A 72,089-nucleotide genomic window follows, 5' to 3' on the forward strand; every position below is an offset into this window, starting at 1 on the left:
TTCAGTTGGAGCGTATACAATACAGAAAGAGCAGTAAGGTTCTTCCTTTTTAATTGAAAGAGATTATTGCAAAGTTTCAGGCCAAAAAAATCATTTTTACACCAAATTTTGGGGGAGGGGGTTTCCTTCATTTTGTTTCTTAGTCTGACCATCTACCAGAGGAAGATATTTCTCAATTGCACATGAGGCCAAGGGTTAAAAATAAATAAAATCAGAACATAGGGTAATTTTACAGAGGTAAATTCAGGTGGAAACCGTCGTTTCCTAAAAACTCTAAATTTCACGTTAAATTGGATATCCAATATAATACGCTAATGCTTGCTAAGTCAATGAAGGGATCTCTCTGAAGTAAGTATTTATCATAGGTTTACTTGTTCTAAAAAACCCAGTTTGAAATTTTTTTCCCCTGCACCACTGTGAAAGAAAAGGTGTTGAACGAGGGAGGGGGAGGGCAATTCACACACACAAAGGAACTAGTCACCAGACCCACATTTCAAGTTAATGACTGGGGGGGGGTGATGAAGTTTTTTTTCCTTTCTCCTCGGGAAACGACATCAGCACTTTACTTTTGTCCTGACTCAGGGAGAGTGTGTGGGAAGAGAAGAGCTCCGAGGTTCATTTTGTTGTCGGCTAGGTCATCTGGCTGCCTTTGGCCCCAGCCTGCCTTCGTTCTCCCACACCCTGTTCTACCCGCAGCCCAGACCTGCTCAGATTTCATCAGAGAAAGCCAGGGCCATTTGCAGAGGAACCTTTGAGGGAAGAGGTCGCCCCTTCCCTTCTCTGTTCCCGTGTTGGCAGCGAGTTGTACCCATTGACGAAGGAAGGTAATCTCAGCCAGAGACAGCCGCTGACAGCACGAGCCCACAGGAAAAACCCTTTTTTCCCCTTTTCCCCTTCCCCTTCTCGGTGGGGGAGGAATCTCCATTTCAGCTTCTCCCGCGCACCGGGGCCCCCATGCGGTGACCACCAGAGCCCAACATCGCCCCCTGCTGACCCGAGAGAGTAACTGCAGGCTCTGCTCCTCCAGTGATCCAACAGCGCCCCGTGCTGGCTGTGGTTAGAATTGCACCAAACGGCAAAAAAGTACTGAACTGTTTTTGGAGGGAACCTTGGGTACAGGATTGTTGTTTAGCTTTTTTTGTATTCTTTTGTTGTTCTGCCTATACACCTATATCCTTTAATAAAGGGCTGTTATCTTTTCTTTCTCCCTGTTTCCTCAGCTGGACCCTCTTAATTTCGGATGTACAATTGCTTAGAGGAAGGAGCTTGGTCTTCCTCATAACTCATCCTCCTTAGCAAACACTTCAGTCTCATTAAATTGAGACAGTATTACATACTAAGACTGACAGAATTCTATCACTTGTTGATAAGATATAGAGACATTTCTCAAGATATGAAGCACAACTATAAAATATGATCTACGAAGTTAATAATTTGCAGATAAAAACTACATTGAAAGTCTTCATTTACATTGCAAAGTCTAGCTGTTGGCATCTAGGGAAGGACTGAATCACAGTTTAATACACAATTGATTAATTGATGGCCACATTTTCCATAAACCCAAATTAGGCCCTTCAGAAATGTATATCTGGAAAAGTACTCTGATTAGATACTGGTATTATTTACTGGTTACACAGTAAATATTTGACATTAATTACTTTCCTTGTGTCTTTTGAAATCATTATTGATTTTAATAGTGTGCATTTTGTTTGGTTTATGATAACACCAAAGTAATATTAGTCTGTACATCCTATTTCATAAGCCTTGTATTTACAGTCTATCCCTCTTTGAATTTTAGCGATGTTGAGTCATGGTAATAGAACTGCCTGTTCTCAGGTCTAGACTTCGGGTTGTTCTGTTTCTTCAACTGTTTAATATGCCTAAAATTATTAAAGAGTTATGGGCTTCATCTTTTCATTAATTATTACTATTCTGTAAACATCATATATCAAAGTATTATTACATATTTATCAATAATTAATAGAACCCTCTAAACTTTTCTTCAGTGGAAGGTGCAAGTAATCAAACTCCTGCCAACAACAGAGGCAAGTATGCATTTCTTGTGATATCTGGATTATTAGATCTAGTGATTTTTAAACACCTAGTTACATGCCAAAGTGGAATATTCCAATATATCAATACTAATTTTGGTGTTATCTTCAATATTTTTAAAAAATCTTACCAGTCTCAGGAACGTTTTTCTTATTAGCACTCCTTATGTGTACTCCTGGTCTGTCTGAGAAAACATTGATTAAAGTCCCCAGAAACGCATCATTATGTCATTACAAATTAACTTTTAATTCATCTGCTGTATCATCTTGAAAATTCTCCCAGTTTCTAAGAAACAAAATAATTCATATAGAAAAGCCAGCTTAACAAAACTGAATTGCTCCATTATAACAGATACCTTCATCTTCTGGCTCCTCATCTGCTCTATCTCAACATTTTGTTTATAAATTCACTGGAGTGGAAACTATCATTTACTATAACTATATAACATAAGTCTTGATTACTTGAGGACCTCTAGGTGTCTCACCAACATAACTAGTAAATACAGAAGAAATGAGACCTAAGTAGGAACACAGTAACAGGTCACGTAGAAACTTCCCTACTGATGTCAGAATAGTGTATGATGTCTTTAACACAGACATCTGAAATATAATGATTTGGAGTGAAATTATGGCTCCAATGAAGTCCATGCTTTTTTTTTCACTATCTTATTTTGGTAATAGTGTAACTTAAGGAATATTTGTGTATAAAATTAACTTTAGAAAATGGCACATATTTTTGTTTTCCTCTGTTCTGCAATGTATTTACAAGTCCAATATGACAGAACGTTCTAGTTTTCATCCTTGGTTTCATACAAGAGCTATTTCTTTTTCCTTTCAAGGTTATAACTCTGATAGCTGTGTGTCAGTTTTGTAGACTTGATAGATATGTTCAGTTAAAGGGAGGAGATCAAAGGGAAAGCTGGTGGGCCTGAAAGTTTTGGCTGTGACAGGATGAACTCATCACCGAGCATTGTGCTGACAAGTGTTGCTGCCAGGGCACAGCAAGAACCAGCTGCTTTCTTAGGGCTGGGGAGCCAGGAGCTGAGGGAGACCCCCATGCTGGCTGTGCCCTCACAAATGGGGCACCATCCACAGGGTCTGAACACAGTATGTAGAGCAAAGCGCTGGTAAGAGGGTCCATCATCAGCAGTGAACCAAGTCCAGAGAAAGTCCTGTCAGGAGTTGTTGGTGATGGGGCCAGAGACAGGGCTGAAGACAGCTCTACCCTTCAGACAAGGATTGAGCTGGACTTGTGGGCGTTCTCAGGTGAGGCTGGTCAATAAGCCCATTCAGGTTCGTTGGTGAAATCAGGCCTCACAAAGGGCTGCTTCCTTTTAATTCTTTTCTTTAATTTCTTTTTCTCCTTCCTTTTTCTATCAACAGCAGACCTAACAAGCTGAATGCAGCTTGCCTTATTTCGTTTGTGAATGGCATCCTGTGTACACATCTATGAATAACACTTAAGAGTGTTGCTGTCCAAAATTTGGATATCAGCAGAAAAGGAACCGCTGAGTTTAAACAGGAAGCCTTGGGCCGCAGGGGCTGGGGAAAAACCCACCATCTAAAAGACCAGACAAGATCCATTGACATTCATTCATGTCGACTGTCCTGTCTCCCCTAGCAGGATATGGAGAGACTCTGCTGTGATGCTATCAGTTGATGCAAAAGCCCCGTTGTTTTCTTCCTACCTTGTGTAATCCTTATTTAGGGAAAAGCTGACCATCCTTCTGTGGTGTAATCCTGCTTGCTGGAACTACCAATCCTTTTTCCCCCAAATGTAAATACTGGATCCGAGAAATGTAAGTCCCTTTTTCCCCTTATGTCACCTCTCCTACTGGAAATGGTAATGGGTTGTGGAATCCCCTAGTTGGCATAAACTGACCTCCTTATTAGCATGTTAAGCCCCCGAGACCCTTAAATAAGCGCTTTGCATGTTCAATAAACTATTCCATTTTCTACCTCCATATCTGGGATCGTCTAGCTTTTTTGGACTCGTTACAAAGAGGATAAAATACTGAAAGTCTTCTTCATACTTAAGGGAAATACAATTAAATTGTATTTAATTTGTATCTATTGGATATGCTGAGTTCTTGAGCAGCCTCTTATAGAATGTTTTCATACACAGAGCTCCATCTGCCTGAATCTACAAATCAGCAGACAAATTAAACAAATAAGAGACTCTTTTTGCTTTCATATCTTTGGACTTTTACACTTACAAATGCTAATTTACTTGCACAGCCACACATCACAAAGAAAAATTCTTGATACTACTGAAGAGAGAGAAAGTTTTGTTCAGTGGAGCTGTGATTTCATACTTACTTTTTCGCTATTCTAACAGGTTTATGTGTGAATGTCGAGGATGCGTTTGGAAAGAGTGATCAACACTTCCCCTGGGAGTTGAAATAAAAGTAAACCAGTAACAGAGACCTTTGCATTTCAAAGAAGGTTCTTGAGACCGAGTTGGTTGCAGAGAAAAATAAAACTGACCCTTTCCTTATTCTTTTACCTATCTTAATACAATGCTTTTAAGACTCATGTTTTTCTTATTTATGCTCCATGTATTTGTCAGTCAGATTTCCTCAGTCATTAACCCCTCTTTTGCTATTCTGTAATTTATTTTGTTAATTCATTTTACAGGGGAGCATGCAAGGATTCTTACTTCTCTGTTCAAGTGAAGCACAGTGCTTTATGCCAACCTTCACAAGTCATTCTGAACTTGTAAGTATCTATACATTTTCCAGTTGAGCATGTCTTTCATTAGTTTGCTATTTTTTTTTACTGATTTCTCAGCATGTAGTGACATGGGATTTGTGATCCATATGGTTTACATTTCAGAGCTGATCAGGTCAAAAAAAGATCAGTAGAAGCTGTTCAGTCGCTGATTGATTTATCAGTTCTAATGACATCATACTGAGTGAAACGTTTTCAAGAATGCCACATAATCATAAGCAAACAATCTTGCCTTAACATATGATAGTTCATTGAACTGAAAAGTGACACATAGAAAAGGAATGGAACCATTTAATTTTATCATCATGTTATTGAAAATATGAATTGAAAACTAGGTACCTAGTTATTCAATTTATCGATTGGAAAAAATATAAATATAATGTTCTTAGCCTGTGAATTTGAAAACAACATATTGGTTTTGTCTTAATAAAACAAATACATACCAGTGAAGCTGGATTAAAGCCAAAATGTGACATAGTGCTTTTCAGTGACATTTAAGAACTTATTGACTAAAAGAAAGCTTCTTCTAAAAGAAACTGGGTACTTCGCCACATATATCTCATTAACTTTCAATGGGCTTTTTTGAAAATGAGGTCACTAATTTATCACTTTTATAAGCAGTAGTAATGGAATACTTTCCAGCATTTTCATATATCTCAACCCCAATACATGAATGTCTTAAAGGCACATTCATAAATCATCAATTTCTAGGTTGCTTTTCTGTTCTTCTATTTAATTGCAGCTGAGATTGACCTCAGCACTTCTAAAATTGCAGCCTATTTTTACCTAGATCTCTGGATCTCAAAAGAAAACTTAAAAATAGGCATTCCAAGTAGACAACACTGGTTCCATTTATGTAATTTAATAGTTTGTCATCACCAAATATTGTAATAATTTTCCTTTCATTTTCCCCTTGATCAAGCAGATAATTCATACCAACTGTTGAAGAAAATACTGGGAAGCAGAATGTGCATGCTATTAATATTTTGGATTCAAGTAGATTTTAGGGCAAAGGGAGGACAAAAATACAATTGAAACCAAAATTGTTAATTTCTTTCCCTTCCTTAAGGACTCTTCCTTTGCTTATTTAGGTGAGTCAGTGCTATCTGTAAGAATCTTTCTGGTATACAGAAATGTCACAAATTTATGTGGGAAACTACTCACTGAAATCATTCTATGGACAATAATAGAAAAGTCCAAAATATCACTATCCACAAAAGAAAGTCAAACAATTACAAATACCACAAATACAAATCAAATTATTGTGAATATCCATAGAAAATAAAATTTCTGTTTATATAGTGAAGACTGACAAAAATACTGAGCAATTTATATTTGGGAAGAAAAGATCAAAGATCCTTGTGAGACACAACTTTTACCATAGAAGTCATTCATTCCAAGAGAATTTTGAATGCGTTAGGTTGTATGACTGAAATGGTATTTATATATCTTCTCTTTAAGGTGTTTAAAATATAATTTAGCTAATTACACTTTTGCTTGCTGGACAGTTCCTTATCATTTATGGATGCTGACTCCCACAGTTTTGAAATCTAGAAATACCACCAAAACTATAACTGATCCTATTCTTCATTTCAATATTTTTTTTTACAGATAATGTGCAGAACATCAAAAAAGCTCCACTGCAGATATAGGAAAACCTCAGCCCATTATTCATGGAATTCTGTCTGGGAATGTTCAAACATTATATAATTTAAAAAGCAACAGATGTGAAACTGAATTCTTTTTTTTTGTAATTAAGAAAAGTGTCATGGATATATGAGGATCACCAGTTATAGCAATCACAAGCTGGAAAACTCCTACTATTTTCCCTGTGTTGTGGGTATAAATTCTCTTCTTGAATTTCCCCATGCCACCACGCATAGTGGTGTGTGGTCCAGCTGCTGCCAAGGGACCAGCCACAGAGAGAGAACAGGGGGAATGATGGGAGATGGCCTTATTGCGGGAGGTCCCATGGGAGTTTGGAGGGGATAAGAACAGTTGGCAGGACAGGGACAGGCTCTCTTTGTTCCAGCAAGGCAGTCAAGAATGAGCAGCCACCTCTTGGGACCGTGGCCACTGCTGTCTTGCCCTCCCTGCCATGGGACCCAGCCAGCCTGCCATGCCTTGCTGCATGGACTTTGTGTCGCCCCACACACCCATCACTGGTGTTGCACTGCGTATCAGTTCCACCCTCACTGCTGCCACAGAACCTAGGGGAATTCCCTTTGTGTGTGGTGAGCGTTGCTGCCCACGCACAGGTCTCCAAAGCTGTTGGTACGGCTGCAGCCAAGAAGAAACTGCCGTGTCTCTTTATTCTGGGATGGCAGCTGAGTTGATGAGCCCCTGTGCTTCTGCATGTGACTTTGTTCCACATACCAGCTCTTTCACTACCAGCCGCCACCCTCCCGTGTCCTCTGCTGCCAACTGCTGGGCCAGGGTGTCCCATCCTGCTCACCAGACACCAGTACTGTTCTGCTTTTAGACCACCAATGCTTTCTGCCACTTTTTGTCTGTGCTGCCTAGGCACCCCCACATCATCTCTACAGCCAATTGGGAAGATCCGGGAGCCTCCTCTGTGCACCTCTCCATGTGTCATCTGCCTGGCATGGCGGCGATTCCACCCCAACTCCATTGTAACTCTGTGACTGTGCTAGGACTGCATTGTTGCCTCAGTGACACAGAAGTGAAAAGAGTGATTTCTGGGTGACATTTTTCCCTGTTATTTTGTGGGTGTTGTTTTTGTTCTGTTTTGTTCCTTGTTTTCAGTAAACTGTTATTTTGTTTCTATACATTGCTCAAAAGTCTCATATTTTCAAATCAACAATAAGTCTGAGAGCTAAGGGTCTCTATTTCATTGGAGGTACTACCTCCTAGCGTACATTGTCTTTAACCCAAGACACTCTGCGAAGGATGAAAATTTCACTTGTGACTTAAGGTCTTTAGTACATAATAAAGACATGGTTATAGAATAGAAACAGTTGGAAGGGACATACAAGGATCACCTAGTCCAACTGGTTATAATGGTCAGAAATCTCTCTTTTCAAAGAGCAAAGTTATAAATACTTTGTAAACTAATAAAAACCATGGAGAATCAGAAAATGTACAGGACAACCAGTAGAAATTTATCTTTCTCTCAAAATTCTTGGTTGTAAGAAATTCTAATTACCATAAAAAGTATCTTCAAAGACTCTGTGTATTGTCACAGGACTTTGGGAAACTGATAGAACCTTGGTCCAGAGAGTAAGTCTAATATATGGAGAGAAGTTGCAGGCTTGAAGGTCTACTAAAAAAAAATAAAATATTGTTAGACTTTGCACTAATTTGTTATACACAGGGTATAGCAAGAAAATTTGTGCACCATATTTAAATGTATATACTTTTTCAAAATTACTGCTTCCTGAGCCTCACTGTTACAGGTTCATTTACTAGAGTTCTAGCTCAGTTGACTGAGTCTCTGAATTTAGAGCCAAGTGCATTACCTGAGTGACAGCAGATCGAGCCTGCATAAATAAGTGAGGAGTTATCAGTGTAAAGAGTGCAATACCTAATAGTTCCAATCCTTATTTTTAAATTAAGTGTAATACACACTCTCCTCCAGAATCACCAACCAGATTAAAAAACGCAGTCTAAATGCACTGGCGTGAATTGACCCTGGCTAGACACCAAATGCCGACCAAAGCCATTCTCTCACTCCCCTCCTCAGCTGGACAAGGGAGCAAAAATAAAACAAAAGGCCTGTGGCTCAAGATAAGGGCAGAGAGAGATCAGTCACCAGTTACCATCAGAGGAAAACCAGTCCACACTAGGCGAAATTGGTTTGATTTATTACCGATTTATTACCAATTTATTACCAATCACTCTGCAGCATTTACAGTTGTCAGGAAAAGGATTGCTTCCATTGGCTCCATCTGGCCAGCTGTCTGTCATCTTAATGGACATACATTCCAGGTCTTCTTCGCCCATGGTCATGTTTGCCCGCCTCAGTGGAATACTTAACAAGAGCAATTTTTAAAAAAAAACATAGTTGAATGAACCATCAGACTTGGACTTCAGGGTTAATAGCTATTTACCTAATTAAAATGCTTAGAAAACATTTCTTCAGGCTTTCTATGGCTATTAGCTTTTTGTTTTGTTTTGTTTTTCCCTTTTTTGCCCTCCATTAGTTATTTTTTGATCATCAAGAATGATTTTTGTTTTACAATAGTGAAGGGAGTAAATTAAGGTGTGGACCTAACTATTATCCTCTCAAAATTTATAAAAGGACCTAGCTCTGGAATGGAGATCTCTCATGTAGAGTTACAGCACAGGTATGGCTCAGTGAAGCTCAGTGGTATTGCCTTCCCTTTTGGGAAACTGCATCATCCCTCAAAACTTGGTCAAAAATATAACAGAATACAGACATATCCATCTGGCTTTAAGGTTTTTTTCTAGATTTAGAAGACTGAGGGGAGGGACATTTGTGATTAAAATTTTTTTGGCACCCCAAACAGGAAGTTTGGCACTTGTTGTACTAAAGTTGCATTATCCCGGTAAAGTCTAGTAATTTATGCATATTTCATATATGTGCATGCCTAATAATTTAGGGAAAATCATAGATTAAGAGAACACAGAAAAGTCTAGCCTAAATAAGCATTGATTTAGAGGACAAAAATCAGACAAAAAAGAAAGAAAGAAGAAAAAAAAAAGTACAAGAAAAGGGAAAAAAAAAGAGTAAAAGACAGCTGTAATGACCTACCTTCATAATTTGCAAGTGAAGTGATAACTGAAAAAATAGTTGTTTTAAATTATCTATACCTCAATGGTAGGTAGCTGATCCCTGCAACTGTGAATGAGACTGCAATAGTAAATCACATTTCAGTATCCAGCTACCAGTAAATCAGATATCTTACAAACATTTGTCACATGTTTCTGTTTTACACATGTAAATACCCACATAGCAGTTTTAGCTTCAGTAGATACCTTGCAAATGAATTTTAATGGAGCTTCATAAAACAAACATTTGCACTAATTTAAATGACATTAATGTATTTTTATTGATCCCATTTGCCATTGCTTTGGTTCTACAAATTTTCTCTCTGCACTCACATTCCTAAGATTAATAAAATTAATATTTTTTGAAAATTGCAGTGTCCCTGTAATTACTTTAGATACAAATTGCACACATTTTATTGCCTTCATTAAGCCTGTAGTCATATGTGACTCAGAGGATTAGTAATTGGGTGATTAATGGACAGTTTACTCTACTTTTCCAGTCTGCCTTGCAATTTTTCTTTGCCATCCACTCATAGCTTCTTGAAGCAGTTGTAGCCTTTTCATGCTGACATATCTCTTCTTCTGTGGCTGAAGGAATCACCTACATGGAATTTCAGAAAACAGTCTTATAAATCAGCACAGAATTGCACAGAAATTAGTTTACTTCATTGAAAAGCTTTCTTTCTAACTAAATGTTGCCGCGTGTGGTAATGAAAACTGTGACCCTGTAAATCATAATATTGACAATTAATTAAGGACAAGAACTCTTTTATTCCCTACAGTATTAACATAAAAGGGTATGTAGATTAAGTAAAGATTCAGTCTAGATTTCTAGCAGATAGCCCACAAGCTCTTAAGTTTACCAGTAGTTTTGAGAAAGGAATGTAATGAAATTTAGGAAGCCAGAAATAGGCAAAACAGCAAATTGCAGATTCTGCTTGTGCTCTTCCAACAACCCAGGGAGCCAAAACCTGCCTGAGCTTTTGCTTTGCATTGCTCAGCGCCACATGTGCTAGTTATGCTGGGCATCCAATGCTGCAGACATGGCAGTAACATCCCTGCTTATGTTGCCTTGGAAGTGACAGCAGCTCCACAGAGGCTTTTTGTTGTTATTAAACAGCACCATATCTCTTGCTGTGGTCTGCAGCATCCCCTACAGAGCTCATAATAAGTGATACTGTATGCTTTACTCTCCTAACCAGGAAAGACTTGCTTTTCTTTTCTTTGTAATGCAACTCCAAAAATTATAATTCAACCCTGTTTCAAATTGCTTATGTACCATTCAAGACTTTTAGCAAGGAAAACACTAAAATTGCATATTACTCCACTAGACTATATGACATAATAAGATTCAGAGAGATGGCGGGGTTCTACTTCACAGACTGATGACCAAATCAAGATTTCCCCTACTCAGTTCAAAGCTTCTTTTGAAGACAACTAAATAAAAATCTTTCCAAAGCATAGAAAGACATAAGAAAAATAGTGGTCATGGGAAATCTACCTATGCATCCAGCACCTTCAATATGTTCTCTGGCCCAACAAATGAACAGAAAGAAGCATGTCAGGATAAAACTAAAAAAAACCAAAAACCCAAACTTGTCAGAACAGAGTAAAAATAGTCTGTGTATTGTACACTAATACACAAAGCAAAGTAAAGCTTGGAGTTTTTAAAGTTTCTGGTTAAATTTATATGCAAGCCTGTAAAAATTGATATGAAATAGTCATTGTACGTAGCCATAAAAAGTCCATTAGATATATCAGATTAATTGTTTGCAGGTGTGGATTATCTGGTGTATAGGTAACACGGAAGTCATTTACCCCAGGTCATCTGTTAAAATGCTGAAACATTTGTTCTTCTCAGCATGAGCTTCCAGTCGCTCAGAGGGTCTGCTCCTTAAATGCCATGCTGATGCACTCTTGAGCCAAGGATCTAGCTGCAGAACTGAATACTGATGGAATTAGAGGCTTTTTACTTCTTAAAAACATTAGGCTTTCAAGCACTGAGCTAGAGCTGAAGCAATCAACAGCTACCAGAACACGATGACTGTTCCAGGGTGGTCTTAGTCCTTCAAACATATCCTGTTCAGTCATCAGAACAAGGATACCTACAGAAAAAACTCAGCACCAACAGAATAGACATATTTCTGTCTTCAGTTACATCTTCATCAAATAAGCTTCACATCAACTTATTTTGTCAGTCCTATAGTTTATCCAACTAACCTGAAACCAAAGGACATGGAACAATGTGAGAAGAGTGACCTCATTGCTTGTGTGTTGGATTTGTACAATCAAGAAGAGTAGGCAACTGGGTCTACAGGCCTCCAGACTCTGCTCTGGTGTGTGTATGCCAGAGAAGGGGAGAAGAATATGGCAGGCTTTTTTGTTCAAAAGCGATTATTAGATATCCCACTGCATCAGATATTTTCTCTCTACATCTCCTCTGACAATGATTAGATGCATAAAATACTCTAAGTGATTGCAAATATCCTGCAAAATCATATTCTTTTGATCTCTAGTTAGCTATCAGTTAAGTATGCTCTGCCTACAGCACTGACAGATCAATAAAGGATGCAAAGAGCAAAGCATTTTGAAAGGTGTAAGTCTGTGCTTTGGTTTTGGTGTCAGGATCCAAAACAGCTAAAGCTATTGGAGCTTTAGAATTTAATCAAATGCAAATTGTCAGCTTTGGTACACAGAAGGTTAACACTAATTCTTAGCCCTGGAGCGATGTATGAAAATATACAGTCAGAGACTTCAGGAAACCCATCTACATTTTGTACATTTTTCACTTCATCAGCTACTCTGGTGGTAGCCAGTAGACCGAATTTCAGCAAATTTGTGCTCCTGACAGCAGTCACATCAAATTACAGAATCTTCCAGACTTAGCTGGCACCCTCATCTTAGCCTTTCTATCAAATAATATGCCTGTTGCCTTCATCATGCAATCCTTAATTATGTGAAAATCAGCAGACTGCTGCTTGTGCCAGCAAAGAAAATGGGGAAAGAATTGTGTTCTTTCCAATGGATATGGCTGGACACCCTTCAGAGACATCTGATTTGATTACCAGTAACAATATTCCATTGATGTTCTTTTTTATATCTATAGCTTAAGGCCCTTTTCCTAAAGAATTAGGTTATGCATGCACATAATAACCTGCATAATTTTTTTTCTTGGTGACAGAGATACTGAGAATTTTAGTTCTGATTTTCCAACAGATGCTACTTGGTAGATTAGTATGATGCATCCCTAGGGCCATTATATTATGCTAAAGAAAAGATTAGGAGGGTGGGTGAAGGTTGTTTACTGCAGAGGAATAAATCTCATGGGAGACACATGAAATACCTTATCCTAGTCCCAAACCAAAGTGTTCTAATTTCTTGGAATCAAACACAAAGCCCAAAGGGAATCAAGGTCAACACAACAAACTAGGCGATTCAACATCAACATAATTAATTCTATTGACCCAGAAGAAATTCTAGAAGAAACACAGATACTGCTGGATGCTGGAATGGTATCTATCAATTTCTGGCCTCTGGGTCTTGTCATTACATGACATCTCCATTGCTAAAACCTTTCCCTCAGAATCTTCTCCTTATTTCTATAACCTGATTATTTAGACTGGATGCCAGTACCTAACAAACTGTTCCAGGCTAAATTCTACCAGTCTGCATCATAAAAGGGATTTTGTTCCTTGGAACATCCTGCCTTTCATTGTCAATGAAAAATATTTTAAAATAGGCTTCTTTGGAAATCAAACTCTGATATTTGCCGTGCATTGATCCTAAGGCATCACAGGAAATCTGACCAGAGGGACCGTCTGAGGACTCTTGTCTGCCTTAGTTACAAAAGAACCAAACCTCACCAACTTCACAAAGAAGAAAGGATAATAATTAAATATCAAAAGAAAAATGGAAAAAAAGAAAACTATACATGGACAAATTGACTGGTCTATATCAGATATATAATAGATCTCCCTCTTTTCTCTTTTACCTAGTATCTCACTGGGACAGAAGTCTGATCTGTGTACCCACAATACACTATCAATTACAGAAAAGTAATCAAACTCATGCATGACAAATATGTTTTACAAATGTTTCTTGCTAATGGCTCAGCACAACTGCTCTTTTCAAGGATGTCCACTGGAACACTGAGAACAGCTGAAAATGCAAACAAGAAAACTGCACTGGAAAGATAAAAAGAAACAGAGTATAAGGCATGTCTATTTCTCACAGTCTGATGACTTTCCAGGGTGAGAGAAGCAGACTGTTATTGGCAAGAAATTAATATTAAAATATAAAATAAAAGGCACATTCGGTCAAGTCCCAAGTCTGTGAAGCACCATGAGTGTGAACTGTAAAAAGCATTCAATTGTTACAACTGTATTGAACTGTACACTATGCATTTCTTTTTGTTTATTGCCTCATGCCACAAATATTCCCTAATTCCAAATCTCAGCCACATGCAGGAAAATATATTTATGCTGCAATCTAAATGGTCTAATAAAAACAACATTCAACCATTTGGAACTGAAATATTCATGAGATATTCAGGGAACAATGAAACTGAATTGCTTCAGCTATCCTAAAGGAACAAAAGTCAAGAAAACACAGGAATAACTAGAAAGTGTTCTACTGTGCCTTCAAACTTTGCTCTTTATTTTTATTTTGCCTTTTACTCCTCTTACTTCAAATCCAGCAACTTCATTGCAATTTAGTAGATATCACTCCTGGCTACCCAGGTGGCTCACATCCATCTATTTAAATTTTAGCCTGTGTTAAGTTACTATGAAACCATAATAGGAAACTATTCTGCCCACCTCAGTGAACTTCCTCTGCCACAGTATAGTCATTCATACGGCCAGATGATGTATTTATGTGAGTGTGTGCATCTTCATGTGAGTCCAAATAAATACCAAAATTAATTTTAAAAGTTTCCTAAAATTGAATGCTTAATCTTAGCGAAAACTGCATATCCCTTGCTTGTTATAATTTAAAGATATTACTTTGCTGAGAACTAGCTCTAGGCTCAAGCTTCTTGAGACACTTGTATTAACTGACCACTTCCTGCTTCAATAGAACATATGACCCAAATAAGAAAAACAGTTTCCTAATTAAAATTGCAAACAGTATAACTCAATTATCTTACATCATTATTTAGAAATCTGGATCAGTGCTATTCTTGCCAGGAATTAACTGAATCTAGAAATAAGGCACACTGGGAGCAGCTATCTTAAACTACTGCAGATCTATCCCTCAGACCCTTATGACTGACATCTGCAGCTAAAGAGGATGTGCCTCTTCAGTATCTGTTGGTCTGGGTGAGCAAAAATTAATTTCACACGATTCTGCATATGTTTATTATTCTTTATTCTTAGCATCTCTCTAGCTATATCTGTAATGGCAAATAGAACTGTCACCTTTCTCTCCTTTTTAATGGATGCTCCTTTTCACAAGGGAAGATGGAGCATACCAGCAACAGCATGCAAAAGTTCTCTGTGTCTCCCATTTCCCAGATGTCTTCAATTAACCTATGCTTTTTTCTCTCAACGTTATACATAGGAAGGCAACTAAAACCTAAATACAAAATAAAGCAGATAATCAGCCAGCTAAGTCTGTGATACATGGAAATAAGAGAAATTTTACAGAACTCAAAACTTTTCAAGGAGCCTTTGATCTACTCTGAACATTTTAGATTATGTCCCAGCTGCCAAGATTACCTTTAACTCCTACACTGCAATTTTCCCCTCCCAAACCCTGATGCAACAGCCAGCATTGCCTACCCACAACTTCTTTACACATCATATAAGGGCAAAGGCTGCTCTGGCTGCAGCTAGACTACTCTCTTCCAGCTCCCCAAAGCTGCTTGTCAGCAGCTTTCTGCGTCGACTCTATACATCACCAGCTGTTTGAAGTGCTAGTTAGGGTTTCTGCATCAACACCTAAACAATGTTTAAAGTCAGGAAATATTAACACCATTCAAAAACATATCTCTAAATCCAAGACTGGCTTCAAAACATTTAAATTCTTGCCCACTAAAAGATATTTCAATAAGAATAATATAAAGATTTGGTATGAATTATTGTCAACTCAGCTTTTCTGAGTATAAGAAAATGAATAGCCTAGGGGAGGGGAAAAAACTAAGTTTTTCTTCTAGAAAACTGATTTTTCCTATTGACTTGTTAATTGACAATTTTTGACACATTCTTTAATGCTAACAACCATTTTTTCTAAGGTAAAATGTGTTTTGCCAATTTCTTACAGTTTTCAAATCTTCACATTATATGTACTGTTGAGAGAAGTCCCATGGATGCAGAATACAAATATTAATAGAGGATTTGGAAACTGAACAACTAAACACTACCTTACTTAGATTTATGGTTTTGTATTTGTATCAAGCTGTCATGTGCTTACAGCAGTACAGATAAAACAGGATCTTAATGTTTTTGCACCAAAGAAGCCTGTAAGCTAATTTGATTTGATCCAACTGCTTTACCCCACAAGCCCTCTATTTGTAGAGCCTTAATCATGATGTCTTAAACAACTTTAGGTGCTGAGAGAGACTGGATTCCTATCTCACTAGATTATGTAATTACTCCTGTTTCTTCTCTTAATCTCTCTGTTTCCTTAGTCTCTTGTGGGTAACTTAAACCAGTGGGTTGTATTTTACTAAGTTGTGGATTGCTGTTTGCTGAGTGCTTTGTGGAATCTTCTTGATTGTGTGTTACCCCTGTGAACCTTTTGCCAAAATGCATATTTTCTCACTAAATTAAAAGAAATCTTTTGAGAAAAAGTGTGTACCGTTTTCTCTCTATGTGACCTCAAGGTATTAAAGAACCAAAGGCCCTGAAAGATTTTGGTGGGAAATCTTGAAGTGTTAAATAAAAGTAATACTCCTGGTAAAGCTTGGGGTTTCTGGACTGGGGTGTTACAGGTGCCATTCAAATTTCCAGATTATAAACTTAGTCTTTGGATGATACCATGTTCCACAGTGGTTCTTTTGCTCGATTTATACTGTGTATTTTCTGAAGTGTTTAGGAATCACTCTAGGATACCAAGTGTTTCAAAGACATGAGAATGTGCATCCTCTCCATTGAATGTAGTCTTCAATGTTAAGTCATACAAAATTCTTCTTTCCACTTTTACAAATATCTGCAGAATATTATGAGAAAAAAATAATCTCTTTACTTTTTAGTAAAAAAAAAAAAATTATACGTTTAGTGCTTTCATTAACATAAGTTTTCTTTTGCTATTCAGAAAAACATTTGCTGGAAAATTAAGCATTTAAGAATGAAGAGGACTTCAAGACATCATATAGTGAATAAAGACCAACTCAAACAAGTTTTTGTTTCTCTTTTCTGAAGGCATTCTATGCAGCATAAAAGTAATATATATTGTTTCATATTTGTAAATCAACCATTAGTTTTGTTTGTTGAAATTATTAACCTGCAGTCCTATTTGATTCCTAGTTTGAAAAATACATATTCTGTTTCTGTGCCTATTAACAGAATTCTGAATCCAGTTCAGTTAAGTCTGCTCAACTTTGTGGTTACTGTTAACAAACATAAGTATTTATATTAGCATTTTTATTTAAGGAAATTTATTTATAAGGGAAACAAGACGTATAATTCAAATGTCAACTTTAAAAAAATTATTTATTTGAACTATGTAAAAACTAAGTCAGAATTTATTCATAAAAGTAGTGTAAGAAGATAAAAATAAATGAAAGTTAAAGTATAGTACTTTAGACAACTTTAATAATATTTATCATCCTCTAAAACATCATCTAAGCTTCTATTCTGCAATATCATTTTGTTAGTTCATCATTTTGGCTGGAGAGCTACTCAAACCATTGGATTTCAAAAAGATCTCAAGTGATTCTATGTCTTGTAAACCAGACATGTTCAATAAATAAATTTCCTAATATGAAGAAATTCATGAAAAATTATTTTCTGAATCTCCCCTTTGCACTGCTGCTCAGGAATTACCAGCAAACAGTGGTTATATTAAGCCTTTATCTATTGAGTTATTTGAGCTTTAGATTTCAATCTGTACTATAGATGATACATTTTTCTTCTAAGGTATCTTATTTTCCTAAAAAGAAAGTCCATTCTTCACAGCACATGTGGAATAGTAAGATACCTGTACTGCATGGAAGAACATGTGCTTTTTTTGCCTCGTATTGATAAATCAATTAAACTTTGATTAATGTTTGGCTCAGTGTCACATAAATTTGCCTAAGGGCTGATACTACATAAACCAAGATGGCTGGATGCCAGCTCTCTTAAAACACTGCATTCAGTGCATCCCATGTATTCCTTTTCAAGTACAGATTTACTTCCTCTCACTGCAGAAAATTTCTGACATGTAGAATGAAGACCTAGAAACACCCATCCTGTGTCTTTTGTTTGCAATCAAACATGGCAAAGACTGCAACCAGAAATATTTTTACAGTGCAAATTACAAGTTTCAATAATCTACTTTAGAGTTTACACTCTATTTGCTACTCCTTTTATTTGCATGATAAAATAAAGAAAACTGACAAACTGGAAGATTGACAAAGCTGTCTCATTCTTTCAAAATAAGAATTCTAGATACATCTCAAATAGTTTGATCAAAATTTCCTTGACTCATTCAAATCTATTGTCTGATTTAAGTCATCTTTACAAGTAATCAAGCCATCTGTCTCTATACTCAGGCAAGGAATGGCTAATGCTGTGATGAGCTCCACAGCAGTTTCCTTTTAATAAAGCAATAAACTGATTTCCAAGTATTTGGAAGGGTGTAATCATACAAATAGGTGGTTCTAAATAATTTGCATATGAGTCCCAGACGTGCAGGGGGAGACAGCGTGCTAGGAATGCAGAAAATAAACTTCAGTACACAATAACTTATGTGTTAAGAATTCAATTGTCCCCTTGATTATACCATGATAAATTATCCTGTTTAACATGGACAAAGTATATAAAACATTTTTAAATATACAGCTTCCATCTTTTGGTTGCAACAAATTTGGAGCACCATCTCATAGATTTAATGGCTGCAGTAATGTGGCCAAAGGTTCACTGATCTAGTAAAAGTATTTCTAGAATTATGAAGTCAATAAAAGTCATTAAAAACAAGTAGAAGTAACAGGCGAGAAATACATAGACAGTGATGTTAAAAAAAAAAAAAGAAAAGCTGATTGACAAGGAGTCACTAGTATCACTTCTGATGTATTTAATCAATATTGATTGTACAGTTTAATGATACTCATTGTGGTCAATAATTCTATACTGTTATCTATGGAAATAATTTCATAATTTCATTGTCCATAATTATGGAAATAATGTATGAAGCACAGTACTTGATGTACTATTCAGTATTTATGGTGAAGTCATCTGTGTCACATCTATCATTTAGCACTCGGAAAGATCCAGTTACAGACAAATTCAAACTGTAATTAGAATGACGAGTCAAACTTACACTTGCTCAATGGTAGGTATCTATAAAGTGATCAGATTTCTCAATTATTTCAGACAACTTTTCTCAAAATGTCTAAGAATGTTTATCAATGTCTCCATTTATATTTGAATAAGATATGCATTAAGTAATTAGACACTTGAAATAACTGTTAGAATTGTTAGCTGGCTCTCTCTTCTCAAAAGGCCAAAGTAGCTCACAATGGCTAATAACTAAATATTTCATGTGTAAAAGGATATGCAGATGCAATTACTGCTGCAACCTCATCCGAGTAGCCAAGTCTAATTAAGTGCCAAGCTAGAGTTACAAAAGGTTTATGAAACTTCCCCTCAAAAATGATGACTCAGCTATGGTGACACATAGACAATAAAACTACCTCCAGGAGCAGGAAGAACAAGACTTTTATATAGCTTTGTGAGTAATGTTATGGAAAGACACTGTTCTCTCACACTATTCAAAATATATTATTGAAATTAAAACACAATTGAAATATTCAACCTGTAGTCAAGAAAGAAAACTTGTTGTAATATTCCCTCCTTCATTAACACATCCCTAAATCTGGTAATAACCCTTTAAATTGTTCTTCCCTCCAAATCAAACATAGGAAGCTCTCATAAGCCTTACCTCTTTCCACTTGTTATTATCTACATTTCTAATTACTAGTATATCCTACTAATGATTATCTTAATTATTACTAAATTGATTACTAAAATATGAATGTTCTGCATTCTGTTTATCAGCACATACAAACTATAGAGGTCTATGAATGACAGTACTGTGTTAGATATTCAGAAATAAAGATGGGAAGGAAATATTATTGGCACATCAACCTTCCAGTTTTCAAACAGCTTTCCTCATTCCACATTGCACTCAGACAGAGCTTTCAACTTCTCATAAAAGTCTTGACAGAGTAATAAGTCCATATTTTATCTAGCCTTAGTGTGTACTATGTAAAGAGACTGTACATATCTCAGAAATGACGTCAAACCTTCATGTATCACCAAATGTCTGATTCTTAAGAATAAAAGATGTAAAGATGACACCAACACATTTTCTATTGTTTGTCATCCTGCACGTATACACCGACATTCTTCATAATTTCTTCTTAAGGTTGCAATGACTTCCTCATTTGAGAATCAACTCTCAGAAATAAAAGGTAATCAGTGTGGCTTTATCATATCCCATTATTTCTAGAAGTGGCTGCCCATCTTAAGTTAGAACAAGGCTTCTTCTTTTACTTCTTCCACAGAGCTCTGTCATTTTCATTATATCTGTGCTGAATAATATTGAACCTTTTTTAATTTAAAAATGTAATAGTGTTTCAAGTCAATTCCTGCCAGATTACTCTTCATGTAGAGCAACAGAGCTATGCTAATACTTGCTCTGGTAACAATGCAGAATTTGCTCAGATTTTACTATTAGGAGACATTAAACTCTTCAAGTGTGGTATGCTAATCTTGTTCTAATTCTTCATCCATCTCTTATGAACTTTTCTCCATTCCTCCCCCTAAATCTGCTGACAATCCCATGCCACTGAATATTATTACAGTTGCTAGAACTGTTCAAGATATATTTTATCTTGCTCAAGGAGTCCTCCTGATGATATGAATACATACACGGAATATCTTAAACTGATTGGCAGACAGTCACCTTTTCCTCAGTCAAGACAGCTATTTAGTATTTTAATATCTTCTCTTAAAAATGCAAAAAAAGAATGCAGAAGTTTAACACCGCCTTTAAAAGTTCTGATTTTCCTTCCTACTCAAGCAGTAGTGTCTACGCTATGTGCTAATCAAATACCATTCAGTTAAGGGGATGAAATACCAGGCTTACTTAAAGAAATTATAAATAAAGTTTATTTGTTTCAGTAGGGACCTTAGCAAAGGACAGGTTACTGTCTTTGGCCGTACTGGGCAGCTTTCTTACTGCTCTCAGTACCAGTTTCGTGATAACCTCATAAATTTCTCATGGGTAATCAACCTGTGAGCCAGGTGCTGTGAAAGCTCCTTCTCCCACTGAGTGAACATAAATCACGTCAGCCTGTAAACTGGTCTGATCATTAACATAAGCCGCACAACTCTCCTTAAAATCTGTGAGCCAAACGCTGTATTGAGTTATTGTTAGGACCATCTTTAACAGTGTCTTCCAATCGTGGGGCATGAACAACACGTGTTACTTAAGGTTTCCAAACAGGAAAACATATGGGGCAAGGAGACACCGCTTTCTTTAACAATCTGCCTCAGTTCCTTCATTGCCTCATACAGCAGCCTTTGGAACTGAGGGTTTTGTCGCGGTCTGTATATTATGGGACATGCGTTTAATCACTCCCCAGTCCTCTGCTCGTAATGCCTCCTCCCGACACCTTTCCCAGCTGCTCACGGAAACACTTGTGCCTGCGCCTCCATTCTCAGTCTGAGGGACGATGGCTGACCCCTCTCCAGCACCCTCCATTATCTCACCCCTTACCGGACCAAGGCACCCAGTCTCCAACAAGGGTATGTGAGAAAGTGGCTGCTGGACCAGAAAAGAAGGACCCTCTTCCGCCGCACGGCTTGGACAAAATGACCGTGAGGTCAGAAGAGACAGACCCTGTTCCGCCTCACGGCTAGGGGAAAATGGCAGCCCCCAGTCAGCCATGCGGACGCCACGTGGCCACAGCTCTGCAGCCACCCTGTGGCCAGGTTCACCCTGCATGCATCCCTCTATTTCGCGGCGGGAATCTGGGAACCGTCCCCCGGTAACAGTCCTGTGGTTTGAATTACGCATTTGCGCCTGCAAAAACTTGGCACATAGCTACCACCCACGACATCCCCCTATCATCCTCGGCTGTGGGAATACAAGACTGACTCCAAGAATATACCTTCTCCTTCCCAAATTCTCTCCTCCCGTGTTCCTGGCAGTTCCTCTCCACCTCCATCTCTGTACCCTGTCTCTAGGGGAATTCTACGTCTGTTGGGGTTTGTGAGCGGAACAGGAGGATTAGAGTCTATTTCCATGGAGGGATTGGCTCTCCTCTGTGCACCCTTTAAGGCTTCCATGACCTCCATCCAGGTGGTAAGGTTTCTAAATGTCTCCTCATCTCCCAGCGTTGCTCTGTCTCTTAAAGTCTTTCCCATTTTTCACCAAGTAGTCACGCTTAGAGTCCCGGTCAGGGGGAACCCTGGTACAGCTTTGCTGATCCATTTTAATAGCTCGACCAATTTGACTTCTTTAATTTCTTGCGAGTACTTTTTAAGTATTCAGCTTAAGGTTTCAGCATTTTTCTCTAGTTCTCGGGAAGCACTCTTCCCCATCCTCTCTGCTTACCTGGAATCCTGAAGCTGTATTATCTTCTTTTCTCTTTTGTAACTTGATTCTTTTAATGTAGGGTTCCTTCCTACTATAGGATTCCTTCTGACCGATTCCAGGTACTGAGCATGCAATTCTTTTTAGGAGCTCCTTTCTTTATGTGGTCCAACTAGGGGATGTGGCCAGAAGACAACTATCCCTGATGTCTCTTACTTAATGTCCCTGTTTGGGCGTCATTTGATGGCACTGTTTGCACGGACCCCGATGCCTGGGGTGGCAGGCACCTGAGTCAACTTTATTGAGAACAGCAACACCTTATATATGAGGTGCAAAAAGTAACAAATGATGTTTAACCAATCATGTACAATTCCACGGAGCGTGTGCAACAGAGTACCAGGAACTACATTTCCTAGGATGCCTTTTGGCACCCTTCCTGTGACCTACCTGTCACATCAATCCACTTCTCAGAGGAGTAAGAAGCATGAAAGATAACTCTGTGAATGACTGATTGACATGGAAAAGATCATTTCACCAAGATTATATTGTATTCCTAACCAGACCAAAACTATGCACTAAATTATTGTTATGATAATTGCCTTTGGCAGGTTTTGTCTTATTGTTGAAAAGCAATAGTAAGGTACCTTAAGAGGTACTTTACAAAGCATCATCTCCTTATAAGGGCTGCCCATGTAACTTTGACAAACATGAGCAGTACTGTACTAGATGATATTTAATGTCCCTTCTGAGCCAAACCACTACTGAAAAGCAGGAAAAGAGAATGCACCCTTGAGATTCACATGAACAGAGCCAATAGCAAATGAGGCAGAGGTATAACTAGTCAACAGCAACCAAAGAAACATTAGAGTTGTGACAAATAACCCTCAACCAGCAGGACAGTGATGGATTTCCAAATGCTGCCAAAGGCCCTAGAAGAAATACAGACTAAGAGACCTGGGCTTTGGATATGTGCTGATAATACGCTCTTTTTCCTTTTTGCAACACTTTTTCCAAGTTTGTAATAACCTGACTGATATTATACTTCCATAAAGTGAACTAGAATGATTTTTTTACCACAGAAATTTTTCTAGTCAGCAATATTTTTCTTAATTAGATTTGACAGGATGTGAGCTTGAGAGCAGTAGGTCTATTTCCAGGACATACATACTTACCTTGAGTTACACATCCTAGAGATGTTTCAGATTCTCAGGAGAGGGCATAATGTTTTAGCACCCAGCTGATAGAGTCAAATTTACGGATTTACGATGTCAGGCATTAAATCAGAGGAAAAAAATAATATCCTCTATGCAATGAAAAAACCTGTGATTCTTTGTGGAAAAAGAAGACAGCTTAGAATTTCTGATATATTTTGAAATTCTGTTGTGTAGTGTCTTTTTTATTTGTTTATTCCATTTTTAATATTTGCTCAAATAGGAGAACAATTTATTTTAAATATGATAGAATGACAGTGGCCAAAATGGGGTAATTTTTTCAAATATTCTACTGAGTTTCTTTGATACACCTCTAAAAAAGTAGAACACTTGTTCCATACAAAACTCCCCAACCAATACACACATAGAAGAGGGGGAGGCAATAATGCAGAAGAATGGCAACATGATCAGAGGGCTTCTCTCCTGTGAAGACAGGTTGAGAGACTTGGGGTTGCTCAGCCTGGAAAAGAGAAGGCTCAGAGGAGCACATTCCAATACCTAAAAGGGACTTACAAGAAAGCCAGAGAGGGACTTTTTACAAAGGCATATAGAGACAGGACAAGGGGTAATGACTTTACACTGAAAGAGGGCAAGTTAGCTTTAAGACAATAAAAAGAAATTCTGCACTGTGAGTGTTATGAGGCAACAGGACAGGTTGCCTAGGGAGTCTGTGGATACCCCATCCCTGGAAGTGTTCAAGGCCAGGTTGGATGGGTCTTTGAGCAACCCTGTCTAGTAGAAGGTGTTTCTGCCCAAGGCAGAGGGGTTGGAATTAGATTATCTTTAAGGTCCCTTCCAACCCAAACAATTGTGTCATTTTAGGATTTCCACCTTAATTATCAGGGTACAGGCTATCAAAAGCTTTTAAGAACATCCCAAGACACAACAGAATCAAGGATTCACAATGACCCTTTCAGATAATATCTACAAGGCTCTGACTTACCCAAAGGCCTTCTAGAGTTACAGTGAAGACAAGGAGGGTTTCATTCCTGAGAACACTCTAAGTTTAGACTATACATTTCATTTGAGTATTCAAGAAGACATGGAAAAATGAAAGCAGTTTTCATCTTTCAAAAACTTATTTCAGGAAAAAATAATAATACAATTATTGTTCCCTCATTTGAGAGAAACAGATGTTTGAACAGTTTTCAGTACTTACCACAGAATTTAACACGTGGCTTATTTAGATCTTACATAATCAAGGATTTTGAAATCTGCTTTCAGAATGAGCACACCACTCAGCTGGGTAAAGATCATATCAAACAATTTTATGACATAAACATATGTAAACAAACAGAAAAAAAATCAAAACAATGAAATTCAAAAAATAGTTCTCACTGTGGTATCATGGACAAATGTGCCCTGAAAGAAATTGGATGAAATCCACATAAAATTCAAAATTATGTCAGTCACTGTTATGCTTACTCTCAAATTCCTTGTTAGTTTCATAGTACTGAATTTTCGCTCTAGTCCTCCAAACTACTTGACCACATACCCCCGCAGCTAACATATGGATCCCATCTTTGTTTTCCCCCACTTCAGTTCAGTTACCTGAACCCTGACCCTGCTGCAGACATCACTGGTTAACCTCCCATTTGGGATAATCAAACACAGCCTTTCCTCTTCAAGGAGACCAAGTGAAACAGCACAGAATACTGTTTTTAAGAAACATGTGTCTCAAAATACGGCAAGACTGCCTTAAAAAGAAAAAAAAATAATACATATGTGCATTAGAAAATCAGTTCATTCATTTATGTTTTGTTCATGAAAAGGAGCCACGAGCAGTTATTCTTGCACCTTTCCAAGCCTGTTTGAACATTCACTTAATGAAAAGATGAATGACTAATGAGCATGGGGTTTTGATGAAGGACTTCTGTCCATCATACAGGAGGCCATGTTCTGGGACCTAACACAGAATCATAGAATGGTTTGGGTTGGAAGGGATCTCAAGAATCACCCAATTCCAACTGCCCTGCCACAGGCAGAGACAACTTCCACTACACTGCGTTGCTCAGAGCCCCATCCAGACTGGCTTTATACACATCTAGGTATACTCTGGTTTTGTTGTCAAGTCACCTCTACAACTGGAAATAGGTAGTTTTCAGAAGAAATATAAAAATATCTCTGAGCCACAGGTGCAGACTTTAATTCATGGAAAAAAAGGCACTTCATTAGTTTCCTGAAATACTTTTTGTGTGTGCAAACTGTAACACAATATTCAGCTGTATTCATTCAGGTATTCTAAGCTTATTGTCCTCATTATAATATTAGAAATTATTTTAACATGTTTCATCTCAGACTACACACGTACAGGTTTGCTAAAATCTTGCATAACTGGGGATCAGCCATACAGAGAAGAAAAAGATAATATAGTGCAGATATTTGACTGTCAAAGAAGGGTTCAAGTTGTGTCTTCTGCTCTCTCTGCCTCAGCCAATTTCTACAATCGCCTTTTGTTCCTCTTCCAAGGATTCATCATCAATCTTTGTTATTCTGCAATCCATTTATATTATTTCTATAACTGAATTCCCCAGTCAAAGCTCTGACTCTCCAAGAACAAAATCTCTACATATACACTAGAAAACGAGTACTTCATTCAGTTCCTACTGACATAAGCAGACAAAGAGGTTCCATGCTAATGTCTCAGCACTCCTTCTGGTTTCAAAAGGAACAGTGAAATTCTCAGTGTTCAAAAATCTACCTTCCAGATCTGGTGATCCTACCTGAATCTATCACTGATAAGCAGCATTGCTGATATGATAATTTCTTTCATTTAATTTTTTTTCCTCAATAAACATCCTTGAGAATCAATAAATACTTTGAAAGATAGAATAAACCGTTACATGATAAATGAAACAGGTTCTTATAAACATGATAAAAGTTTAAAAGTCATAAAGGGTTCTCTACAGGTGCTAATTTTACTACTTGAATGAAATTAATAAGACTCTCCATGAAACAGCAGGAGATCCTTAGATTACATGAGTAATCAGCAAGAAAATTTATTGTGGATTCACTAAGCAAAAAGTGTTTATGTAATGTATGCAAAAGTGGTATTTTATTCTCCACAGTGAACAATTCTGAGTCCTTATAATTGAAAAATATTTAATAGCTTGAAAACTCTTGAGGCATAGTTTTAAAAAGTTGTTCAGCTGTGATTAATTCAAGTCATGACAAACCAGTAATGAAAGCAGGTCTGCCTTATTTTAATATTCAGTAGGATGCATTATTAAAATAACTACTTAAGGTTAAACAATGGTTATAGAGACAACTGAAAATCCAACTTGATGTCTAGGAATGTAAGAGTTAGAAGAGTGGGATTCACAAATGGGGTAGTACATTAATCTGAAAAGCTAAACTCCTTTACAGATAATGTATTTATTTACATGACTACTTATTCCTGTAAACCTCAAATATATTTTATGAACCATTTCAGATGAAGAAGTTCCAGCAGTAGATCCAAAGAGGAAATACTATCCCATTTGAGCTATTAAATTCCCAGCAAATTATAGCGTTCAAGGAACAGTGTATAGCCAAGCTTTAATAATTTTTCAAAAATCTTTTATTACAATGTACCATGGAATCATGAGTTTGTGTTCAATACTTGATATTTAATATTTATTGATTGCTGCAATTAGTTGGTTTTGGTTTGTACCTTGGGGCTTAATTAAGTGGACTAAAAGTGTCAATACACTGAGGCTGTTCAACTGACTCCCAAATGAAGCTAAATAATGCTTTACTGTGACTAGTTATTAATGTTCTGTCAATGAAACAAGCAAGGGGACTGCATGGGTCAGGGAATTAGTAATAACAATAAAATACAGTGCCTTTAATTTTTAGATTAGCTGCTCAGCACAGATTACCAGTAGCTAAAATGGCTGTAATCTTACTAAGGACCCTGATTTACTCATGTTGTATGTGTTATGTAAAATCAGATTACTGATAACAGTGCAGCGCTTAAAGACATCTCATGTCCTGAACAGAGGCGAGCAAACTGCCCAGCTTTGGAACCAACTGAAAGGCACATGGCTGTCTTGGTACAGTGTTAAATCAAAGCAAACACATCTTAGAGACAAGGCCACAAATACTAGCTGGAGCTAGTGAGCATGAAAACGTGTTCCCATGGCTTTTGAGTTGAATCTGTGTCGTATTCCATAGGCCTATAGTTCGGGTAACGGCAATATACAGTGTGGATATATCCACTAACAGTTCAGGAAAGAGTTTTTGTGTCAAGTAATTTGGGGACTGATCTACACTGTAACTTCTGTAACTGTTCATCCCATTACAATTCTCTAACTCAACAATGTAAATAGACTCTATTGCTGCACTTTTCAAGTGCATAAAAAAGGAAAACCACTATTTTGAGAGCTTTGACACTTCTCAGGAATAGTATGTTAAAGCATATGCAAATAAAGATGCTACGTTTGTTGAGGTCAATTGCTACATCTTCTTTGATAGCAATATAAATTTTTAGAAGTGACAAAACTTGGCCTAGAACATGAATTAAAATCCAGTTTCCCTGCTTAAAATATGACTTGCACATTAACAGATATTATCAATCCTAACTTAGTAATTTCCCATATCTATTCTATGCAGGTTCTTCTAGAGTCATCACTTGAAAATGCAGACACATATTGTTTCTAAGATCTATTTGGTTAATTTACCCTAAACCAGGGATGTTCACAAATTTTTCATCAGTAACCAGAAGGCTTAAAGTGAAACTTCATTTGTCAGTATTGCATGTTATCCATGAAGTTGCTGCCAATCTTTTGGGCATCAATATGATAGCAGACTATCTTTTCCTAGGCTTTCAAGATTTTCCCTTTCCTATGTGCAAGGCAATTTGTCATTTGTCAGATTCCTTTCAAACTTCCACATCTCTGCCCTTATCAAAAGACAGCATTCAGCTACAAATGTTCCTAAGCCACTTATTTTTGAAAAAGCTGACTGACTTGGTTCTCAAAGTATCACAATTTGCTCAGAACTTTGGAAATCTTCCTTTTTGCCAAGGATTAGTGTTTTCATGACTCTTGTCTCCAAATACCTTACCATGTTAAACCTCCTTTTAAAATCACTTCAACCTTCCTTTTAAAATTACTTCAACCTTATTCCCTTCCCTCCACACACCAACACACATGTACATATTTATATGTAATATTTATACATCTATAGGTTTACTGGGGTTTATCTGATACAGATTTCCTGCAATGCCTTCAGCCATTTTCTCCCTAACTAGAGGCAAATCAGTCTCACTAATACTTCAGTTTACTATTTAGGGACAAATACTAATCTTGTGTTCTGGGCAAATAAAATCAGTCCACCTTCAATAACAAAGCATTATATTTGCATTATATAACATCTATAAAAAGACAGGTCACACAGAAAGATAAAATTTAATAATTTGTAAAATATTCATATTTTGGAGCAATGTTTATGTTTTTTTATATCTCTGTAAACACAAATGCAAGACACGAATCATGCTCTTTAACATATTCCTCTGAGTTTTCTGAGACTAGATCAGATGGAACATTTAAGTATGAGCTGCTAAAGCACCATGAAAACCTCAGCACTGGCAGATTTGCTCTGACTCCTCTGCCAAAGGGTGGGCTCATATTCTTTACCCTGAAAGCACTCCACACAAGAGATGAATGTGAAATTTAGCTTTCATAGCTGATACATATATACCAAAAATCCTTACCATCATTTAATCTAATCCTGATAAAGAACACAGTAATTTCTATGCTACATTATTTATGTATAATTAAAGAGGCTAACGAAGTAGGCCCAAATAATTATATCCACTCTTCCAAACAGATATCTTTGAATCCTATTAATGTTAGTTCAGCATCTGTAGAAGTGATGTTACCTACAAACACATACATACAAATTTTGCACCACGATGGGCTAGTTCCATCCTTTAATGGCCTCATGCTATGTGATTGCTCTGTATAATTCAAATTCTTTGGCCTCTTCTTTATCCAAACATTTAGGGGAAAAAAAAACAAACAAAAACAAAACAAAGCAGAAAAAAACCCAAACAAATCCTTAAAAAATAATCCCATTTAATCACAAAATATATATAGAAAAGGCATGGCCAGTCTGTGTTTTTCTGCTTTGTAGACTACTCTCAAGTTTTCAGCAATGTCTACACTGGGCGATGTAGAACAAGCACAGGGATTCCCATGTTTAAGTTCAGCCAGACCAGTAATATCATCTGGAAATGGTATTCATGCAGTGCTCTGCCAAAAGTGCTCTCTCTGAAAGTGTATCTCTCTGCCTGGGATGATGAAAAAAATAGACAGCCAAATGGTATGTACAGTGCCTCTGAGAAAGATCAAGACTTTAAAAGCAACAATAACCACAAAAGTATGCAGACAAAATCTGAATGGTCACATAAAGTAAGATTTGGAATAGAATTTATAGCTTAGCAGAGTCGCAACTTTAGTTTCTTCCTTACCTTCCAATATATTCCTTCTGTCATATATCATTCCATAAATTTGAGTATATGATGTGATCAAATTAAAAACTGTACAAGACCTTTAAAGAAAAGAAAATAGGTCTAAGCACTGAGAATTTTATAAGCAGCCCAACATTCCAGTTTCCAAAATCCCCAAGGCCACTTTGAAAATCTCAGTCTAAATGTTTAGCCAAGTAACTATCTGCTTTTCTTTCAAACTGTAAATCCTAGCTGTTCTCAGAATTTCCTGATGCGTAACACGTTTATCCATGAAACATAATCTGTGGTTAGGATGAAACCTTTGCCCTGCATTTTCTCCATAGATACAAACTGTCTGTCAATATCCTATAGCATTGCTACCATTCAGCTCACATTGCAATTACCAACCCCTGTACTTTAGGATTTAGGAGGCTTCTGAAACCAACTTTTTAAAGCATTTTCAGCAATATGAAAAGCATTGTTTGTTGATTTCAAGTTTTTTTAATATGACACAAAAGAATGTGAGGTAGCTACAAATACAAAATGCTGTGGAAAGGAAGCAGGCATTTTAGATAAAAGTACTTAAGATTAATTTAACGTGCACAGGATTTCCCAATTAAAACTTTCACGTTAGCACTGCATTTTAAACAGTTAATCTCCTAATGAGACATCCCTAGCAATAAGAAGTGAATTGCAGGACTGAATAAGGCCCTGAGGCCTGCATCTGGAAAAGGCTGTGCTTTGTAAATGCTGGATTTATGCTGCTGTCCCAAATTCTGCGATGAAAGAGCTGTGCTGCCACCTACCGCCAAGATGTCTTTTCCCATCAGGAACTGCCACTAAGAGTATCAAAGCACACACAAAAGAAAATGGTGTAACTTAATTCTTTATGCACACAATTATTTTTTTTAACTATAGCAACTGGAAAGGCTGATTGTTTATTTTCTGTGTCTTTTCTTCATAATATGGTAAAAGCAAAAGAACACTGTGCTGAACAACATGGGAGAACCTGTGCAAAAGTCTGGTTTTTCCTCTTTCTCTTATTCCCAGATATTCACTGTCATGCCTTTGAATCCTGGCTGACCTACAATCACCTCTGCTAATGAGTCATCCAATGTTGCAGTTGACTTCTTCCCTTTCCTTACGGGCCAAAGGCATTACCTCTGTGATGTGCCTGATCTGTAAGAGTCTAGATGTGAAGGAGTCTTGCACAGCAGCTCACAGCACTGCTGTGGAGGTACTGTCTTAATTGAAAATGAAGTTTTACTGCATTTTCCTGTCAGGGTCTTTTTCGACAACTAAACTTGCAAATCAATTAATGTTTTGAGAGCAGCTACTCTCTTTCCTAGTAGAGACAGTCACTACCAAATGCTCATGAAATAAATTTTTATAAGTAGCAGAAAACAAAGGGAATTAATATTTTAGAATGCAGAGAAAGACACTTAACTAATAGTGAAATAGGGAAGAGAGAACATCAGGATTAATGAATGTCAGCTGTGCTCTGTAAATTCTAGCCAACCATGGATCTAGGATTTGAGATACAGTAGCCTACCACTGTGTTTTTTCTGCTCTTTGCCTTAATTGAATATACAAATAGCATTATAGACATACGGGTAAGACAATTCCCATCCTAATGTTTATGCATATTTGGTAACATTAAGCACAAGCCAATCTGAGCTGCTGCTAGGAAAATCACAGCATTAAATATCATCTGCAAGCACCCTGGGGAGAAAAATATCTTCAATTCACTGTGTGTCAGTGGTGTCTCAGACTGAAGTGGTAAACACATACTCGAGGAAACATGTGCCTTTCCTACAGCACCATCAAAAAAGTCCAAAACAAGGAAGACAGCTTAATTGCATTTTTTAAGACTAGATTTTATTCTTTTTTTAAGGCAGAAGCTCCTGCAAGATGCAGTGAGATTCACTTGTTTAGTATCTGGGGAATAAAACTCCAGACATCCCAACACTACCTCTCTTCTCTTCTGCCTTCAGGCCTATCAGTACTCTGCATTTCAAGTACAAATTCAACTACCAAATTTGTGTATCTCCATTCTGTGTCTTTTTAGATACATAATATGGTCGTGGCACCAAAGGATTTCTGTGTTTGGGCCCTAGAAGCGAGCTGGGTTTTTTTTAAAGCATAAATATAGTACAATGATCCTTGAGAAAACACAGATTTCCATATATTTGCACATGAAAAGTGTCCTTTCACTTTTCTTTTATCAAGAGAGCAGTTCTGAAGAATTAATTCTGTTGAAAATTCTATTCTATCTGTTGCTCTAAAATTAAAATCTTGTATTTTTGTTTGTCATCTTTTGTACTTTAGGGTTTTTACTGCAAATACATCCAAAATTTTTGTCTCTATTACAGAGACAAAATTTTTGTCTCAGTGGCAACTAAGGTAATAAAAAGCAAACAATTTTTTGTTCTGTCTTTATACAAATGCTACCTTTTCTTCCCATTGGAATTACGTAAAACATCTTCCTTTCAGCAACAAGCCCAGATGATAAGTTTTATATGGCATACTATGTAGCATTAACAAAAGAAAGTTGTACTTTATCTATTTATTTTATCCACTGTGTTTAAATGACTCTAATGTAATTGTTACCTTCAGGAATAGTAGACTTTTAAGCCATCTCTATAAAAGCCCTTCAGGCAACAAAGTGAGTCTAATTAATTATATGTTTTTATGTTGTCTTTACACAAAATCATCTGACAAGACAAATACATAGCAAGAGAAAAACGGAAACAACTTTAGGAAGACTAATCTGCCCCTCTACACTTTCAGTAGCTGCTGTCTTGGGTTTCACTCCTAGTTGGGCAGACTATTACATACTTGGCCAACATCAGTTGTCACTTTTACCTGTGTTAGCAAGATGTGTCCAGAAAACACATCTGAGCAGTAGCATAAAACCTTAATGTCCTATAACACAACAAATATTTAAGCAGTCCCTAATCCAAAAGCATTTTGGATTTCCATGTTAATCAAAAATATTGAATTCCTTTCTCTACTTAGTTTCATAGAACTGGGCTTTTTTTTTCCCCTCTGCTCTTTGTTATTATCCAAGTTGACTCTCTTGGTATTCTTTCTCTTTCAGTGAAGAAACATCCAACAGTATTTGAGCTGAACCTTCATGTTCAGCGGTGCTCATAGTGGGAAAATAGGCTGTCCATTTTAAAAAGAAATTATAATGAATATGAGAATCAATGGAGAACAGAGGAAAAAAAATCTATAGGAAAATTATGAAGATTCTTTTGGCAAGCAAACAAATCTCTAACAAAAACTATACATATTCTTTTTTGTTGTTATTATTGTTTGGGAAGGACCTATCCTGCAATGCCTTCTCTTTTGTAAGTTATCTTTTTTAGTACTGGAAAAGCAAAGAGAAAGGCCAGAACCTCAGATGCTCTAAATGATGAGACTTGATGGCACATAACAGCACTGCTGTAATAGGAAGCATGATTAAGCAAAATCTTGATGTACTACAGTTCAAAACCAAGATTTTTACTGTTTGCTGTGAACTTGAGAATTCACTTAATGAGAAAGTTTCATTAACACACAGCAGATATGCTGTTATACAGGCTAACAGAATAAACCTCTGGCTCTCACATAGAGATGAAATCTTTCAGAGCCCTGCTGCCGCTTTCTGACAGAGACTGAGTGAAGTACTGCCCAGCTTCCTGAGGGTGAATGACAGGACATCCAAATGACAAGATGGCAACTTAATTGAGCAAAATAAAGACACAATCCTCTGAAGGACAGAGGTGTGAGAGACTGCATTCAAATCTCACTGGATTAGTTGTTGGGTCAAAGCTAACCCAAGCGTGTGCGTTGGGGGAGTGGCCAGGTCGGAAGCCTCATGGCAGTACTTTACTCCTGTTTCTTCTTTACCTTTACTCCTGTTTTTTCTCTTAATCCCTTTCCTTTACTCTTTTCTTTACTCTTTCCTTAACCTCTTGTGGGTAACTTAAAGCCGATGGATTGTATTTTACTAAGTGTTGTGAGGTTTGTCATGTGCTGGGTACTTTAGTGAAATGCTTCTGCCTTAACTAAGTATGTTGTGAACCTTTTTCCAAAATGCCTATTTTCTCACTAAATTAAAAGAAATCTCTTGAGAAAAAGTATATGGCTTTTTCTCTTTAGTGACCTCAAGGTATTAAAGAACCAAAGGCTCTCCAATAGTTTGGTGGAGACTCTTGGAGTCTTAAATACAAAAGTAGTCCCAGTAAAGCTTGAGGATTCAGGACTGGGGTCTTACAAAAGGTTAACCACATACAAAGAAATATCCAGGCTAACAAGAATGCCACACTACAAGGCTTTAGTTGTAATTTTTTTAATATTACTTCACTATTAATAACCTGATCCCTACTACAATAATGAACACCATTGTCAACTGTTATGATTGAATATGTTGGCTGAATGGCAAAACTCTTTTATGTCTTTCTCTATTACTGGTACTCTCAGACAAAAGCTCATGAAGTATCTGCAAGATCTGTAGACATAGTTAGAGATATGCTAACTAAGAATTTCAAGTTCTCTTTTATAAATACTTGGTGGCAAGCCTGGATCATTTTAAGGCATTTCTTCCTGGAAAAAGCAGCATAGCCAACAAAAGTATGGAAAGAAATGAAAACTGCTCGCCTTTTACACAGCATCTCTGTTTACTTGGAGATTCAGGTTGGTGTAGGCTTTTACATATCCTCCAGTTTTGCCCGCCTCTAAGGCAATTGTTTCACCTCCAGCTTGGTCCTATAGATAGAAGAAGGACTGCATCAGGATTTCTTACTCAGGAGCTGATATCTCTTGAGGAATTTAATTTTGTTTCCTGATTATTTAGGCTTCAGCTGATTAGGTAAATTAAATAGCCTAATGTCTTAGAAATTAGTGGTAGATTTAGTAGTGAGTACTGTCCCTCATTTTGTACTGGATGCTCTATTTTGCACATTCATACTCTTGATAAGGATCCTCAAGGAAAAAAAAGAAAGGAAAAAGAAGAAAGATAAAAGAGTATGCTTTCAATTTTCATTATCCACTTAAAAATGAGGTCCTGTATCCTAAATTCTTTACCAACAGGCTTCTTTGGTTTCTGATCTCTGTGATGATTTGGAAAAATAAACATGTTCAAGAGTCGGAAAATATTCCAGATATACAATGTATTTTCAAAAGCAAGAATGCAGCTAAATCCTAGACATAAAAACAGTTTTGATATTATAGTGTCTAAGTAAAAGTGGTTAAGCTTAAACCACCATAGTTTAAGGAAAAGCACTTTTTCTTCAATTTTTTCCCCACTGTATTATGCACAGGGAGTTGCAATGAATTGTTCTTGACATTAAAGAGAAGATGATCAGTAAAATGGCCTTCCCATTTCCATATGCTGGCAATAATAGTGCAAAGCAATACAATGTACGTATTGACATGATCTTTGTGAATATCTGGCAAGCGTGGAGCATACTTGAGATGAAGCCAGTCTCTGCACCACAGTTCTTCCAATCACAAAGAAAGGAGACATTGAGACAAAGAAACAAAACCCTCAAGTGGTAAGTCTGCAGCTGGGAGAGATAGGATACTGTTGAGATGAGTGATACCTTTGAAAAGAGACAAAGTTAAATTGGTATTACTTATCCACATACAATGATTTTATATACTGATTATACTTGTGCCTGGTTGGTTCTTACACAGTCATCTATGAAGCATTTCTGCTGAATGTAAGTGACCCTAAGAGATCCATCTAATCCTTAACTACATCAAACAACATGTTAGATTTAATTTAATCCTCATTATTGCACATTATCAACTGCCTGACTTAGTTTTAAGTTTTACAACTGTGTTTATGTATAACGAAGTTTATGTGCCTCTTACTTGGATAAGCATTGGCGAAGGGTGTGCTGGTTAGACACAGAACACTCATTTGTTTCCAAGTTAAGTAATTTCAGATTTGATATCAAGTAAGACTCTTCATTTCTGAGATGCTTTCTCCCACATCTTGATCAATCTGCAGTGACAACGAGGCTTTCTAATTGTATTCTGTTAAGGCTTTGCAATTGATGGTACAGGACTATATAGCTATGGCAGAATGCTTTACCAAGTATTTTCCCCAAGGAAAGCTATGACTGCTTACTTGCCAGTTGAATTATTAAGCTCATGGCTAAAGTTTCAGTCAAGTGAAGAAGAGCTGTATGAACAATGCAAACTGAAAGAGCTCTCAGGCTAAAATAAAGAAAAGAAACAAAAAAAACCCTACAGTGTTAAACGAGAAAAGGAAGGGAATTATAAGCTCTGAAGAGATTTTTCTCATCCTCTAAAATAAAACTAAATATTTCAGAACCCACAACACAATGAGGTTAAATAAGGTGGGAGCTCTCTACCTCATGCTTGAGAAACATACATGCTAAGATTATTTCTCTTTAATGAACCAGCCTAAGTTGACCCATCTTTCATCTAAAGTATATTAACATGAGCCCCTTTACCCCAGGAATCTTTTGTGGAATACAGGCATAAGTACTTTTTGGAAAAGAGATTAACCATGACCAGGATTGACAGAGCACCTGAGACTATAGCCTAAGCTCTTTATGACTCATTCCTCCACCCTAAAAATATAATATAAAAATATTATTCTTGAAGGAATAACGTGAATGCCAAGAAAGTTTGCCAGAATTTCTTCTTATGGCCTAAAAGACCACTGTTTTTTGTTGTGCCATACCTATGAATAAAGATTAAAGGTGCCAAACCACATTTGTGGGTTACCCAAAGCACTTGCTTTGCAAGAGTTCCAAGAGTTGTGTTCTAATACTCATGGCTAGACTTCGTGAACGAAGATTTGGGAAGGGCTCTACCCACGTTTCTTGCAAGCGTGTTGGTGGCTAAAAGGGCCAATACGAGATAGGCATGGCCAATTGCAAAAGGCACAGCAGAAAGACTCCTTAGGTGGTATATTCTGCAAGGCTCGATTCTTTCTGCGTTGTCTTTTCTCCTCAAGGGTGATCCTGCGTGCTTTCTCAAAAGCATCAGCAGCGTTATAAATGGTGTGTCTCCAGGCCTCCCAATTGGAGGCCAGAGTAGACCAGTGATGAAGATCAATATGACCAAGGCTGAGATGTTGTTTCAGGGAGTCCTTGTATCTTTTCTTCGGGGCTCCTCTCTTGCGGCAGCCGGTGGCAAGTTCACCATAAAGCAGGATCTTAGGGAGGCGGTGATCCTTCATCCTGGAGACGTGCCCTGCCCAACACAGCTGTGTTCTCAGCAACATGGCCTCAATACTTGTGGCTGCTGCTTGTTCAAGAACAGTTGTATTGGTTACATAATCTGACCAGTGGATGTTTAGGATTGTACGGAGGCAGCGTTGATGGAAGCGTTCTAGGAGACGCAGGTGGTGGCGGTAGATGACCCATGATTCAGATCCTTATAAGAGCGTAGACAGCACAATGGCTCTGTAAACACTGATCTTTGTACTTTTCTTCAGGTGTTTATTTCTCCAAACTCTTTTATGAAGCTTTCCAAAAGCACTATATGCCTTTGCTAACCTGTTGTCTATCTCCCCGTCAATCTTACCATCCGAGGAGATGAGGCTGCCTAGGTAATTGAACTGCTGGACTGATTTGAGTTCTGATTGGCCAATGGTGATGTGGGGATGATGGGAGACTTCCTGAGGTGCAGGTTGATGGAGAACTTCAGTCTTCTTTAAGCTGACTTCCAGCCCAAAGAGCTCAGCAGCGTCTGCAAAGCAGGATGTTAAACGCTGTAGGGCTGCTTCTGTGTGGGCAACAAGGGCAGCGTCATCAGCATAAAGCAGCTCCTGGACAAGATGGTTTAAGGTCTTAGTGTGGGCCTTCAGTCGCCTTAGGTTGAATAGGCTTCCATCAGTACGATATCGAATGTAGATACCGCCCTGATCATTGAGGTCTGCCGTGGCCCTTTGGAGCATCATGCTGAAGAAGACTGTGAATAGGGTAGGAGCGAGAACGCAGCCTTGTTTCACACCATTCTTTATTAGAAAGGGTTCAGAAAGTGTGTTGCCATATCTGACTTGACCGTGCTTATCCTCATGGAGTGAGATGATCATTTTAAGGAACTTTGGGGGGACAACCCAAACGTTCCAAAATCTGCCATAGACCTTTTCTGTTCACAGTATTGAAAGCCTTGGCGAGATCAACAAAGGTTACATAAAGACCTTCGTTCTGTTCCCTACACTTCTCTTGCAGTTGTCTGAGAACAAATATCATGTCTGTGGTACTACTGTTGGCTCTGAAACCACATTGGCTTTCAGGTAGAATTCCTTTTGCTATGGCAGGCAATCCTCTACCCTGGCCCTCCAACCTCACTTCCTTTATTTAATCCATGGTTCTCAGCATCTTCATACATACAACATTTTTTTAGTGTCTCCTTGCTGTCTACAGGTTATATTTATTTTTAGTGTTGTGCATATATGTCCAGGTCAGCAGCTATTAAAAGCAAGAAAATATATTCTGTGCTGGAAGAGCAATGGAGTATTTTTCCTCTAGTAAGACGGATGGCCAGGCTCTGCTTTAAATAATCCAGGTGTCCATCGCGCTATAATATGAGCATCGTTTCTAAATAATGTATAGAAAAACTGTTAAGCATAATCAAATATAATTTCAATCCCTCCAGATCCTCATACAATCTCTTTAGGATTAGTTTTAGACTTCTAAAAACATTAGATTAAGCACAGATAGTGCAAAGGCATTAATTAGCTCCATTTTGTTCATTTTGTGAAGCACTCATTTTGCAAAATGAGATACAACAAAGGATGACGAAATGCATGAATTGGTATATTAAAGATATTCTCATCGCTACCAATACACTTTTGACCAAAACTGACTGCAATCCTAAAGAAGAAGCAGCTATCAGGAGAGGAAGTTTGGTCTCACTACAACAAAGCCCTTAATTTAAATTTTTGTTCTTTTCCTCCTTTCTCCCTTGTGCACATTTATTCACCTTCCAAAATCATGGAAACAGAAGTATCTTAGGATAAGTCAGACAGATTTAAGAAGTGTTAAGAAGTACTTAGGAGAAAATCTGTGCTTCAGAAAGTTCCATAAGAATCTGGACATCTGAATCCTATGAAAATGTTGTATTCTCTTAATTATTAATATTCTATATGGATTGGTTATTAATTGGTATTCCTATGTCATGTACAAGAATGGGCACTCTACCTATTAAGTCTGCCTGAGACCTCCTTTTAACCAACAGGGTTAGTTGACGTACTAAAATTGATGCATTGTCTCACTATATTACACGCAGGGTAAATTGTTTTCATATTCTGATCTTAAGTCTTAATTTAGAAGTGGTAAAATCTTTTCTCACATGTACACAGCAATATGAGAAAAGAAAACCATGATGCTCTGCATCAAACATAATTAATACACATTTAATATGGAAGTTATTACATAGTAATAGACAATCAATTATTAAAAACACACATTGATTTCTGTCCCTTTCCATATGCTAATTAAATAACATCCTTTCAGAATTTGTGTTTCTATTAACGCTTCTCAAATTGAAAATCAGAACCATTCTTGCAAACATGTCAAATTCTGCAATGGTTTTCAGATAGTCACCTCCTGAGAGGTGGGAGATGACAAATGCTGATGCACAGTGCTTTTCTGTTGTCTCTGGGCTTATTCACTTGCATGCATTTATGTGTCCTGAGTCATCACATAGTGACAAAACAATTAGGAAGGACTAAGATTCAACTGTATATAGGCTCCCATCAATTAGTTTCCTTTTTTTATGTGATTTCCTTGTTAACTTTGCAGAAGGCTCAAAAATACCGTAGTCTTATTAGGCAATAATAAATGTGTAAATAGAAGCCATTTTTTAATATAGCATTACAAATTAAAGCACTAGCAGCACTAAGCGTTTGCAAATACATGTTCAGTTATAGATGCATCATGCTGCATTTGTGACTTATTTCAGTCACTTTCCATAAACATTCAAATGAACACATTTATCTTCACACAAATATGCATTGGAAAATACAAAAAGCGATGTGAGTAATGATATGGCCATGCAGCTGCATAAGTCCTTATGTTAGATGCTTTGTGTGTAGTTTGAAAGCTTTTTGTGGGGTTATAGTTCATGAGATCACAGTAGAGAAAAAAAATAGTATGTAATTTCCTACTCAATATATTACTGAAATTCAAACAGTCCAAAGATAATTGATTTGTAACAGAACACAAAAGCGTAGATTGAAAGTGATAGTAGAAAGGTGCTCTATGACTCTAATTCAGTTGTAGTGGAGACTTTAGATAGGCAAACTAAAATTTGCAAAGTCAATTTGCACTGTGAGATAAGGATACTATGCTATGGCAGCTAATACTAATTTCAAACGGTTCTTTCAATAATGTATGGATTTCTTTAATCTACAAACTTGTCTTTTTATGTCATACTATCTTCACATTTCAGATGTGACCATTCTATAGCTTTAACAATGTCTTTAATAGAAATTACAGATAAGTATTAGCTGTTACCATTACTTTGAAATATCTGTACTTCTCTTATATTTTCAGGTTGATAAATTTAAAATTAAGAAAACATGCATTTCCCATCAAAACCATTTACAACAATTTTATGAGTTATTTAGATTAATTAATCCTGGTACATCTTTCATTTACAGTGTAGTAAATATGTGCTGTATAATGGATGCATTTAATTCAAATTCCATTTTGCTCTGCTTTTTCAAACTAATCCAATATCACCTGACATGAAGCTGATAATATTTTTGTCCAATAACTACTATCAAATGAAAATCAAATAAGATGCAAGCTTAGACATTTGTGCAGCAAAATATGTCAACAGCCATTTGAAATTAAGCATGTAGTGTCTTTTGTGTTAAAATCATTATGGATGCTCACATGATTAAATCTAAGCAGGCCACCAAGTGGTAAATTGGATCAGGACCCAAAGATTTAAAGGAAAAATCAATCCTTTGAAAACCACCAAGAAATCCAAGTAGAGAAAGCTTGGGTTCTCACTAACCAAGATGTAGGAGAACAGTCAAAAATGCTTAACTGGAATCAGTTTGCACACATTGTATGCACCATATTTAGATCACACAAATTATTTCATATTAGTAAATTGATACTTCCATTCAATGCAAGGTCTAAGACTGATTATCCCCTGCACCTCTGAAAACATACTATAAATACACTAGGTTAGCAAAATTTGCTGTTTTGGAAATGACCATTTGATCTACATAAAATAATAATAATAATATAAAAAACCTCACTCCTGTTTTTTAGGCAAATAATCCATCTGGAATAAATCAGCAACATAACCTGACATAAAAATCTATTCAAATAGGGCATGTAATATAATGACGAGTTGGCTGGAATGAGAACTGTGAAATACAGATTTTAAACAGAATGCTGTAAGTGAGAATATGGTCCTCAGTATTAAAATAGGTAGGTGCAGACTCATTTTGTTTGCTGGTAGAAGTGTCCTCAGCTGAAAACTGTGAGATTGTATTACCAGAGAGCTGAGCTAGCAAGCCCACAGAGAGCTAAAGCAAATACCTGCAAGTTCAGCTCTCTGCCTATGTGGCTATTCAGCTTTTACCAGTCTTTTACCAGGCCTCTCTCATCTCTCACCTTCCAAGTGAATTGGTTCTCAGTCTGGGGCAAGTCACTTCATCTTTTTGTTTCCCCTTCCACTTCCATATCTTACCCACTCAGAGTAAAAGCTCTGCAGAACAGTGCAGGCATGATCTCAGTTGGTACTTCTAGATGCTTTTGTAATATGAACACTAGCAATAAATCAGGAGAGGATAATGGAAGTGTCAACTGATTCCTAAGTGCAGCAGCAGAGCTGTAATGTACTGTACTATACCCTACATGTAACATTATTCTTCAAGGTCTTTGCACAGTATGGTTTATTCCACTACAATAATAAATGTATTCATGATGCATCTCCCAGTATTACCCAGCGTTAAAAATTAATCACAGTAATGTTACTTTCACTTCTCCCCAACAAGAAGATAATGCTTTTTGGATGTGATATCACTCTGTATAGTTTTTGACAAACTGGAAATACTTTAATGAAATAAGACTGTACTGGAAGCACAGAATTCATCTTGAGGCAGAAGTATATAAAAAGAGAGTGCTGAAATAAGTGTGGCAATTCAATTTATATCTGTTTAGCTGTGTTTATTTATATTGTTTTTCCTAACTGTTCTAGATTCCACCAGATATTTCCTTTGCAGTTCCTCCCATTTATCATGATCAATAGTTTCTAAGAGGTTCATGAGATGCTACAAGCTAAGCAGGAAATGTCAGTAACTCTATGTATCACTAGAACATATAGACAAATAGTAGAGTAATCAATGTGTAATTTTTAATTCTCCATTAGGGCGATGGTGCTTTTTCAAAATTTGATGTATTACTGCTGATTCTCTTGTTTCTCTCACAAATCAGCAAACCTGGTTACTGATAATCCCATGAATGCAACTGCAAAGAGCATAAGAGAATCATTAGCATTTTCTATTCATGCTATTCTTTTTTACTGGATGCTGGCTCAGCCCGCACTGCTCTTCATTCTATTTCAGCAGCTTTGACAGGTTTTATGATTTTGTAAATCCATCTAAGTATCAAATGTTTTCCTAAAATGCCAATAAGTTCTGCCAAGTAGCTGTTTCAATGTTATCTACTAATTTAGCAATGTTCAAACAAAACAAATTTATCAGTCTCAGTGTGCTTTTTATAAATCAATGCCAACAGACCTCGCAGTGAATATCCTGTAGTTTTACTGGTATTTTCTATATCTTCCCAAGAAAATTTAGTGCATTCCCTTAATTCCCACTACTCCACAAAAACATCTTTCTCTCCCATACTACTGATCACATCTATTAATCCTCTTAGCAAAAGACCTTCCTTTTTCCATTGCTAATAATTTTTGAAGCCTAATATATAATTTTTCTGAGTATGATTCTTTGTCAGCTTTTGATCATTCTAATTGCCTTATATCATCTGCTCTCATACAGTGATAAAGACTTTTAATGTTTCATGTGCTAGGAACGTGAGCAAAAATCTCTTTGTTCCTGGAATATTACCACCTCCACAGTTCATAATCATTAGGGGGAAGAATTCATTTTAGCCCTCTGTTATGTCAAAGTTTCATCCTTTCAGTGGCCCCACTGTCTCTTTGCGATTTTGTTCGCTTCAGGAGCAAAATGAATTGATCATTGCTGCTCCTTTTGCCACCTACTATTTCTCATGCTACTTTGACATCTCAGAATAATGATTTGTACTCACTTCTTTAATTTTTATATGAACTGTCTCATACCTTTTTTTAAATATAGTCTCTTGTATCTATGTGTAATAAAAAAAGTATCATCATCACGTTTGCCCAGGACCTGAATTTTATAATCTCAGTTTTAACATCTTATTCTTCCTTACAAGGACACACTTTACGAAGTGGAGATTTAAAAACATGACTGAACCTGTGCAGATTTGCCCAGCGTTTTGATTTCTGTCCTTTGAGATGTTGGAAATGGCTCCTAATAGTACAGTCTCTACCACCATTCAAGTTATGCCACCCTTGAATTTCAGACTTCAGAAGCATCTACCAGAAGCTTACACCAAGTACCACCAGAATCCCAATTAAAAAACTTTCCAGATTACCTTCCAATGATCTTGTAGCCTGCTTAATTCAAAAGCAAATGAACTAATCTTTTGATTTTTTTTCTTCTCTCTTTTTTTCTTTCAGTCAACTAAAACTGCTCATAGAAACACATCGGTTTAAACAAATTTTTTCTCCAGAAGGACTTCACGGGTTCACAGTGGAATTAGTGCTTAAAACAAAAGGCAAAATCAAAAAGGAGGGAGAGAAACAAACATTTCTGCCCAGGTATAGTGCAAATCCATTCATTCCCAGGAGATTATCCTAACTTAAATTAGTGAAATAGTCTACCCATAATACAGTGAGTATTTGTTTTTCATAACTAACTCCAACAGTAGGAGGTATAACAAGATAACAACACTGGCTTTAGATTTAGAAGATAATTGGAATTGTTCTTCCTCACTGACTGCTGCTGAATTTTCACAAGTCTGAAGAAGGGACATGACTATGTCTTCTATATCCCAGGATATAGAAGATATCTTCTGGATATTAGCCTCTGTCACAGTTTTGTCAAGCTCCTATTTTGGATATTGTTCTACTGTATAGAAGTAAATGTTTCATTTGGACAAGAGAGACCCAAATGCTGCATGGTCTGGTGGCTATAGCATCTGCCTAAAAGACTTGTATTCCACAGTCAGTTTCAGAGAAAAGAGCAAGAAGAAATGACTTAAAAACTTTCTTCAATATTTCTGGTGGAGCATTTGTCTTAGAGCTACTGAGAACAGTGGTATAACAAGGCTATGATGTACTGGAGGAAACAAAGGTCTACTAACAAAGTCTACTTCCGAAACAGGTAATCTCACATTTTGTACAATGTACAAATCAATGTACAAACTTAAAAGATTTTAATTTTTTAATGTGTGTAAATTGTTCAGTCACACAATTATGCTCAGACTAAAAATTCCAGCATTTTCTGAAATTTTGTCATTGTATTCCTTTTTTTAGTTCTTTTTGTTTCATCATGTGAAACAGTTTTCTTTATTTTTAATCATAAAATAATTAATTATTACTATATTACTGTAGGCCAAAAGAAAGTAAATGCACATTGAACTTGGCAGTTACTTTCATCAAGTCTAAACATGAAAATTGCATTGCTCTTACTAAAGTTATTTTGCAGGTCCCTTTATTTAAATAGTACAGATCTGTGTGAACACTTTTAAACTGGTTTACAACATGTTTCTTGTGATTTAGCTTAAATCGGTAAGAAATCTACTTAAGGTAAATCAATAAAAGCCTTTTGTAAAACCATTTAGGAGTAGCTATATGAGGGCTTCAGGATTGCAACTAAATTGATTTATTTAAATGTGAGTGCAATTAAACAGATGGAGCTTTTATATGGGAACAAGGCCTAAAGGTGTGACATATTGTCTTGTCTGCACTGACTCCATACCAACTTTTAATGGTTATTAGATTTTTAATCTTGTTACTGTTATGGGCCACCTTCTGAAAGGGAAAAATGCCAACCTTATTTATACATACTGTGATCTATCCCTTGCTCAAGAAACAATTACCTGTTGGTAATCTCTTAAATACCTCCAATCAAATTCCAAAATAAACTTTACTCATTAAGGTGGCAACAAAACTGGTTAGTCAACTAAGCCATTAGGATAATGAGTTCATATTGTTCAAAGAATGGTTTTCTTCAAGGCTTCAAGTAGAACACAAACACTATGACCATTACTAGTAGGCCTAGTGACAGTTTTGACTATCTCTAGTCACGATTAGGTGTTCTCCGGGGTGGACCATCAGAGCTATGGTGGGATTAGAAACCAGAAGCTATTCACACTTGCAGAGACTCAGAGCTGTTGCATTCTGCAGGGCACATCATGAAAATGAACATGTAAATGACATAGTCTTAAGATATTGTAGTATAATCAGAATGGTGATGGATGTCGGGTAGTCCAGACAGCCAATAGGCTGCTTAATACAGCTAATTGCACTTTCGTTTAGTGTCCAGTCCCCCAAAAAACAGAGAAGAGTCTGTTATGACCAACCTACCAATTAATAGAAAAATGGTGTTCTTGTGGTACCAAAGATTATGGATTCTGGCCCACAGAGTTATTGCTACTCTTCTTGACTGGATTGTTCACTAGCTGACACTTTCTCAACACAAGGGGGAATCGCTCTATTGTAATTTTATGAGACGTGAGATACCACTTTAAATGCTTAAAAAATAACAACTTCTGTAAAGAAAGCCTAGCTACTACTGCCTTTCCAAGGAGTCTCCTTCCCTCTGTTCTCATGAATATGTAGAGGGATTTAGGATTTTCAATAAAAGTAATACATTGTCAGAATGACTTGGAAACAGTTCTGGTTTGATTTATCCCTTTAAAAAACACAGTGATCATGAAACTGAGACCTTGGAAACACCCAGCCCTCAAGTTTGTGGTACTGTCTCCAACAAAGTTTAACCAAAATGAACTGAATGCCTCCAGGCACATTTGCCTGAGATTAAATTACTACTTCTTGAAATACAAGCAGATTTATTGAAAGACTGCTGTTACGTTTCCAGGTACACCATCATTATCATCACATTATTCTATGCAACAGCATAGAATAATGCATAGAAATAAACATTCTTCTAACCCTAGGATAAATATAAAGATACATTTCTACTAGATAACTGTGGTTTTGTGAGAAAACTAAAATGTTCCTTTGTCTGGATTGTTTACAAGCTACCAGTAATAAATATTCTAATCAGCTTTTATACCTTTCCTCTCAGGGTGGTACCGTGGTGCCTTTCTATTAGTGCATTAAGTTACATGACTAGCATTTTTCTGTCTTTCTGGCCCCAGGTGGAAAATTGCATGTATTTAAAAATAATTAATATTTTATCTTTTATCTATGCATGCACTTCCACTAGCAAATGCAGGTAGAATATCTCTCACATTTTACTGTATTGAATTTAAAGTACTAGACAAGCCTATTGTATTAAAATAAGTATATTTATATGCTTAACTGGTGGACATAGAAATGTCTTGAGGAATATGTTTCACACCCTTAGCAGCAAACACTGTTCATTACCCACGCTCCAGAGTAACCACTGACGAACACTTTGGACAGATTTTCAGATATGCACAGTAGTGGCCTAACTTTGCTTCAGCTGGAAGTTTTATCACATAGTGTAACGGGAGCAGAGTTGGGCCACTGCTTATTGCATTTGGAAACTCCAGGCTCTGAAGACAGTGTGAGAGCATAAGCACACCAGAGTCCAGGAGTCCCTGACTGGCTGCTCAGAGACTTAATTAATCTGCCCCAGTTCCCTCCCAGTCTGATGCAGTTCTTTGTTCACCTCCATACGTAGGAATTGCAAATTTCTTACTGCTACACCAAGTGTAGTCACCAATAAAAGTTTGCTGTTTCTCATAGGCAGTTACAGTTAACTTTACCACTTTCCAGTTTACAATAGGATGGAAAGCAGAAAATTTTAAATAAGTAAAAAATTACATCACCTCCCACATAAGGTTACACCAGAACAACATCTGTGAGTTACCCAAAGAAATTCTGTGGCTGTACTTTATTGTGCTAATTTGTCTATTACACTGACTCTTCATTATGCTACTTTCTTATTAAAACCCCTTACTACTTTCATTTCCAAGACATAACCATCCAGAAATTTCAAATCTCAGCCAGTTGTAGAATATATATTTTAATCAGGTTGAATAGGAAAATTCTGATACTCCAAAATGCTTTTTCTGCTGGAGACATGACATAAAAGGGCATTTTACTAAAGGTGCTCATAACTTAAATTGGGATTAGATCTGTACAACCTTGCAAGGATAGCATGGAAACACGGATCCAGTTTTGAAAGACATAAAAGTCAGTGCAGTTGTCGAAAGTAATGGATCCTTCCATTTACTCAGGGTGCTTCTAGCATTTGCTTGGGAACCAGACTCCTGAGAACAGACTATAAAACTCAGAGGTCAGGGAGACATTATACTATTACACAGGAAACTATGCTACTACTCAGCTATCCTACCTGGATTTCTATAAGTGGTAAATACAAAATTTATTTCTCCCTAATTTTTTGTGCAGATATCTCTTTTTCTCTTAAAAAAAAAAATAGGGGAAAAAGTGCTTTATAGCAAAGTATCACAAACTCTGCAACAAAAAGATGTGAAGAGATCCATTAACAAGAAAGAGTTTTTTAAAGAGTGATCTGAATTATGCAGCAGCCTGATGTTTGGAGTGCATTGCATTACTGCTCTGGTGTACACAATCCATTATGCACTGGTGCATACATTCTCACAGCCCCATCCCAAAACCCAGTAGTCATTTCAAAATAATCTCTTGAATCTAACTCACTAATTTATGTTTCTATAGTCTAAAATGACAAAGTTTTGAACTGCATTCCCCCTTCACACACCAAAACCTGTTCACAGAACTATATTTTTCATTTGTAGTATCAAGAGGTGTGTCATTATCATTCAAATAGCTTCATTGTTACAATACTATCATGATTAGCACTTTCAGAAGACTTCTGAGCTCTGAAAGACTGATGAGGCAGATTTTCTTATGGATGTATATCTTCTCTTCCCCTTGTATCTATACAACCATAAAGTCGCCTTCTGCCTCATCTCTTCCTTTACCCTCCTGTGCTCCACATCGTCTTTCCAAGCATTCCTGTTACTTTTCCACTGGCCAATAGGTAGCACATGTAGTCACTATGCAATTATTTTCATGCTGATGGACTTACTGTGTGTGGCCAGAGCATATAACATCTGAGTTGTTTCTGGATATTCCTCCTGAGGAATATCCAGAGGATATTCCAGAGGAGGATATCCAGAGGAGAGCACAGGGAGGACAAACATGGCTTTTTGCTCTTCTTCCCAGCTTTGGGTTTTCATGAAACTTGCAAATTCAAGATTCCTACCTTCTTTCCAATTTAGATTGGTTCAAACGCTACAGGGAAGGGATTAGCAGGAAAGCAACAAGACAGCTTTCACCTCTGCCCTCAAAAAGAGAAGAAATATCAGGACAATTCAATGGTTCACCTGCAAGTAAAGGCAGCAATAATGTTGCAATTTTCTACCAGAGAAAACCAGAAGTATCTCACATTTATTCTTAATGGGGTCAGAATTTTGTCAGAGTAACATGAGTATATTCAGAATTATCTCTGTTTCAAAGATCAGAGATCACCCAGTCTTGTCATTTTCCCAGTACTTAATAGTGCGTATACATAATAGCAGAGAACTAGGACAGCACACCCCTCAGTGTTAAACTATTATCTTTTCAAGCCATCTATACTCGTGAGCCTTAAATTCTGTTAGGACATCTATTCTTGATTACAAAGTAAAGTAAATCCCTGTGGCAGAGGTGCACCAAGACATTTACATATGTAAACTCTCTTCACCCAAGAAAGCTTGAGAGATAGACAAACAGTACTTGAATAAAGGTACACTCCAACTGTCATTGTTGATCCAGGTTTTTAAAAGTTTATGCCTCCTAAAATGTAGAACACACTGTTTGCCTGACATATAGAGGTTTTGAGAAGAAAAGTTTAAAAATCTCTGTATGCAAAACACAATCATGTTGGCAAAATCCAAAACCAGTAAGAATAAAATAGTGAACTCCTCAAGTTTAGGACGTTTGTAGGGTACAAAGATATTCTAACAACGTTAACATCACTGGATCAGTTCCAAATTTTGATGAAGAAAAAGGACATTTTTAACTGAAGCAAATTTGAACCTTACTGATCCTCCATTAACGGTGTAGAGGTCTCTAGTCTGTTTTAACAGCAGTGTACAGATCAGCTTTGTACTGTGTGTGCAGCAGGACCATACCTGCTGAAACACATGGAGCCCCAGAACTCCTTATTGTGAAGCTGCAGGGCCTTTCCAGCTGGAGGCTTAGGACCAGCTCTGCAAGTCTGTGCTTATCACTCTATCTGGTACTCACCAAACTGCCTGAAAAGTATTATTAATCACCTTACATTTGACATCTTACTGTCGAAGACTGTCGTGGGAAAAAAAATCTTACAGAGTATGTAGCATATATCATTTTACAGATACATCTAAAATTAATTTTAAAGAAAATAAAAATGTTGTCTAATCATTTCATAATCAACTTAAATATTATTTTCTTTCATTTTTTGACCATCCTTACTTAAAGACAAATCTGTGCAAATATACCAACCATAAAACAAGAGCAAATTAAATTGACATTTAATTAAAGACATATTTGAATCCAAGGTTATATTAAATATGGTAGCAAATTAAGATGATATTCTAAAAACTAAAATATCATACAGATGTATGAAGGCAATTCATTTGATTGCACTTCATAAAAAATATTTAATCTTAGATCTTAGGTTTTATACTTACATGCACTAACACAGTAACTCTAAGACAATAAAAGCAGCAAGGAAAAAATTATTTACTTGTATGGCTACAATAAGATCCTTTGGTGAGCAGTTTAGTGAGCAAATAACTAATAAAACTTTTTCTTATTTTGCCAATATGACATAAATACAAATCAAAGATGCATAAGAAATTTATAAATCCACATTTTTATTAATAAGAAGTCTCACAAACTCTTATTCAATAAATGGTTCCTATTACACTTTTTAAACACAACAGATTATTTAAACCATGTTTGGACTAGAATAGTTCTATTTTAAAAGAAAAAGCAGGTTTTTCAACCTCGGTTCAATTCATTAGTGTATTTTTTAGAATTAGAGTCCAAAAGCTACAATAATTAAAACTATATGTAGAGCAGGAATGTCTAATTTTTTATGTTATATTACTTCTTCAGCATTATTATAAACTCAGCCTGCCTGATGTGAGTCTAATTTTCTACTCAATCTTAGGCTGAGTCCCACTGGGAAAGTGAGATATTGTGATTATTAAGAAAAGCAGAGAAAGAAGAGATTAAAGACTCCCTGCTAATGAGTAGAAAAGAAAGAGGTGTGCCAATCTACAGTGTAGTACCCCTAAATTGAACTGCCAAACAATAAACAACAATAGGAAGTAAACAATTCTTCATTATAAAGAGAGACATTTTTAAATGTTTGTAGATAAAAGTGCAGAATGAACAAAAATACTGATCAGAAGAGAAAACATCAGAGTAGTAATATACATATTGGAATTTATACTGTTTGACTACTTCGCCTACAGTCTTTGACAGAACAAATATAATACAGACATCTGGTATATTCACTAAATATATGAAAAGATAGATGAATAATGAAGGTCTAGTAAGATATTGTTAATTTTACAAATTTTAAATCTACTTAGCTGATTAAAATAAGGAACATAATTCTTCTTCACTGAGAAGGAATGCAAGTGTGCTGTAGAGTGGCATTCAACAACAAAAGAATTGAACTTATCAAAAAGATCAGCAGTTGTGCAGACAAAATATTTAGCAATGATAGTTCTCCAAAGTTGTTTGAGGTACTCTGGATTTTTAACCTCCAGGCAGGAAGTCTCATAAACCCTGTTCTCCCAGAATCTTAATTCCACACAATTTAGAAAAAGCACTATGATTACAAAGAAAAATGTCTTTGAAGATTGTCTACAATGCAAATTCTCTAAAGATTGATGCTACAGCATCGGGTAAACTATTTCTCTCTGCAATATTACTGAACAGAGACCATCTCCTCATCAGAACATCTCAACACATTTCACAAAGGAGGAACATTTTTTAGGTGGAGAAAATTAGGGTGAAAAAACCAACAGAATCTCTAAAATTAACCAGTACTATAATATAGCAGAAGGAGTAGTAGTAAATATTATTTTAAAATTCACAGTTTCACAAAACAATATTTCTAAATTGCCAAGAGGAACTTGATGCTACTTGACAGAATGACCACAAAGATTGGTGAAACTCTAGACATGCCTACATCTATTAGATGGCTACAAAATATCCCTAGAGTACTCAAGAATCTGAGCTCTTTATGTTCAGATCTCTCAGTTTTTGTATCATCTGCACATTGTGTCACTATGGATAACATTTATTCCAGGCCACTGACAAGCCCTGGAAGAGTCTCTGGCCATCCCTAAGACCACAATACCTGTGCCTGCATAATGATTACTCCACACTCATTTAGCCACTCTTCATTCATGCAGCATGTAGTGGGACAACTTTGTACTGTTCTAGCTGCTTAATCAAAATTCTTTGCCCTCCCAAGTCCCCCTTTGCTATAAAAAAGCCTCCCTACATCAACAGCTCTCTAAGATCTGTCAACCTAAACTGTAATCTCATCAAAAGAGTGTCATAACAGCTTTACAGTATGTGTTCCACAAGCCTAACAATTATTATTACTCTTATTTCATTCTTTATAACTGAGTCCTATATCAGTTATGCCATTATTTTGCCTAAGATGGATGTCAGTCTGACAGGCCTACAATTACCATTGTAACCTCTTTCACCCTTTCAAAATATTGTGTCAGCAATAGACTCCTTCTCATCTTCTGGATTTTTCCAGTGCTAGTTTTATTGAAAAGCAATGGCAACAGTTCTCCAGGATAGTTTTTCTGTAACATTTTGACATGCTAATAAGAAATGCTGATTTCAAAAGGTCCAAGGTTAGCTGCATGTGCCCATTTTCATCCTCATTAATTGTCGGAACAAGGTATTTTAACTTCAGCATCATCACATGACTATCACCCTGTTCCTTTTCCACAGAGAATCAAGCAGAGCATTCTGAATCAGCACTAACTTTTGATTTTTACACACTAACCTGTAACAAGCCCCACTTGGGAATGGCAGAGAGAAATAAGGGAGCAATAGATAAGACCCCTGCTTAGGGAGTAAAACGGGTTGGAAGGGGAGAATATCAGTCTTATAGAACACAGAAAGGGCAAAGTTGTTTGCTTCCCAGTGTGAAGGCTATTAAAGAACCTAGGGATTTGAAGGGACAGCAGCAATTTAATAGCTTAAGGAGAAAAGTCTCTAGGCACAAATGAAAATCTGTTCAAAATGAAGGCTTGCAAATTCAAAATCTTCACTTCAGTAATTTTTTTTCCTCATCTGTAATAGGGAGAGTTCAGAGGAAACTGAAACCGTAACACTGTTGAAAGCTCAACAAGCACTGATATTTATTACCAAGAGGTGGCCAACAAAACTAACAAACCCCAAAGAGAGGAAGAAGGAGGAGAATAAGCTCTCAATATGACTCTCCAATTACCCAGATGTTTCTTATAAAGTTATCTTACCAACCCAGAATGCCTAGAATTATCCATAGCAGAAGCTGCATTCCTGGAGAGAGTAGGCAGGTTCACAAAATAAACTCTCACAGGTGGCTGGGCCAAACAGAGACCAAAAGTATCAGCATAATTAAACCCTGATACACTCATCTCATCTCTAATTATTTACCACCTTAAAGGTCCTCTGCTGCTGCTAACCCCCACCTACTTCTGCCTAATCAACAATTTCCCTCGTAGCACTGTCTTCTGTGCCACCTAAATCCACCCAGAGGAGATCACTGAATACTCTTTAGCTGGGAAACTAGGTGCCTTAGCTAAAAAAAATGTGGACAGGTTAGCACAGAATTCAGAAAAGTATTTAGTTAATCATGTAACAGAAATGTTTGTTGATTACCTGTTTTTCCTGCATTTCTGCCTTTTCCACATAATAACAAGTCAATAACAGAATCAGTATTTTTTTCACTTTAAAAAACTTTCTAAAGTCCTTAATCAAATGACCGTAGGTTTCTTCTTGTGTCCTTTTGCTTCCTTTACGAATGTCTTCAATTCCTAACTTCTCATTTGTATTCATTTATTCTTTTTTATCAACTTTCCTTTTTTTTTCCATTTGTTTCATTTTATGTTACAGCTGCTTTCCCTTCCTCTGTAACCCAGGTTAGTTTTTAACTGCTGGAAAATTTTCATTAAAAAATGCCAATGAACCGATCCTGAAATATTTCACTCAAGACATCTCTATTTTGATAAAACTTTTGTCAAAACCAGCAGAGGATTCAAGAAAAACCTCAGATAGGATGACTTGGGACTGCCACAGAGCCATGCACTCTCTCTTCCTGGCTCTGGAGAAGATCCAACAAGTGCAGCAGCAAACAGAAAAAATTTCTAGTTACCAAAACAGAAAAATAAAAACAAGACAAATAGGAAAATAAAAAACCAACCAACCAACCAACAAAAAAACCCCATCACAGCAAACAAACAAAACCCAAACCACATCATATTTTAAATTCTCAGTGTTTAAAAACAAAGGAATGTATCTCTCAAATGCTTTCAAAACAGAGATATCTGAACAGGGACTGCAAAAACACAAAATACAGAACAAATAATCTAGGTCTTAGTATATGCTTATCTAAATTACCAGAGCCTGCTTAGTTATCCATGGCTCACTCAATTCCAGCACTTTATATTTTTAACATTTGTTCATCTAATTCATAGAATGCCTCAGGAAGTGATGGATGTCTCTCTGGGTGAGAGTGACTGACAAGTGCTGTGCAGGCACATGTGTAATGAATGTCACAGACAACACGGAGGCCTCCTCAGAGAATCACGCTGCGAGAGACATCTTGTCTTCTGGCAGTTAGTAAATAGAAATCCAGTGCGAGTTACATGGATTTGAGTTACTAGTCCCTTTACTCCTGCCTGCTCTCTGTGGGAATCAGGAGAATAAACAAGTGCTTTTCATCATGGCAATTCCCATCCACAGTGGAAGAGAGTATCTGGTCATAAAAGACTAGTTACAAGGGGTAATCTGAATTTTGTTTTATCAACATTCCAGTCATGTCGTTACAACTGCAGTTGTAGCCAAATAGTTATCACAGGCCTAGATTTTCACAAGATGTGTTTTTGTGATGTGCTTATTCTCTCCTTTTTCAAACAGCATGTCATGCACAAATAGCACATAGGATCCTGAAAGCAAAGTCCTTTAGAAATATATTAACATGGGCATGACTTTTACTGCCTATTTTCCTGAGTTATACCTGGACACAAGAGCAGACAGTTTGCCAAGAGTGCTCTCACACATCGATGTAGGCAGCCTGCTTTCAAGCTAAACTGTTCCTATTCAGAATAGTGAGCCCTTTTTTTTTTTTTTTGGGTTTTGGTTTGTTTCTCTTACTGCATCTTTCCATCACAAGAATAGCAGAGCAAAGGTGAGGAGCAATACCTAGAGTTTTATTCAGTGAAACGTGGACACCAGGAAAGCCTTGGAATGCATACACAGTTGTTGTCTTTTGCTCTGGACATCCCTAAGACAGTTGACAGGCATGAGACAATTGTATTCTCTAAAGCTGTCCCTAGGAACTGGCACCTGACATAAAATACACTTTCAGAACAATCCCTGCATACTGAGACTGTCTGAGAGGATAAAGCCAGCAAGTGGCACTCAGAAACATGTACCAGGCCTGGATGAGAGCAGGATCTTCTGCACTACACAACACTTTCTCAGCAGTATGTTCTCCTCATAACCAGACAGACACAAACAAACAAGGAAATAAATTTCTGTTATGCAGGAAGTCTGGGTTTTAACCTAACATCAGAGAAACATCTATGAACTCGTTGTCCCAGGTGAAATACTCTGTCAGTGCCATCTCTAAAATCACATTCATACAACCCAATCAGGAAAATTCACATACTCTCTGTTCCATTTTGTTTTCTTTACACCAGTGTGATATGCCTGCAAGGGAGATTCCCATACTTGATTGCATTTCTTCAGTTCCAAGAGGGAACAAATTTTATCAGTCTTCTGTAACAGGTATGGGATTGGAATCTGTTCTCCACTGCCTTCAGTGTTCATCAGTGAAATATCTGAACATCTGTAGGCAATTGTACCTATTCACTGAAGATGATTAGTTTTCTAACATTTTTTCTGCTTCCTCAGAAGCATGCAGTTGTTTGCTCAAATTAGTGTGTCCAAACTCAAAAATAAAACTTGTTTTAAGGTTTGTCTGCATTAGCAGACATTTATCACTGCTTTATTAATGATTAAACCAACGTTGCTTCAGTTTGTGAAAAGGCATCACTAATGGTCACCAGCCTCCTCTCTCAGTAAATAAGAAGAAATCAGTGTTGCCTGTCATTCTGAGAAAGACACTGAATCTAAGGCTGCCACTTTAAGCTCAGCTCTCATTATTTATTCTCTTTCTTCTACACAGACCGTTATCAAAATAGACTTCCTTTCAGATTTCATATTTTTTAAAAGTTTAAAATTCGACATTTACAGGTTGGTGTTTTCTCCCCCAATTAGACTTTTGGGAAAAAAGAAAAAAGAAGACCTAAAAAAAATTTACAAGGTTGGATCACATTCCTAAAATTTAGTTCCTACACTTTTATAGTTTCTTCCCAAGGCAGTGAATTACAATTTACAGAGCACCCTATATATGGGTTGTTAAAAACAAAGACCGTACTTTATACTCTTTCTAAAACACTGTCCATATTGATTCCTAGATCAAGTAGACTCACTGAAGTGGCAAGACAGACAAGACAGTAAGAAAAGTCACAACAGAGATAAATAAAGAAAAAATACTCACACCTCTTTTTTTTTTTTTTTAATATGAGCCTTATTGTTCATCCAATGTCAGGGCATAATCAGCACAAAAAGCCCAAAATTAGCATATCCCTTCCCACCACCAAGAAATCCAATAAGAACAAAACTCTTCATTCAGATTTGTACAGTATTTAGCTTGTGAGATACAATTATAAAGCTCAGAAGTACTTCAAGACACAATAAAAATTCATACAGTGCTTCAAGATCCTTCATACTCTAACCACAGAGTCAATGTTGCTGAATGTGTCTCCTGATAAGAGAGGGAAATGCTACATGCTCAGATTTAATTTTTTAAGTGATACAAACCCATATTTTGTTACCTCTAAATGATCAGATGGGATATTTCAGAGGTGTTTTTTCTCTTCCTCCCAACAGGAGAGATAAATATAGCATACAAGGCTAAATTGATTGTGTTCTGTTGTTTTTATTAAAACAATTACACTGTGTATATCCAGAAAAGCCATGGGGATTCTTTTTTTAAAAAAATTTATTATTAATTCCAGTTCAACACTCAAATGAATAAGCAAATAAATCTAATTCTAGTTAAGGAATTTGTTAAGTGGCTTTAAAAAGTGCTATGCCAGACACAAATTTTACAGTCCTGATTAAATACTCTCAACTGTGAGATCATTTTCTTCATCGTTGAGTCAGAGCTGGATTTCAAAAGCAATGCTCAGAAACTGTCAACCTGCATAGAATTGTCACCTAATTCAGACTTTAAGTTTTGCAAGTTTCATCTTGAAAAAATATTACTGCCCCAATTACTCTGCCACTCTTATCTCACATAAAATTTTAATTTAGTTAAAGGTGAAACAAATAAGATTTGTTTTTATTATAAAAGAGAAAAAAAGCAACCTTTATGTCTGTATTTCCTCTTTCCCATACTTTTAATGTGGCATATTCTTTAATGGAGAAATCATTTGTGTTACTGCTAGATTACATATTTTGCTTACAGCCATAAATTAAATATTAAGTAAAAGTTACCTGCATTTTAAACATTAATTAGAAATTACATACCTATTGTACAGTAGACGGCAGGAAGGGCTGTATGTTGATCTGACTGTTTTAATTCATTCTGGATGACTTAATTACACAACTTATTTTTTTTTCTTTTATTGCAAGCAGATGGTAAATCTTCAAAAATTTTGCCTTTTTATTAAGATTAAAATAAACCTCACGATATGTGAGATAATTCAGAATGGCACATTATTAGTGATTTACATAGAACACATAGTAGCTGGCTAATAATTTTTCCATGGGTGATCAGGACATTTCTGTGCAAAAAAGTCCCCCAACACTCAGAATCAATTGTATTGCCCTCAATTAAAATTCAAATTCCAACAATCTTATTATTTGAGGCCTTTTAAAATGCAAACACACTGAATTATTAATATATCTATATATATATTTATATACACATTAAACATATTTGTACATGAAAATCTGTTTGCATCCATCCTTGTTCCTAGCTGTCTAAAACACAAACTGTTGGGAATGCATCCTGTTCCTAACTGTCCTACAGAGGTAAATGTCCAGGATCCTTCCATGCGTCTACAAAGAAAAAACCTTTGAACAGATACTTACTAAGAGACAGGGATATTTTCAGACTTTGATAAGCAAAAAGTTTTCACTGCTGTCAGTGATAGTAGCTTGAAATCTGGCTTTATTGTTTTTATGATAGCTGCCTTGATTAGAGAAGTAGAAAACCAGCATAATGAAAACACTAGCATGGCAAATTTTATTAGAAGGTTGGGATCCATAATGAGGTAGAATTTTTTTTCTCAAATAGAAATAGTTACAAGTGCTTATACATAAGTTTATAGAATTTCAAATGAAAAGCATTTTTAAAAGTTATAGAAGGTATATGGTCGTTCCTCTGTGTCTAAATTTTGGGGGTTTATTTTTTTCTACAGAAAGTTTTACAAGCCTTAGACAGACTCAATAAATGACATGGGTGTCAGAATTTATTTACATAGGCTCTAAAATGTTGACATTTGGAAAAATATTGTTTCTTTTAATCAGATTTTTATCAAAGAAGTAGAGCCCTTCATTCTAAGATGACTGACTATAATTAGATGGTTCCCTAACCAAATCCTCCTACTCTCCCAGCTTTCGGTACAACTGTAAGTTATTTACTCACAGAATAAGTCCTGCACGAAGTTAATGAGATGTACAACAAATGCAACATTAATTAATGCTAGATACTATTCTATTCTCTTCATATCTATTGTTGTTATCTTCCCACAGCACTCAAGATAATTCTAATTGATGGTTTCCATCAGCAAATTAAAAAACAATATTTCAGAATATAGTGATGAAAAACAGAGAGAATAAAACAATATTTTCTAAGAGAACACCACACTTTGTTATCTTTATAGTGCACAATGAAAGGCAAATTAGCTAAAGAATGCTGTGCAAGTCTTTTTGTTGCTTCCATGATAATAAGAAGATACTCCATATTTGTTTTAATTGGATAGTACAAATTCATTGTCCTGTTACAAATTATTGATTTGGTTGAAAGTCAGCACTGCCTGATTTAATACTTACAGGTGTTTCTTTCTGATAGTTTACATTTGCAATTTAAATTGCATTTGGAAAGCTTAAATGACTAATCCTCAACTTCTAGGCACGCTCCTCAATGGAAAATATAAATCCAGTGTCAAACATTTTTTTTTTAATAAATTATTGGTGAAGAATTTTTTACTTGTCCTGTGAAATGAAGAGAGAATCCTGAAGTTTTAGGAAGGAGGTAGAAATTTCAAAGGGGGGGGTGGAGGTATTTATAAGTTCCTTTAGTAGGTGTTTGACAGCAGCCCCAAGATAATTGCATTTCGTTTGGTCTACACACAGAAATAATTTTATGCTTTTACAGGGAGGGTGGGAAAGGAGCTGTGGCTTATTTTGGGCTCTGCAGCTAAGACAGAGGCAGCCTGAAGGCCACAGCCACCACGCTCACCTGGTTGTTAGGGCTGTAATAACAACATCTATATGGCAGTATAACGTGCCTTACTCCTAAATGGGGTTTATTTTGACCTCTGTTGAAAAGCAGTTGTCTTTCAGAGAATAAACACCACCTCTCCACAGAAAACTTCAGCATGTATTGCCCAGCTCTAGGGAAAGGTATAGAAAATCTTTCACACGTACCCTTCCACCCTCTCCATCAATCTGAAACTGGACTACAGCAGCAGTTCAAAATCCCATGATTGGCAGCCTGTACCTCTGGCATCGCTCAGGTTCTGAACTCGACACATATAGTGATACATTTGCTGGGCTTAGGGAGCTGCTTGCCCTCTCTGTATCTCAATTTATTCTTAAACTGTAACTATAGCAGTACTACTTCTGTACAGTGATTTGATGGCTAATGTTAGAAATGAACATTATTCCATGAAACCATCACTATTTTTGACTGTTTCTCAGCTGACAAAAAGATTACCTGTGTTGATATTTGGCTCATGGCTTTAAACTGAGAATAGATTTAGATTAGATATTAGGAAAAAAAATCTTTATTGTGAGGGTGGTGAGGCACCGGAACAAGTTGCCCAGAGAAGATGTGGATGCTTCATCCATGGAAGTGTTCAAGACCAGGTTGGATGGGGCTCTGAGCAACTTGGTCTAGTGAAAGGTGTCCCTGCTCATGGTAGGGAAGTTAGAATTAGTTTATCTTTAAGGTCCTTTCCAACCCAAATCATTCTGTGATTCTATGATGTTTTGTTTCAGTTTTGTGGGTTTTTTTTTTTCCATTTAATTTTATTTCATTTAAGTGTCTCCTAAAAACCACGCACTCACAAGAAAATGTTAACATTCTTCCTCCTGGTTCTCTCAGGTCTTGGTCAGTAGTAACCAGTCCTCTTACTTAGGTTTCCATTCCACATCTTTGTTTGTGAAAGGTCCCCTTCCTCAGGCACATGTTAGTCAAAGATGACCAATGTCATTTTATGACTAACATGATACTTTTCTAATTTTTTTCTAACTAAGTAGTCCATAAACAAACAATATAAACATGGTTTTCCCACCTGAGAGTATCTGATATTTTCTCATAATGCTGTTCATTTATTATCATTACCAACCTTGCCTCTGACCAACAAAAGGAGCTACACTGACACATGAATTTACACAATTCCAGCAGATTAACTGCACAAATAAACAACCTTCAGGGAGAATGATATAGACATAATCAGTTTATTTTTAATGGAAAAACATTATTTTAGGGCAAATACCTCTCAATGCCTGTTGAGTTCTGAAGTTTTTGTAAATTTAAAGAATCTATTCTTTCCTGAATACCTAGTAATAAGCAACAGAAACTCCAAACCTTTTAACATATGTGTATCATATTCCATTCTGTGTTTCCCAAGAACAGAAACCGAATTTCAGACCATTGACCTTCACTCTCCACTCCTCTCTTCCTTTGCAGAGGGCTCATATTTTTCAAATGATGGTTATCCTAAATGGATTACTTTGAAAATTCTGCTTACGGTGACAGTTTGTTTTATGTGAATAACACAGGTTAGTTTCTATCTTTTTTTCCTTTCTTGAATAGAACTGAAAAGTCATTTTTCTAACCCCATTAACACTCTGCTAGTCAGATTTCCCCTGGAAATATCCCATTGTGAGAAATATCCCATAACGTGAGAAGTGCAGGAGTAAAGGATAAGCATCAGCAGGGAGGATATACCCATAAGTCTGAGCTCTATTTCTCAGGTATCCTGGATTTCTCTTGGCTTCTGGAGTCATACTCCATTAGCCAATATATTTACTTCACCCATCTTACTTGAAATGAAAACTGGGAAAGTAGCGATATTAGTAGGAATTAGTTTGTGTCATGAAACATGCAATAAAGTAACATTTTTCTTTGTTCCTGTGTTCAAACGGACTCTTGAGAATATTGACTTTCATTTAGAAACAAGGCAAAACCAGCAAAACCTCCATCAACTAGTTTGATACAGCTCAATGCCCTCAAGGCCTTCTCAGAACACCACAATAAATTCTGACTCTTACTTTCATCACATATAACACTGCACATAAGACAGCAAGCTGGCTCTGCCACAGAGGACATATCTTTCACTGGAGATAGTATTCTTTTTTTCTCTCTTTGCATTCAATTTACCAATTTGGGTTAAAAAAAAAAAATTAAGAATGTTGAGACTTCATCCCTTCTTTCTAATCTGATTAAAATTGGCTAGTTAGATTCAAAAGTTATTGGAGAAAGTGATGAACAGAGAGGTCTTAAATCATCCTTTCCTTAAGAAACTCAGTAAACCAAAGTTATATAGATATGAAGAAAATAGTTTGAAATGTGACTTCTTGTACACTCTCTTAAAAGAGAGTGACAGCTCAGGTCTTTTGGAGCTGTTATATATTTGAATTCTATACTTAGGCAAGAAAAGGCTTGTTAAAGAGATTTTAGAAAGGGCGGTATGAAATATAACAGAAGAACTTCATAAAATCTGACTGACCATTTTGCCTCACAATCAGCTTTATCATGCTCAGAGAAAGATTCCAAAGCAGCTGTTTCTTATAGGGGCAAGGTATTGAGAAAATCTCTCATAAATCTAGCTTATGCCTTCTTGCTTGGGAAAGAGCTTATATTTCTACTGCAAGTAGTATTCTGCTATGTATGATGCTCTTTCAATACAAGGGAGTACAGAAAACAGACTGTTAAGGCTTTAAAATTCACTGCCCTTGCTTTTTGTCTTAACTAGTACCCTGTTTACAAAGATCCAATTACTCCAGTCATCTTGTTTACAGACATTAGTTCAACAAAGAGCAGGATGGATACACTTTCGTGTGACTTGGGTAACCAACATGAACATCTCATTCTGCAAATTATACTCAGAGGAGTACATTCCACAAGCCTAATGTAATTGTAAGATTATTTGATGAACTACATAAAACACACACATTCATATTAAAAAATCATTATCAGGTCATGGATAACTCACAGACAGAAAAACGCATTAAATCCCAAAGCAGTTATATACCATGAATGACCCTACCCTCTCTATTCAGTACATGTGTATTGAAGAAGCCAGGTATATTGGTTCTTTTCTGACATTTCATAGATATTTACATACACTATTCCAAGTGTTCTACAGGTTAGAGTAAGAAAAAAGATCTTAACAAGCTGCTTCTGAAAAATCCAGCAATTACACTGATTCATAAGCCAAAATATGAAAATCCCTTAGATGTTCCATTAAAATTTACTTAAAATCTTTTCTTGAGTAAGCTATGGAGTATAAAACCAATAGTGTTGTATATTTTTATTGAAAAAATGCCTTCACTGGTTTAGAATGGCAGTTTGCAGGTACTCATTTGACTCTGTAGCCAGATCAATTATTACAGGGTTATTTAGAATCCTGTTCCAGTAGAGTTACTCCATGTGCAAATGCCTATTGATTTCAGTGAAACGCTATCTGCTTTAAAGTCATACTTCTTTCTCGTTTAAAATCTTCACTGCTCTGTTTGCTCATTTCATTTCATTATTGGTTCAAATTATTGTGATATTGAAGCTAACATAGCCAAAGTAAATTTATGAAATGAGAGAGACTACAAATCAGAATGCTAATGAAAAAGATGATCACAAAAAGACACCTATTTTTAAGAGTACTAGGTATAAAGAAATCTAATCAATAAACAACACAATATTTCTTAACTCTAATATACCATATATAATCTTATTTGTATTCATTGTTTTTACAGAAGTCTCCTTGCAATGTAAGCTTAACTCTGTTTAATAATTAAAATTACTTAAAAGCAAAATTGACTACTTACAGATACAAGCACTGATTATGTTCATTTAAATTATGAATGCTTTTCCTTCAGTATGATCATGTATTTTTAAGTCTTTTAGACAATCATGTTTCAAGCACATTTAGTAGGGAGTATGTGAACTGATAACTTTCATATGGTAATAAGTTTCCAATTTAACGTAAATCTTTGTTTCTTTCCTTTTTTTTTAACTGAAAGCATTTATCTTTTATTCATTACCTAATCCTCTTTGCATACAATAGCTATACAAAAGATCAGTAATTACTTGTTTCATCCTTTTAATTGTTTAACAATTTCATGAAGACCAAAATTTCATTTTCTTCCCTTTTTTTTTTTTTTGCCACACAGCTTTCCATATTTTGCTTGGTTCATTTGTTGCTCACACCTAAATTTGATGTAAATACATGCAGGCCTGATTCAGTAGAAACACCTAAAGCACCTGTATTTAAGATATCTGTGGCATAAATGTGCCTATTTGAGTGTTTAAAGCTAGGCAGGGGGTTATATGCTTTGCTGCACCTTAAAAAACTTAATTTTATATTCAAGGTATTATAGCCAGCCATATGACTATATTCTCAGACGATACCTTATTAATAATCAAGTAAGTTTCATGTATATAAAAATAGTTGACTAAAGAATCAGCTCTTTACCATTTACAGGTGATTTACAACCAAATCTTTTTGTAACCCTTCATACAGCAACAATAAGAGCATCACTGTTTAACACATTCAGAATAACCCTAATTGCTGTGTGCTGGACTCTGGGATGCGATGCTCTAACAGTTTATATGGATGCTTGAGGTACTGTGGAGTCTCAGCAAAGACAGGAGCAATGGGATTCAACTCATCTTGCTGTAGATTTCTTCTTTGTAGTTACTGGAAACTTGAAAAGAGGGTTGTATTGGGGAACATAACAGAACAAATACACTACTGACTTGTCTTAAAACAGCCAGTGCATTAAATATAAAAAACAACGTTGGTCCACAAGAGCAAAAAAAAAAAATCAACAAAACCCTACAGTCTTTTGTCCAACTATTGATGAAGGTAAAAAAGGGAAAAATTCAAATAAGCCCAAGGACGCTACTAGAGTAGAAGGATGTGTGAAGCAAATTCAGAAAGTTGTCCTTCTAGCGAGGTGTTCATTTATGAGAGTTCTTGAATGTTCCAGAACCTCTAGTGCTGAGGGAAAAAGCATAATCTATAGTCCAGATAAAATGATAGAATTATTAAAACTAGTCCAACTGTTGTAATCCTGTCTAGTTCATCATCCAGTAGTAGCCTATTAGCAGTTCTTCAGAAAAGATTCCAAATAACATCCTTTAATGTTTCACTGAAGAGCAGAACACTGTGTACAAAGTAGGTTCTCTGAATGGTAGCTGGGCACACAAACACACCAGGTTTCCAAACTGTTTGCTAGGTGGATGGTAATTTTTCTGACAGTCACTTTTAATGGAGTGACCACAGTTTTTGCACTCTATTTTCAGGTAGAAACAGTTCACAAAGATAAGGTCACTCTCCAAGAACTGAAATGTCAGACAAATCACCATTCAAGTTGCAAACTGTCTCTAAAGGAGACTGGTGTGATTTGCAGCTTCGGGGTTTGGGGTTTTTTTATTGTTCATACTCCTGAGAAAATCACCTTGGAGCTCATTTGTTCCAGAGCCTGCACAGTCAAAACTCTAGCATGAGGAACTCCTAGAAGGCATAACCACCAAACACGCTGCTCTTTTGTTCACAGAACAGCATCTTCCAGCATCTTCCAGAAAATAAGTCTGATAAGCTGATACCAAGTCATGCTTCACTGCAGCGTTGGCTGACGGAAAGGGGCAAAGTCAAAGATCTGTTTGAAGCTTGGATCATCTAGTACATCCCCCACAGCCAATTTCTCAAATACAGTTCAGCAAGAGAAAAAACACAGTGCGTGCAACCAGCTTGAGAGATTAAAAGGAACTCTGTGGCTGTGTGTTCACAATAAGAATGCTTAGGTGAAGGTTCAGTCACTGGATTACATGTTTTTTGTTATTTTTTTAAACATGGCAATCCAATCCAATTTTTAGCACATTCTCTTGAAATTAAAATTATTAACAATATGGATATTTTTTATTAAATAGACCATAACATCTTCTATCCCATACTAAAAATTCCTATAAAAATGAACTCAAATCTAAACTTTTATAGGAACTTAGGTGACATCACACCAGCTGCCCTACTTTGAATTCCCTTTAACCTGCAGGAATGAGGCTTAGGTTAGGAGGTCTGAGTTCTGCACAGATATTGTTACATAACTTAGGTACATAAGAAAAGTCAACAGGAGGCAGCATGGAAAGCCATCTACATTAGCAAAGAGTAAATACCGTTAAATATACATCATCAGCTATGTCTCTTCTGTAGTTCACTGCATAATCCTGGTTTTCCTATGTCTGAGAGCAAAACAGAGAATGGGTCATCAGAGTATTTTTTCCAAACATCTGGATACAGAGCTTTGACAACTTGCACTGCCTCATCTTGCATATCGTAAGTAGTTTATCCACTAGTATCGCCTACATTAGGGGATGATTAGATACATAAACAGAGTCCAAATCTCAAAATATTCCCATGTAGGATATTCTGTTCAAGTTAACAATGACAAAGAACTACTTTGAAATAAGAAGGAGGCACATTTGTTCAAAATCCTACGGTAGATGAGTTTGAAGGGGGAGATCCTTCAGGTTTGGCTTCAGTCCATACCTGGAAGGTGTATGCCCTTCCACCCTGCCCCCCACCACGTGGCCCTGAGACCCCACAATGGAGCACTCACCAGACCACCAGGGGAGAGACGGACGAAAGAGAAAGTTTATTGTGGGATGGGGGCTTATATAGCTCTGGGGAGGGTCAAAGGGGACCAATCACAGGTGAGGGGTCTTGCAATCAGGTAGGGAGTTTACAGCCAATAAGGAAGGGGTTAACAAAGGACCAATGGGAGCACCTTGGGACATCTTCCCAGGACACTCCTGCCTGAGAGATAAGGGGTTACAGAGAAGGTATCGGGGAAAAGCAGTGACTCTGCAAAGAGCCATCTTGATATGAGTTTAAACAACATTAAAAACTTCTGATTCACCAGTCCATCTTTGGCAGGACTTTTTCCATACATCCATTGCTACAAATCCTACCTTGGAAGCTTTGGTAAAAGCTGGACTCCGGACAGGTCATTGGGAGTGAAACATCATCACTACATCTGACTTTAGGAGCGTGCCCACAGGTAGAAACTGCAGGGCTCAGTAGCTGAAGAGCAGGGGTTTACAGTTGCAAGTAGTGTCTATTTCATGTTCCCAAATGCATTCATGGTTGGTATTTAAGATTAAAAAATAAATAAACTAAATTCCTTCTTGTCTTTCCTGATATTTAGAGATGGTACAGAAAAACCTTCAGTAGTAAATATTTCTTACCTGAATTTGGCCTAATTCTGTCTTTTCACCAGACAGATCAAAAAAAGGCTAGTTGTACATTTAAAGCTGGTGCTGATGTTACCAGGCAGTGTTCATTTAATTGGGTTGCACACAGCTGTACTGAGTGACAAAGTTAATTTAGTTACACACAGATTGTTCTGATTTACCCCTATTGTACTCAAAGTGGATATTCTCGTAAAGGTCATTATTCTATTACGCAATTATTTGGTGCATCAATACCCCTTTTAAGTGATGTGATTCATGTTATCTGGTGGATTTTTTCTCAAATCTCCTGAATTTAATATCTGTCTTTGTAGGTAGAAGCCAGATACTTCACCACAGTATCCAAAACTGTCAAAACTATGAGCACTTCTTTAGATTTAAAAAGCTCGGGGGGGGAATTACTATTCTTATATTAGAGATGGAGAGCAAGAGCAGAGGCAAATGGAAATTACTGATCCCATACCACAAAGGATAGCTGTGACTTGACAGAAAATTTACCCTGGGTTTTTTTACGTCCAAGCCAAGTACCTCAGACTCCAGACCATCATCCCAAGTGCAAAGATAACTGCATATTAATTATTATTAATTATCAGATGTGCAAGTTTTCCTTATGCATGCATCACTGAGATTAGTGGGTTTGAAATATTGTGTCACTCTAATCTTCAAAGAAAAGGGATTCAAATATATTTCCTCATCCCATCTGCCAACATCTTTTCCATTATCATTTTAGTGGCCCTTAACAAATGGAGGATAGATGGGAGAAAATGCATGTTACCATTAAAAATGCTTTTTTGAGGCTCTGGAAAAACACTGGCCAAGGATCTGCTTTCAATACATTCAATACTGATGTTCTATTGGAAAGGTCCTTCCCCTTCCTTTTATGCTTTGGCACTTGCAGCAGTTAATAAATTAGCACTTTTCAATTACAATAAAGTTACCCCATGTGGTCTGAAGTAATTTAGTTATTTCCAGTGCAAGTTAAATAGTAATACTTAAATGCAGTTATTGATGAAAAAAAAAATTGGATAGTTTCAGTTCAATTCTACCCTAGCAAAATCAAGCAGAAGCCTCTTGATTCAGAATAAAAATTTGAAGCCACCTGAACTATTAAAATAAAAAGAAGTCCAAAATAAAGCTTATAAAGTAAATAGTAATAAGATAAATCTAAAAAATTCAGATTATAAATATAAAATATTGCACTGATATAAAATGAACATTTCAGCCTCAGAAGAGCACTGTTTAAAAAGTGTTAAAGATGTATGTTTCAGAAAAGTTCTTTTTTAAAGTTTAAAAGTGAGAAGATTTTGGAAAAGTCTCCTAAAACTTCAGTCTTGAATATGCAGATTTTTCTTGTAAAAGATATCCAAACCTGACAATGATCAAGTAACAAACTTCAAATTATAAATCAAACAATAAGGACCCAAGTCAAAGATATTTCACCACCAAAAAAAAAAGCCTCATAACAGGGCTTGACACTTCCTTTGTAGTTCCTCAACTATCCAATTCACAGCATAATAACTTAGATGTGTCAATCAATAGGTCAATCCCCAACCACAGTTTTAACATTTGGGGGAAGGAATTCAGCTTGTAAGAGCTGTGTATGGTGTATTTTTTGAGTCCTGGTGTTTTGCTTTAGGAGCTAGCACCCTCTAACAGCAATTACTGCATGCATTTAAATATTATCCACATTGTGTAAAAATATTTGTTACCTTAAGAAACAAGAACTGCAAGAAAACATCGAAGCACAGAAGAAATGTCACTTTATTGTTAGCTATGGAAAAATCAGAAGTGCTTTTTGCACTAGTTGCATTCTGGTTTTAGTCTGTCTGTAAGACAGTATAACATAATTGGAGTGAAAACAAAAGCCATTGCCTAACCAAAAGCAAGCTTACTTAGAATAATTGAATTGAATTTCCAACCAATCTCACTAATGGGTATCCTCAGCATTTCATTTTGAAATATTTATTGTAATTTTTAAAGGTGTATTGGTAAAGATCACTTCAGTTCTCCACATTACTTCTCTATGCTCACGCTTTAATTAAGTTTATCCATCAATGTCATCTATTGTTTGGAGAATGGATGCAGGGCTAGAACTGTTAGCACTGCATATGGAAGGGACTTTGATTTAATTAACAATAGTATCTCTGCAGAAAAGTTAAAGGCTATATTCATTCTGTTCTAATAAATTAGATTCAGGCTTTTTGTTTGGACAGAGAGTGGTGAATGATATTCAAGTTTATTTCTAAGAAGTGGCAGGACATGAAACAGAGATGGGCTGCAGAATGGCAGTAACTTCAAACCATTTAAAAAATAAATTATTACTTCACCTTACGAGAAATGTACCATAATTCTACTCTACAAACCCATCTGAAAAACACTATTGCTTCCTACTTCTGTGTTTCTTTTGTCTGCCAGGATGAAAATTCAGTTTCAACCACAATACTGAAAACCACAATACTGTGGAGTTCCATCTTAAATGCATAAGACATTCCGTGTTGGTTTTGCCTTGGCAGTCAACACATTGAAAAGGCTGACTTAAGGTAATTACTCACGAGGCAATGTTCAAAGCAAACCAAGATAGTCTGAATGTGTGTTGATACTGGCAAATGAGTCTCATTCAGCTTCATGGGTTACCATACATTTTATTTTGTTTTGCGTTTTGTACGCTGCACTGAGCATCTCAAAATAATAGCCAAACAAATTTGTTTTTAAAAAAAATTCTGATTAATGCATGAAGCATAGAGTTAAGTTTGGATCATGGAACAGAGAGAAGAAAATGCTCACTTAAATTCTCCCTAAATGCAGTTAAACACCAGCACTTGCCAAACTGCTTTCCAATATTTGATTACGGTACAGAATGGGCACATGATGGAATTTATCTTCTGCTTTTTATAGTAGCTTCTAACCTGGTGTGTCAGAGGCAGTAACAACACATAACAAGTAGAAGTAACAGTGGTTGTTCTCATTTTAGTCCAGGAATCTTACATTTTAACGTCAAACAACCAAGAGTGAGAACCTTGCAGAAAGATAAATGGAAAACATTGTTTCTGAAGTGGAAATATGCTAATCAGTCCCAAAAGATACTGGTGGTGCTAAACTTAACAGGGGACCTGAGAAAAGAGCAAGAACCACTGATAAATGCTTCAGCAACAGCTGATAAGATACTCTAAAGTATTGATTCTATCTTTTATCTTCCTTTGCTGTGTGAGCGAGTAAATAAACAGCAGGACAACATCAAAAGCAAGACTATCCAAATGGGGAGGAGAAAGATCAAAGTAATTCTGAGTGTGTTTTATCATTGTTTCCTGCTGGTAAGTAGTGTTAAGTGGAAACATAATAGGAACATGTGAAAGCAAAACAAGAGTTACTCATTTTGTACCAGAAGACAATACATAATATCTAATTAGAGCAACTAACAGTACACCAGCTTAAGTTTAAAGACAAAAAAAGGTGTTACTATGACACCCAGAAGTTTAATTTAACAATTAGCAATTCTACAGTATTTTAGAACACTTCAGGCTGAATCTTCTGTGTGGGGCTTGTTTAGCTTTGCTGTGGTTTTGTTTGCTTGCTTGTTGAAAAAAAAGAATACGTCATAAGCTGTCACCATCCATAAACCAGGATGATGCCTCTTGTTAAAGATTATATCATTTCACCTGGCATAGAAACATTATTTGAATTGAGTGATCATATGAATAATCCTCAAATCTGGCTAAGGCACTGCTTGATTCAAGGTAGCTGCAATGCAGTAACAAGCACCACCTAAGAATTGTACCTTTATGGCAAGGTAGAGCCAGTTCAGTCTCCAGAAAAAAAATTAAGTAACATACATACTGCTTTTAGCTGCCGTCAATGGTTAATGTCTCAAGAAGCATATCATACAATGCTCTTGGTGTCCTATATATACAAATGTAATAATAGGACAGAAATCACCATGAATAAATTGCAAGTATCCTATACTGTCAAAGTTTGTTTACCTTCCTGTTTGTCTGCACAAATCTTCACACTTTTTGAAGATTTTCCAGGCAGCATTTCTTCTGATAAGAAAAAGATATATAAGAGCATCAGAAATATTTACCTTTTTAAAGAAAATTCTATGATTTAAGAAGGAAGAAAGGATTAAAAACATTAATAGAATTTTAGGGAATATTTTCAAGTAATGCAAATTGTCAGAAGTCCTTAAAGGGTGTATAACCATTAACATCAACCAGAAATCTTCGTTGTTCACATCTTTGTTTTTCAATGGTTTTCAACTTTTCAACTTTTAAAAATCCACAGTCTACCAAGTTTTCCAGGGAAGATGCAGCTCCCTTCAAAAAGTTTTTGCGTACATAGTGTTGTAGAACACGCATTAATTTTTCTTCTGCTTTTTCTATTTTGCAGTTTTCTTGGAAACAACCACAGATCCTCGGCCTATGACTTATAACAGATCAAAAACCTCCAATGTCTTAACTATAAGCTCCTTGGGTAAGAAATCTCTGATAGCCAGTCTATAGGCACTGTTCAAGAAACTTAGTTCACTCCTTTATTACCTTCCTGACTCTGGACTGTAGATGTTTTAAAGTTTTGTTATTCTTTTTAATTCACAGTTTTCACACAAAAGCCAGTTAGAAAGAATTAGCTTCCAGAAGGTTCAAATAATTATTATAATCCTAATGAAAAACTGGATGAGAATGAAACAGAAGAAGAGGTTGACCAGAGAAGTTGTGGAAGCTCCATCCTTACAGGTATTCAAAACCCCATTACACATGGCCATAAACAACCTGCTCCAACCATATCTGCTCCGAGCTGGAGATTGGACTACTTGATTTCTGGAAGTCCTTTCCAACCCAAATGATGCTGTGACTGTGTGGGTGGCAGCATTATAGAAGTGTTAGACAACACTGGACATTCAGCAACTGTTCATATTTCAATCATAATTTTCTAGTGATCTTTAATCTTCCATAGCTTTACACATATTTGTGTGACCCCACTGCTATACTTTTAAAAATTCACTCAATCCAAATTTCCTCCAGAATAACAGCCATGCTATTCCATGCTCTTCTGGACTAGATTTGTTTTAAGCAACTCCTGTATGTACTATTGTCCAGGACTGAAATTCAATGTCAGTGTAGGTCACAGACACCAAACTAGCAATAGGTAGATAATTATCCAATTACTGGAAACAGTGAGAATTCTAACAGATCAGCATAGCTGCCCAGAAAGCAAAATGTTCTCCCTGAGGGCTGAAGTATTTTGGTTTCATTCCCTGTAGTTCTGCTCAAATTCTTAAGGTGGCACGGAAGGTCTTGATATAACTCAGAGAAACTTCCAGAAAATAGTCCTAGACACAGGAAATTAAGTTAATGTAATGCCAATGAACCTTATAAATATATAACTCTAAGCTCAAAACATAAATTTAATGCACATAATGCACTACATTCATTTATATCAGTATCAATCTTTTTTACAGTCTAGATACTTCCCATGCATGGCAACCACAAGATAGCACATGCTTGACTTGGAACATTAATTTAACAATTTTTGGGGTTTGCTTTTTTGTTTGTTTGGGGGTTTCTGTGTTGGCTTGTTTGGGTTTGTTTGGGGTTTTTTGCATGCCATTGTATAATAACAAGGTGCATCGTTCTACCACTAAAGAAAGAGTATGAATTAAGGTTGACTTAGCACTGAGGATCCATGGACAATCACTGTGGCTGATCATTGCTTCTTCTGGGCAGAGAAGAACTGCCTGAAGCTCAACAAAGGAAAATGCAGGGTCCTGCACCTGGGGAAGAATAACCCCATGCACCAGTACAGGCTGGGGCCCAACCTCCTGGAAAGCAGCTCTGCGAAGAAGGACCTGGGCATTCTGGTGGACAACAAGCTGTTCATGAGGCAGC

Source organism: Neopelma chrysocephalum, unplaced genomic scaffold, assembly GCF_003984885.1.
Source record: "Neopelma chrysocephalum unplaced genomic scaffold, ASM398488v2 Primary Assembly neopelma1_79, whole genome shotgun sequence".
Classification (NCBI taxonomy): domain Eukaryota; kingdom Metazoa; phylum Chordata; class Aves; order Passeriformes; family Pipridae; genus Neopelma; species Neopelma chrysocephalum.